This window comes from Gracilinanus agilis, chromosome 4, assembly GCF_016433145.1.
Source record: "Gracilinanus agilis isolate LMUSP501 chromosome 4, AgileGrace, whole genome shotgun sequence".
NCBI classification, from domain to species: Eukaryota; Metazoa; Chordata; class Mammalia; order Didelphimorphia; family Didelphidae; genus Gracilinanus; species Gracilinanus agilis.
Genome location: NC_058133.1, coordinates 255,959,319 through 256,028,961, shown reverse-complemented (window position 1 = coordinate 256,028,961; position 69,643 = coordinate 255,959,319). Strand labels below are relative to the sequence as shown.

General features: G+C 42.0%; 4 protein-coding genes across 8 annotated transcripts in view; 2 read left to right on the top strand and 2 right to left on the bottom strand.

The window, feature by feature from the left end:
* The window catches only part of PPP1R10 (protein phosphatase 1 regulatory subunit 10), a 10,419-nt gene extending 3,395 nt beyond the window's left edge, over nt 1–7,024 (top strand). The window contains exons 5-18 of one of the 2 annotated variants that reach the window (XM_044673736.1): nt 264–341; nt 734–907; nt 1,143–1,248; nt 1,559–1,671; nt 2,149–2,249; nt 2,434–2,581; nt 3,056–3,214; nt 3,374–3,620; nt 3,753–3,816; nt 3,939–4,133; nt 4,326–4,401; nt 4,760–4,882; nt 5,011–5,472; nt 5,677–7,024. In XM_044673736.1, the coding sequence (XP_044529671.1) occupies nt 264–341; nt 734–907; nt 1,143–1,248; nt 1,559–1,671; nt 2,149–2,249; nt 2,434–2,581; nt 3,056–3,214; nt 3,374–3,620; nt 3,753–3,816; nt 3,939–4,133; nt 4,326–4,401; nt 4,760–4,882; nt 5,011–5,472; nt 5,677–5,786 (2,156 nt within the window). In that variant the 3' untranslated portion in view covers nt 5,787–7,024. Of the gene's footprint in view, nt 1–263; nt 342–733; nt 908–1,142; nt 1,249–1,558; nt 1,672–2,148; nt 2,250–2,433; nt 2,582–3,055; nt 3,215–3,373; nt 3,621–3,740; nt 3,817–3,938; nt 4,134–4,325; nt 4,402–4,759; nt 4,883–5,010; nt 5,473–5,676 lie in introns of both variants that reach the window. The other variant, XM_044673735.1, reaches the window with a different exon arrangement.
* A 7,946-nt stretch (nt 7,025–14,970) lies between these two features.
* Nucleotides 14,971–30,594, bottom strand: ABCF1 (ATP binding cassette subfamily F member 1). Of its 4 annotated transcripts, none has more exons than XM_044673727.1 (25): nt 30,470–30,594; nt 29,433–29,479; nt 29,142–29,228; nt 28,863–29,001; nt 28,690–28,727; nt 28,499–28,603; nt 27,297–27,371; nt 27,105–27,215; nt 25,950–26,057; nt 25,583–25,705; nt 25,183–25,283; nt 25,024–25,109; nt 24,593–24,732; nt 24,129–24,277; nt 23,434–23,517; nt 23,056–23,180; nt 22,762–22,874; nt 22,366–22,537; nt 21,819–21,893; nt 21,633–21,703; nt 16,678–16,710; nt 16,422–16,590; nt 16,216–16,280; nt 16,049–16,121; nt 14,971–15,914 (listed from the first exon to the last, which is right to left on the bottom strand). In XM_044673727.1, exons 1-25 carry the CDS (start codon nt 30,549–30,551, stop codon nt 15,748–15,750), a joined length of 2,538 nt encoding a protein of 845 aa, XP_044529662.1. In that variant the 5' UTR covers nt 30,552–30,594; the 3' UTR covers nt 14,971–15,747. The 4 variants fall into 4 exon arrangements, with proteins under 4 accessions (XP_044529662.1, XP_044529661.1, XP_044529663.1 ...); XM_044673726.1 differs by having other exon boundaries at nt 28,863–29,004; nt 30,470–30,592; XM_044673728.1 differs by lacking the exon at nt 25,950–26,057 and having other exon boundaries at nt 28,863–29,004; nt 30,470–30,593.
* Nucleotides 30,595–31,326: 732 nt separating this feature from the next.
* On the bottom strand, nt 31,327–36,592 carry PRR3 (proline rich 3). The gene is made up of 4 exons (XM_044673725.1): nt 35,928–36,592; nt 33,844–33,906; nt 33,309–33,623; nt 31,327–33,077 (listed from the first exon to the last, which is right to left on the bottom strand). The coding sequence occupies exons 1-4, from the start codon at nt 35,998–36,000 to the stop codon at nt 32,974–32,976; spliced, it is 555 nt and encodes a 184-aa protein (XP_044529660.1). The 5' UTR covers nt 36,001–36,592; the 3' UTR covers nt 31,327–32,973.
* Nucleotides 36,593–36,700: 108 nt separating this feature from the next.
* On the top strand, nt 36,701–44,930 carry GNL1 (G protein nucleolar 1 (putative)). Its single transcript, XM_044673724.1, has 13 exons — nt 36,701–36,755; nt 36,984–37,316; nt 37,745–37,910; nt 38,238–38,374; nt 38,505–38,656; nt 38,837–38,908; nt 39,625–39,832; nt 40,023–40,118; nt 40,638–40,832; nt 41,708–41,886; nt 42,090–42,252; nt 43,297–43,437; nt 43,782–44,930. The coding sequence occupies exons 2-13, from the start codon at nt 37,244–37,246 to the stop codon at nt 44,018–44,020; spliced, it is 1,821 nt and encodes a 606-aa protein (XP_044529659.1). The 5' UTR covers nt 36,701–36,755; nt 36,984–37,243; the 3' UTR covers nt 44,021–44,930.
* The last annotated feature ends 24,713 nt before the right edge of the window (nt 44,931–69,643 follow it).

The following is a 69,643-nucleotide window of genomic DNA, read 5'->3' as shown; positions in this document are numbered from 1 at the left end:
GCAGGTTAGAGTAGCTCAACCTTCCACAGTGGTCATGGCCTTTTATAAAGATACAGAGCCAATTCCCGTTTTCTACTCTCCTCAAGGAATCTTTTATGGAGTGTTTGATTTGGTGGCTTATTGAGATTATTCCAAAGGCATTCTTAAAGACAAGAGAATAGAACTAAGAAACAGGCAGAGGTGGGGGAATGGGAAGGGGTCTCATGGTTTGGCAGTGTCCGTCTAATTTGTCTTCCCTCTTTATATTTCTGTCTTCTTTGAAGAACTCCGGAAATTAGCTTCAGTTCTTGTCAGTGACTGGATGGCTGTCATCCGCTCTCAGAGTAGCACCCAGCCTACTGGTGAGTTACTTTGTTCTTATTCCTGGCATAATTAACTTCTAAGGGTACTAGGGAGGAGTTCATCTTACTCTTTTGTCCTGGAGAGGAGCCTTCTTACCATACAACAATAGCTCACAATTATGTGGTGATTAAAGGTTGCAAAACAATTTATACACATGGTTTCATTTATCCTCACAACAATCCTATGTGTTAGTTACTACGTGTATCGTCATATCCATTTTGCAGATGAGGAAACCAAGGCAAACAGGATAAGTAACTTTCTCATAGTCATACAGCTAGTGTTAGAGACAAGTTTTGAACCCAAGTCTTAGTCTAGTCTCTAAGTCCAGCATTGTCTACTACACCATGCTTCCCCATTTAAAATCTTTTCTCTTTTGGCTATTCCTCCATAGAAAAAGACAAGAAGAAAAGGAAGGAAGAGGGGAAAGGACGCACTACTCCTCTTGAAAGACCCTTGCCTGAAGTGAAGGCAGAAACAAGAACCGAAGAGGCACCAGAGAAGAAGAAGGAGAAGCCTAAATCTTTGCGAACCACAGCTCCTAGCCATGCCAAGTTCCGTTCTACTGGTAAGGCCGAGTCCTGGTCTTGGAAGGGAGCACCAAGTGATATATGCATGCATATGCACTGAGATTTGAACATACACTTGCCTTGGGGGATAGAAGTTATTGATTTGTGACCTACTTAAAAGGGTAAGGGCAGGCATTTTAGAAATAGTGGTACACATTGGTTTAGCAGGAAGATAAAGGAAAGCCAAAAAGAACACAATATCAAGAACCTGACACCATGTATACCTTTTTTCAGGCTTGGAGCTGGAGACACCATCCCTGGTGCCTGTGAAGAAGAATGCCAGTACTGTAGTTGTTTCTGACAAATACAACCTTAAGCCCATCCCCCTCAAGCGGCAGAGGTATGTATGTATTAGAACTAGTGGCAGGTATTAACCTGAGGTTGTAAAAGGATTGGTAGGGAGGAGACTTGACAGCAGCAGATTTTTTTTTTTTTTAAACCCTTGTACTTCGGTGTATTGTCTCATAGGTGGAAGATTGGTAAGGGTGGGCAATGGGGGTCAAGTGACTTGCCCAGGGTCACACAGCTGGGAAGTGGCTGAGGCCGGGTTTGAACCTAGGACTTCCCGTCTCTAGGCCTGACTCTCACTCCACTGAGCTACCCAGCTGCCCCAACAGCAGCAGATTTTTAACTATTCCTTTCTTTTACAGCTCTTCAGCTGCACCTGGTGATGTGGCTCCTCCAGCTGAAAAGAAATACAAACCACTTAATACAACACCCAACACCACCAAAGAGATTAAAGTGAAGATTATACCCCCACAGCGTGAGTAGGGCCAGGGGCAAGGGAAAGCAGTAGATTCTATAGCTAGGGAAATGGAGATTGATTTTTTTCCCTAATCTTTCCATTTAGTCTATCCCATTTTTCTAAGTCTTTTAAAAAAAGTCTCTATTTTTCATGTCTCATTTTGTAAAAAATCTACCAGATTTCTGATCTTTCTTTCCCTCTTTGTCCCTTTCTATTTCTGATTTTTCAGTCTTCCAGTCCCTTATTGTTCAGTCATTGTTATACACTTCCCCTCTTCTACTGTCAGCTAACAACCCTCATCTACATTTAGTATCCAAAACTATTTCTATGCCATCTGTGCTTTCTGACATTGTTATCATCTTATTTTGGATAGATGGAGATCTCACTGTCCTACTATTTGGCAAGACTTTTGTCACTAGTTGTTATATAGGGAAATATGCCATCTGTCAATCTCTCCATCAGTTGTACTAACACTCTTTTCTTTCTTCACTTTAGCTATGGAGGGCCTGGGTTTCCTAGATGCCCTCAACTCGGCACCTGTTCCAGGCATCAAAATCAAGAAAAAGAAAAAGGTTTTGTCACCCACAGCTACTAAGGTATGAACCCTGGGCTATGGTGAGGTGGAATGTGGAGGAGAAAATCCTTGGGTAGGGATTGGGAAGTGTTTGTAGGTCTCTTTAGGAGCCATTGTGAGAGATTGGGTTCCTTTATAGTTTCTCTTGAAGCCCCATTATGCTTTCTGTGGCTTCCCTATCCTAATGAGCCCTTTTTCTCCCATAGCCAAGTCCCTTTGAGGGGAAACAAAGCACAGAGCCGAACACAGCCAAACCTTCTTCACCAGAGCCAGCGGCCCCTGCTGAGGCCATGGACATAGAGCGGCCTGGAACCCCTGTCCCTCCCGTTGAAATTCCAGAGCTTATGGACACAGGTAAGAGTAGAGACTTAATGTCTAGGATTCTAGAATGTCTGGGTCCTGAGAAAAGTGAACTAGGATTAGAAAATTGGATATGGAAAAACTTTCATTTAGGGTCAAGAACTCTTACTCAGTTTAACTCATGGTTCTGCACTTTTACATTCATGTGGTCTTAAGCAAGTCACTTAACCTTTTAGGGACCCCTAAAATTAGGAATTGGGCGAGATAATAACCTCTCTTGACTTCTTGCTTTAAATCTTATAGTCCTTTTTTTTTTAAAACCCTTGTACTTTGGTGTATTGTCTCATAGGTGGGAGATTGGTAAGGGTGGGCAATGAGGGTCAAGTGACTTGCCCAGGGTCACACAGCTGGGAAGTGGCTGAGGCCAGATTTGAACCTAGGACCTCCTGTCTCTAGGCCTGACTCTCACTCCACTGAGCTACCCAGCTGCCCCTTCTTATAGTCCTTTAATACTTTTTTCTTTTGTAGCCTCCTTGGACACAGGAGTGCTGGATGCAAAACCAGTGGAGAGCCCTGGGGATCCAAGCCAGTTGACAAGGAAGGGCCGGAAGAGAAAGACTGTGACATGGCCTGAAGAAGGTAAACTGAGAGAATACTTTTACTTTGAACTGGATGAGACTGAGCGAGGTAAGAGGGTAGATTGATACACAGGGGCACCTTGGAGCTGTAAAAGATGGAGGGTAATGGGATCTTGGAAAGGTCCATATGGCCTAACTCCTCTGTGTTCTTTTCTCCTTCTTTTCCTTCCCTCTATCCCACACCTCCCAACAAAATAAATAAAAATAGTTAATGTGAACAAGATCAAGGACTTTGGTGAAGCAGCCAAGAGAGAGATATTGTCGGACCGTCATGCTTTTGAGACAGCTCGGCGTCTAAGCAATGACAATATGGAAGAGAAGGTGGCATGGGTATGCCCCCGGCCCTTGGCCTTACCTTCGCCCCTTGTTTCCCCGGGTGGCAATAGCCAAGAGCGCTATGTCCAGGCTGAACGTGTGAAAGGAATCCTACAGGAACTCTTCTTATCCAAGGAGAGGTGAGCAGGGGATAAAACTCAGTGAGGCACAGTTGGTTAAGAAAGGGATAAGGTGAGAAATTACTGGGAATCTGGACTTACTGAAAAAGTAATCTTAATATCATTTTTTTCCCTGCACAGTGTCCCTGACAGTCCTCATGAGCCTGACCCCGAGTCATATGAACCTGTTCCTCCAAAACTCATTCCTTTGGATGAGGTAGGGTATTTGGAGTATTTCTGTCTTTTCAATATTTGTCTAAGTGGCTGTTGGGGTGGAGTTGTCTGTGTTTCATGTTGACATGTTTGATTTATCATTATTCTGATTTTTTATAACTTTAGGAATGTTCCCTGGATGAGACCCCATATTCTGAGGCATTAGAGACTGGTGGACCAGGTGGTTCCCCTGATGGGTCAGGTAGCTCCAAGCTGCCTCCAGTCCTGGCCAACCTTATGGGAAGTATGGGTGCTGGAAAGAGTCCCCAGGGTCCAGGAGGTGGTGGCATCAATGTCCAGGAGATCCTTACTTCCATAATGGTGAGACATTAACCATTTCACAAAGTTCTCCTTTTTTGCCTTCTTCTGTAACTTTATCTCCCTGATTATCCCTCCTACTTGGTATTGCCTTCTCCTTCAGCCATTCTTCCCTCTCCAGTTATGCTTTTGATTTCTGCTATCCCCATATCTCCTGACTGACCTCTTTTCTAACTACTCTACCCCTTTTCACAGGGAAGCCCCAATAGTCACCCTTCAGAGGAGCTGCTGAAACAACCAGACTACTCGGATAAGATCAAGCAGTTGCTGGGTAACCTGCAGGGCCAGCCCCAGGGACCTGGGGGAGGAGGGGAGGAAGCCCACTTTAGGTTTAGAGGTGAAGCACAGCCAGATATGACCCAATTAAAAATTGGAGGTGTGAGGTAAGGGAATGGTCTTAGAAAAGGAACTTATAAAGAGACAAGAAAAATGCCAGTAGGAAGGGAGTAAAGAGAGAATGGAATAGTTCCTAAAATAAGTTAAGGCTTTATTTTAATTTGATCAGATTGAGTTAGACTAGTTCTCACTTTTTAAACTGGGGCCTATGTATTTATTGGGAGGTAGATCCTCAGGGTGGTGATATTAATCCTAGAATCTGTCTTAAATTTTTTTTCTTTCTCTTAATTTAGTGCCCCATGGGATTTTGGGACCTGCCCCAATGGCTAATGGTTTTCCACCTGGAGGTCCAGGAGGCCCCAGTGGCCCCAAAGGCATGCAACATTTTCCCCCTGGCCCTGGAGGCCCTATGCCAGGTGAGTGGGATGGATATTTCTCTAGGATCCTGAAAAGGGAGTATGAGATTAACCTAAATACAGGAAGAAGTGTGAACAGAAACATAGTCATGAGCCTGACCAACATGCAAATGTCTCTTTCTTTGTAGGTCCCCATGGAGGTCCTGGTGGGCCTGGTGGTCCAGTGGGTCCACGACTTTTGGGCCCACCCCCTCCTCCTCGTGGGGGTGACCCCTTCTGGGATGGTCCAGGAGATCCCATGCGAGGTGGTCCAATGCGAGGAGGGCCAGGACCTGGTCCTGGGCCATACCATAGAGGCCGAGGGGGTCGAGGCGGAAATGAACCTCCTCCATTTCGAGGAGGCCGGGGAGGCCGCTCTGGGGGAGGACCTCCCAATGGACGAGGTGGCCCTGGTGGAGGAATGGGTGGAGGTGGTGGCCACCGTCCTCATGATGGCCCTGGTCATGGTGGACCCCATGGTCATCGTCCTCATGATGGCCCTGGCCATCGAGGCCATGACCACCGAGGCCCACCCCCCCATGAGCATCGTGGCCATGATGGGCCTGGTCATGGAGGCCACAGAGGACATGACCCCCATGGCCATGGAGGAGGTGAGTGTACCCTATGAAATAGCTACATAATAGTTAAAACTCCTTTTATATCCTTTAGAAGTCCTAGAATTTCCCATATTCTACCCCGAATTGTTTCCCCAAGTCTAGTGGTAGCGATAGTGATGGAGGGGAAAGGGACAAGGGTCATTCCTTCTCTCTGAGGCCTCTAATGTCCATCTAACTACCATACTACTACTTCCACAGATATGTCAAGCCGCCCTGTATGCCGACACTTCATGATGAAGGGCAGCTGCCGCTACGAGAACAACTGTGCCTTCTACCACCCGGGTGTCAATGGGCCACCCTTGCCCTAGGGGCTACCAATCAGTGGTACCCTGTTTATGACTGCAGCCTCCCTCCCTCCTTGGCCCTTTTGCCCTGTTATGGCTTCTGTGAGGCCCACCTCCCCCTTTCCCCAGCTGATGAGGAGCTGGACCCCCTTCCTCACCCCCTGTTTGGGGTTTTGGGGATTTTCTAATCACTGGTGCGCATTGTTGTACATATTTCCTCCAGTCAGGGGAGGAGAAAGACTGATACATCCTGTACCCCTGGACTGCTAAAGAGAAGACCTACTGGGCTTTGCCCTGTGAGGGGCTGTTAACCCAGCCCTAACCTCCTTCCAGTATTATCCTGGACCCTGCATATAACTATGACTGGTTATCCTGAAGGACAGGGAAGAGACCCCTCTACAACCAAGATAGGCAAGATATGGACCCTTTCTATCTTTGGTCACCCATGTGAACAATCCCCTGACATGGTGTCTTTTGCACTTATTGTGAAATCATCCTATAACCAAGCAGGTTCATTCATTCCTTATGGGGGTGGGGATGTGAATAAGGGGTGCCTTCTTATTTCACTGCACTAAGAAGGTTCCCTCCGAGCTAGGTGTGAATTATCCAACACACTATGCTTTGCCTTCCTCCTTTCTCTTCCTATATAATATACACATCAGGACCTGTACTTTGCACTCTGAATCCTTTTTAACAGTATGACACTGCAGCCTTGTATGAGCACCCAGACCAGCTTTATCAGTCCTTCATACCTTTTGACAAAAGTCATCCGTATTCTTTAAACCCGATATTTTTTCAGCTGGTATAGGTGAGATCCCTGGTGTCAGTCCTCCCTTCCCTTTTACTAACTGGGAGTTCTGTAAAACACTCTTAAGACCACTCTGTCAATATGTCAGTGATCCCAAGTCTGACATAGTCACACTACATGCACTGCCTTTTGAGAGTTTTTCAGCTCCAGTCCCTCTTACCCCAAACCATATCAGTGTGAGGCCTCTCTAGGCCCAACCCCATCAGTCACTTCTGTAAATCCCCACCTGGCCCTTTCCAAGGTGGATCCTGGACAGTATTGCTGCCCTTTCCCAATTTTCTCCTTTGCCCCATCCCAGCGTCAGTTGTTTTCTGTGAAAACGGCAGTGGATGGATCGGGTTTTGTGCAGGGCCCCAGGTTTAGAGCCACAATGGATTGAGGATGATTATTTTCTTTTTGTTTTGTATATTTTGTACATTAATAATAAACAGTGGAAAGAGAAGCTTATTTAAAACCCTTTGTGTGCCTTGATTACTTTGCATGGTATAGGTGACAGGTTAGGAAATGACACCTTTTTTTCCTCAGTCCTGGATTTCAATGTCTTCTCATTCTGGAAAAATGCCAAACTTGACAAACTAGTGTGAGGAACAGCTGAAGCATGTATATAATTGCTTGCTTTGAATAACTGAAGTAGTAAAGGAAAAAAATGAGTATGTACAGCTGGGACCCTAATAAGAGTGAGTGCATCTGGAAAAGAGCATCTTGGCTCTTCCCAATGTGTTCTGAAGGGCCCCTTTTCCCAGCGCATCAGGCCAATGGAACTTTTGAATTGGGGAAAGTGTTTATGCAGGAAACTGTAGAGAGAAGGGGAATTAGAGCCATGAAAACAAGCCCCCCCCTCCCCCAGCCAATTTTTTCTGTTCATGCAGCAGTATAATTAGCCATGATCTTCATTCTGTAGGTTGAATCCAAGATTTCAGGCTCCTGAAGGGAGTTGGCGTTCTTGGTCATCTTCTGGGATCCTGGTTGTTGGTCACTGCATTAATCTGAGTTCTTCACACTGTCCCAGTTCCTTTTTATGCTATTATGTTGATTATTTTGGATCTGCTCTCCTGCTCAGATTACACAGATCTTTCCAGGTTTCTCTAAAACCATCTTTTTAGTCATTTCTTAAAGCACAATATAGTATAATTTGTTCAATCGTTCCCCTGCTAAATGGGCATCCCTTTAGTTTCCTGGTGCCACCACAAAAGTCTTTTTTCATATCTACGGATAAATCCTTTTTTCCTTTCATAGATGAGAATATTATACTTTTAAAGAGTTGGGTTTTTTCATCAGTTTTCTGATGTGCTTTTCTCTTATTCCTCCTACCTTTCGATCTCTCCTGCAAAAGTTCCTAAATTCATTAGAAAATATTGAAGGATTATTTAAGGTTATTAAAGGAAGTGGTATGCTTTAAAAAAAAAAGGGGGGGGACCACAACTTTTGGGTATATAGATGGAGTTCTCTATACCAAACCAAAAACTTTTCCCCCCCTCTGCCCACATATTTTATCCTCACCCGGATCCATCCACTATTATTCAGCCTTTCCCACCTTACCCTCCCCATTTGCCCCATTGTGCCTACTTGACTACCTGCATAGGTTGGACTCTCATCATTGTCTAGTCTAATATCCTAAGCCCTCCAACAGCTTAGCCTGGACCATTGACATTCCCAGAATTGTATACCTAGAATTGGGCATACAAATGCCCAAAATTCTGAATCATCTTCCTCATGCAGTCTCCTCATGACTGCCTCCCAAGCTGGGATGTTGCTGGAGAAAGTTGTGGCCCTATGCTGACCTGGTCCACCCCAGATTTATGGTAACTTCAATGAGTCCCTCAGTGATATACAGCAATCTTCAAACTGTATTTTTTTTCCCTTCTTCATTCTGTATTCCTTAGTGTACTCCCCATAGAAGTTGTGGTCCCATACTTCAAAATCATCGGTGTCGGAACAATAACCTTGCTTATTAAACCAAAAAAAAAAATCCTCTATCATACTGATCTCAAACATCTCTGCATCTTTTCCTTCCCCATTTTGGGGAAGTATGCCTTCTTTGCAAAGCACACCCTTCCAATCTCATCCTTTTTATTCCTGCCACCACTGTAGTCGAGGCCCACAGTACCAATGACCTGGTCAGTCACAACAACGTCCATTCTTATCTGTCCTTCACAATGGCACCTCTTTACTCTCCTTTATTTATTTACATATTTATTTACATTATTCCTCCCTAGGGACAGATCTTTCATCTCTAATTCTACCCATCCCACCAAAAACAAAACAAACCAGCCTTTTAATGGTTTCCCATTGCCTATAGAACTAAATCTAGCTTCCTTAGGTTTTAAAGTTGATATTGTTTTGTTTTTTTTGCGTTTTCTGTGACTGAATCTCCCGCCGCTCAGAATTCTTTGTCTCAAGCATTCTACCAGCTTCCACCACCTCTGTGAGCAGTGACCAGAGCTGGGCTCCCTGTCTGGCCTCTGGTCCTTCTAAGGCCCTCCGTAGTCTGGCCCCAATACACCTTCCTTGTTTTATTTCATTCTATTCATGTGTTCTCCAGTTAAATCGCACCACTTAATGTGAGGGGGCAAAAATTGTGGGGTATCCCTTCTCTGCGCCAGTCTTCCAAAGTCATCCATATCCATGCCACGCTCCATCAAGATTTGTGTTAATCTGTTAGAAACTGTTCGGGGCTTCAGGAGAAACAGGGTTTATCTGAGGTTGCAACTTTTAATGATGGGAGCTGAGGCAGGGGCCAGGCCTGGCTCTCCAGCTCTATGAAACCTTTTGATTTGATAGAGGATTGGAAGATGAAGCAAAATAAGGTAGACTTTTTCAGACTAAAAAAGCTAAGTGATTCTTTTGCCTTAGAAGCTTCTCCCATTGTACCACATCCCGCTTTCAGGGATCGAATTCAGGGCCTTCAGCTTATGAGATCGATGTGCTGCCTACTGTGTTAAAGAGTCACTTATCTTTTACCCTAGGGTCCATTATTCAGTCTGCCACTGCTAGCCTGAGATTCCCTTCAGGGTGGATTCTCATGGGAACAGGGAACAGATTACAAACTTTGGGGGTCTCCAGCCTACAAGCCATTCCTAAAACTTGGGGTTCATCAGATCTCACTAGGCCACAAGTCTGGCAAGTCCCTAATGACTGTCCACGTGGAATCTAGAGACCCCAAACTTGTGGCCTAGTGTTGCCTTGCCTGAGGTAGATTGCTCCAGTGCTCTTAGCTCAGCCCTGGGATGTGGATCATTTTTATCAGTGATTTGAATCAAGGCCTGGAAGACAAGCTGATTCAATCTGTGTACAACAAAAGCTGGGCAGGAAAGCTAACTGCGATAAGAACCTTGCCCAGGACCCCAGATTTCCTGACCACTTGGCTGAATTTGTTAAGGTGGTATTTAGTGGAGATAAATGTAAAGTCTCATACTTGGGCTCTAGAAAAGGCAGTCTCACAAATGTAGGAAGGAAGTTTAGTTAGACCCAATGTAGACGAAAAAGATCTGGAGGTCTGAATGGACTGTGTGACTGGCAGTGAGCCGGGACTTCGACTCAATCTACAATTACGTTAAGACTTAACTTCCAGGAATAAGAAGTTGGGTCCCAGGACTTGGCAGGCCACAGCAGGTCTATTTTATTTAGTTTGGGGCATCGCAGTTTAGGAAGGACTCTGATAACCCAATTGGTGTCTCAAGAGCAACCACAATGGTTGGAGGCCTTTAAAGTCCATGTGCATATATCAGAGCTAAACCGTGATGACGCGGGCATTGTGCACAGATGGCAGGGACCCTGTACCCCTTAACTCAGGCAGGCTGTGAACAGGGAAATTCCCTTCCCCCTTCAGGTCCTAGTGACTCCCGAGGCAAAGACCAAAATCCTTGGACACCCTTTTGGTAGAGATAGACAAAGAGTGGCCACACCTTGATAGCCTAAGCCGGAGGATCTCAGGTAGACCCCCCACCCACCCAATGCCTGAGTGCAAGAAGTCACGTCCATACTATTGTAAAGAATATAAAAATCCCTGAACTGGGGCACTCAGGGGAGCAACCCCAATAGTTCCTCCACCCGAGCTGCCGTGGGTGTCTTTGGAGGGCAACCTTCAGGGTTGCTCCACTCATGCTGTCTTGCTGGCCATTAATCCTATATTACTAATAAATCTTTTTTTACTTTTAGGCTAAGTTCTCATTCTTGAGAAAAGTTTCCTTCCTGAACCCAGAGGTTCACCATATTTGCACCCCTATAACAGTGAGTGCTATGATGCACCACGTTTGATTGAGAGTCGCTATCTCTTTTCATTTTTTTTTTCATTATTTGAGTATAGAACATTTTGTAAACTACCGGTGCTAACCTTCTGTGACTTAACTGGAAAATATCAGGAGAAAAAGCTGTAGAGCCCTCCAGGAAAGGCTGCACTAAAAGGCATAAATCCTTTATCCTGCTCTGCTAGCCGGCTCTCTTCTAGCGCTATACCTCTAAACTCCAGCGATAGCGCCTTTGTTTTCAAAAATGATGGTTTCGGAAACAAAACGGTAATCCGTGTTCTGTGGATTGGGAAAGAACACAGAACGACCCAAGTAGTCAGAAAAACCACTGTTTACTCAGGAGAGGGATAAGTGCCATATCTGGCCCTTTACTCCAGAGTCTGGCACCACAACTTTGCCAGGGGCTACACCCTGGACTCCGGGGACCCCCCCCCCCCCCAGTGCCACTGCGCTTAGGAATCCCAGCCAGAGGCTAGGGTGTGAGGGAAGGGGCAGCCCACAAAGGATACTAAAGGAAGGTCCCGGCCCTGGTCGGTGGAGGAGGGGAGGGGGGGTCTTTCCTAGGAAAGAGTCTGGATACTGTAGACTACCTTGGACAAAAAGGGTACTTAGCATATGCTTAGCCCCACCTAACTGGGATCATCTTTTCCCTCAGGGTCCATTATTCAGTCTGATACTGCTAGCTGGAGATTCCCTTCTGGGTGGAAGGGAAGGAGGACAAGCTTTGGGGTCTCCAGCTTATCAGCTAGTCCTAAAACTTGGGGTTCCTCAGAGCTTGCCAGGCTACAAGTTTGGAGTTCTAGATTCCAAGTCCTAATTATAAAGTGTGGGATTTGGGAGTAAGAGATTTTCTGGAGGGTTTATTTTTTTTTTAACTCTTAACCTTCCAACTTACTATCAGTTTTAAGACAGACGAGCAGCAATTGGAGTCAGGTGACTAGCCCGGGGTCCTACAGCTAGGAAGTGTCTGGGATCAAATTTGAACTCGGATCCTTCCGACTCCAGGCCTGGTGCTCTTTCTACTATGCTACCTAGCTGCCCCCAAAATCACTCATTTAGAAATGTTAAACTTAAAAAAAAGAATATTAAATATTTAGAAAAACCAAGTTTTTAATCAGGAAAGGGATGAATCCAATAATTTGGCCCTTTGCTCAGAGCCCAGCACCAAACTTTTTTTTTTTTTTTTTTTAAATCCTACCTTTGACTTCTGTGTATTGGCTCCTTGGGAGGGATAGTTGATTGGCTTTACAATGGTATCTAAGGAAAATGAGGGGTTCCAGACAGGAATAATAGTGAGGGGCTGATGCTTTACAATGGACACAAAAGGGCTGGGCCACTTTAGCAAAGGACTTTGGCCTAAGGGGAGAAACCATTGAGACTGAAGAAATACTTAACATCTGATGGGATTGGCTTTTTGGTCTAGTCTGAGACTCCGGAAGTTGGACTTTACTTCGACCAGGCGCAGAAATTGGGGGTCCTCGAATCTTACTAGGCTACAAGTTTGGGGGCTTCTAGAATTCCCATGGCTAGAAAGCAATCACTAGCCACAGGAATATGAACAATTCCAGTTATTTTAGGAGGGAAGGGACAAATCTGTAAGAGGCTGGGGGTGGGTGGAATGTTTCCAAATATAGAAAGGGCTGTCTGTGGAAATGGCATTCCATTTGTTCATTTTGCCCCAGAGAGCAGGACCAGGAACAATAGATGGAAAGTATGGAGGTAAATTTAGCTTTAAGAGAAGGAAAACTGCCTAATTAGAGTTGTCCAATCCAGGAATGGATAGCCGTGGATCTCTGTCTCTGAGATTATAGCGGAGAATTCCTTATTCCATGAGCCTCACGGAGATGAAGGGTACATAGACACTGTCAACTTTGAACAACACAGACCCACTCAAGTAGTTAGAAAGACCCCAATTTAGTTAGTTTAAAGGTGAAAAGCCCCAAGTTTGGCCTTGTCGCATGAGAGCTCCTCCTCCCTGAGGGAAAGTCCGACTTCTGGAGTCTCAGACCAAAAAGTAGTTTAAATAGGGAGGGCCAATCCCATCAGATGTTAAGTTAAAACAAGTCTTTAGCCAGGACAGGAGGCAGCACTCAAGATTCGGCTGCTGCACAGAGTCAAGCCCTTGATACCACGGAGAGCCAAAGCTCTGGGACTGGCAACAGGGTCTCAGGAAAAACATGCTGCCAAAGATGATTTTTCCAAAGAGTAATAGAATTTGGGGGGGTCTTAAATACCTTTTTGGGAAAAAAGGACTGGGAAGTAAGAGATTAGCTTTACGATGGATACCAGGAAATGAGTCCAGTAATCCGGGATCTTTGGGTTTATTATTCAGTCAGATCTGAGGTCAGTCTGGGACTTCCCTTAAGGCAAATTCCTAGGGGACAGGGGCAAACTTTGGGAGTTCCAAAAATACGGTAGACAACACATACAGACTAGGAGGCGAGTTTAACGGAGATGAGTTTGCCAAATTTGAAGGCAGTCTCCACTGGACCAGCACTGACCTCCATCCTTCCAGCAACAAGCTGAAAGACTGGCTCATATGTGGCTATAGTCTTTTAAACCCTTACCTTCCGTCTTGAAGTCAATACTGTGTATTGGCTCCAAGGCAGAAGAATGGTAAGGGCTAGGCAATGGGGGTCAAGTGACTTGCCCAGGGTCACACAGCTGGGAAATGTCTGAGGTCACATTTGGACCTAGGACCTTCCATCTCTAGGCCTAGTTCTCAATACACCAAGCTACCCAGCAGCCCCTTCAATCCTTGTTCTTGCTTCTCAGTATTTGACATGATCACTCATTTCCTTCTTAAAACTCTGTATCTTTGATGTCTCCGTTTCTACAATCCAGGTTTAGCCAACTTCACCAAACTTATCCTTTCCTGACTCCTCTACTGCTTCCTGATTTAAGTGTTTCCAGGGTCCTTGGCTCTTCATTTATTTAGAGAAGGCATCTAATTCTCTGACTTCAATTATCTTCTCTATGCAGATAATGCCTAAATCTGCCGTCAGCCCTCAACACTCCAGGTTCACAACTTTCCTTCTCAGATATTTCCATTTTGTTGTTTAGTATCACCTCAAAATTAACATGTATATAACAGAACACATTTCACCCCAAACTATGCAATTGCTGATCTCTTTGCATTTTGCCCCTATCTCCAATCATTCCCAGACTTAATTTGAACTCTCATCTATCCTTTGTTAAATGAAATTACATAAAAGACTTGTTAAACCTTTAAGTGTTACATAAATATTTGCTATTATTGAGGTCATCCTCTTCATTCTTTATAGCCATCCTGCTTTAGACCCTTAAAATAACTATATGCATGATTAACCAATTCCTAACTCAAATTTCTTATCCCTCTAATCCTCCTTACTTACAAACTAAACCATCTAAACTCTTTTTAGCCAGGCCCCAGACATCTTTCCTCTTGGCATTTTCTTATGACAATATGACAATATTTTCTTATGACAATTTACCCTAGTCAGATTAATTTTCTCAGTTTTCTCTCTAAAACATCTTGAAGTTTTTCACCTTTGTTCAGGATATTATTCCTAGACGGAATGACTTCATTATTTTCCCCCATCTTCTGAAGGCCACCTACTCACATCATGGGGCATAGTGGCAAGACTGCTTGAAATTAAGGGGCTCTGTGTTCTAATCCTACCTATCTGACTCTGCCCAAGTCACCTAACTTCTCTGGGTCTATTTAAGAAGAAAACGAGGGGGTTTAGCCTAGATGATCTCCAAGGTCCCTTTAGAGCTCATGATGATCCTAAGATCCAAAGCCTTTCTATTTATAGCCCATAATTCTTTTCTGTATTACTATAGCTATCCCTCTGGTGCCATTCATCTGACTGTCATTCTCATGCCATTTCATCTCTCATGTTGTTCTCAAGCAGAATGTCTTGCATACAGGTACTCATCTGGTGGATTGTCTTTCCAGATAAATCATTCATTTGACCAAGGCAAGGAGTATGTTATATATTTCTTCCTGTCTTCTGATACTCTGAACATGCTAGAGGGTGAATAAAACATTGGCTCAGAAGTGATCATTTCACATCTGGGTCATTCTATCTTGTGACCACAGGAGGGCAGCATATAGCCAATCATGGCAATCCTCTCCAAAGCCCAAAGCCCCTAAAATAAAGACAGGTGATGGCAATTCACTCTTTTATTCCCTCCCCTGGCACACAGAGGGACAAAGTTTAGCAGCATCCCTTCCCTGCCCCCCAATCCACAAATACAAAGAGAACGTGGACACCAGCAGCAAACAGGCTCCATCCCCTCTAAAGACCATGATCCCCACTGGAATGCAGCTGGAGATTCCTGTCAGGTTCCCAGGGCCTCTCAGTGCCAATCAGGCCAAAAGAATAAAACAGGATTGCTCCTCAAAAGTAGTGCTGACAGGGGGACCCAAAGCTCTGTGCCTATAACTCGGGTCCCTATAAACTGTGAATATCAACTAGACCAAATCCTGGTGTGACTGGAAGGGGCAGAGCATCAGAGACCAGTCAGAGAAGAACTGCTCAAGCTCCGCTGCACAACCCCTGTACTGCATTGGATGGGTAACCTAGGCAGCAGGTGAAGTGGTGGTACAAAGCTTATTCAAATCGGAGGATCTATCAGATAAACCACTATCTATATTGTCAATGTTCAATGATGCATTCATTGTGGTATCCATAGTTTCTCCACCTACACTGCAAGATATCAAAGCCAAAGCCCAGTATTTCCATCTGATCTGTGTGTCAGTGATGGTCTTCTTGGCACACCAGGCAAAGCCCCACCTGCAGATGTCTCAGTGGTCTTGCACTGGTTGATGATGAGCCCTTTTGTGCAAGTTGTGGTAATGGTGGTGATGGGGGGGTGAGGGGGGGAGAGAGAAGGGGCCTCCAGGCCACATAGGCTAATTAGAATGGTGTGCAGGAGGAAAGCCTCACTCTCGAGGTCGATTGACCATGACCTCACCCAGGGCCTCCAGCACCTCCCTCTTATAGTCCTCGAAGTCTCCATCAATCTGGCTGACGCTCTGCTCTTCTACCACCCAAAGCTGGCAGTTGGTTTCTGTGATTAGCCGAGCATCATGACTGACGACAATTACAGCTTTTGGAAAAGAGAGGAAAAAAATCAATCAGGATGAGGCAGAAAAGAGAGAACTTGGATCCCTGTGGGAAATAGGACGTAGAAGGGAACATGCTGGAGGGATGGGAAAGTTGGGCTGTACTAAACTGACTCACCACCCTTGTATTCATTGATAGCTTCTCCCAAAGCGTCAATAGACTCTATGTCCAAGTTGTTGGTTGGTTCATCCTGTGAAAGAAGCAGGAGGATCCCACAGTTTAGTAGCCCAGACACCTATCCATTTCTTCTCCCACCTCCTTCCCTTTAATTTTAGTGGCCTTACCAGTATGAGGACATCTGGTTCACGACAGGCCAGCTCAGCAAACACTACTCGAGCTTTCTGTCCACCTGGGGCAGGAGGAAATGGGAGAAAGAGAGGGTAAAATCCTCATTCTTCCCAGAACTGCCAGCCAGCTGAAACATTTGGTTTCTCCCAGGTATCTGAATTGTGTAAATGAGATTCTCCTTAGCCTTGCCCCTACGACATACCTGAGAGTTTGCAGATCTGGATGGTATGGGCATGGCTCTCCAGGCCAAATCGGCCCAGACACTTTCGGGCATCCTGGTAAGGCAAGTTGAAGCCCCGCTGAAGGTACTCAGTGGCTGTCTCTTCCATGCGCAGCTGCTCTGCATATTGCTGGTTGAAGAAGCCAATTTTCTACCACAGGGAGAAAGGATAGTCAGAAAAAAAAGAGTATTCAGTCCACCTCGCTCCCCTCCCAATACTAGATTCTCTAGAGCTTACCAGACGATGGTTCTTCCTCATCTCCCCTTGAGTCTGCACAGAAAAGAAGAGGAGATTAAGAAAGTAATAACCAAGAAGGTAGAATTATATATCCTGTTCTCAAAGCAGACAAATACCAGAGGTGCACCAGGAATAAATAAGAGAAAGGAGCACAAAAGTCCACTTATGCTCAAAGGTAATGCAGAAAAGTAAGACAATAGAGCTGGCTGAGATTGGCAAAAAAGAAATGTAATAGGGGAGGGGGAAAGAGACAGGCTCAATAATCAGGAGGCAACAAATTCCAACCAGGTCTAGACTCAAGATCAAACCCTCCATTTTCTTTCATTTTCTTTCTCTCACCCTCTCCCTTTCCTTCTCTCTCATAAGCACAAAAGAAAAATGTGGAGGCTGTGGTTAATCCATGTCACCAATCATAACATTTTAGAGCTAGAAGGGCCTTTAAATAACATTTAGTCTGACACCTTCATTTTTCAGAGGAATGTGTGAGGCTCAGAGAAGGGAAATGTGACCTGGCCATGATCTTAAAGCTGGGAAGAGAGCTGAAAGCTAGATTCTAAGTCCTAGACCAGGTTCTATCTACATAAGTTATTTTTTAAAATTGCTTTTTATTTTTTTTTAATGAATTTAAACATCACAAAACAAAGAGCCACTCTATATTATGCAGACTACAAAAATGACTATATAAAAACATGAGTGTCTATTTCACTTGCTTTTTTTTTTTTAAACCCTTGTACTTCGGTGTATTGTCTTATAGATGGAAGATTGGTAAGGGTGGGCAATGGGGGTCAAGTGATTTGCCCAGGGTCACACAGCTGGGAAGTGGCTGAGGTCGGGTTTGAACCTAGGACCTCCTGTCTCTAGGCCTGACTCTCACCCCACTGAGCTACCCAGCTGCCCCTATTTCACTTGCTTTTTAGAAAAGGATATTATCACTTTTTTAAACCCTTACCTTATACCTTATAGTGTATATTGATTCCAAGGCAGAAGAACAGTAAGGACTAGGCAATGGAGTGGTTAAGTGACTTGCCCAGGGTCATACAACTAGCAGGCCAAATTTGAACCTAGAACCTCCTGTCTCTAGACCTAGCTCTCAACTCACTGAGCCACCTGGCTGCCCCCAGAAAAAGATATTACTAATAAATTCTACATATAACTTTCAAAAACTGTCTTGCGTCTTAGTGCTTCCTTTCAAAATTCTTTTCATTTCATCATTCTGTTCATTAAAAAAAGTTTCTGTAGCATTTTTTTTTTTTTTGGCTTATCACTATTGCTAGCTCTCCTACCTCTCTGAATTTTTCCTTTCCATTAAAAAAGGGGAAAAACTCCCTTATAAGCAACAAGCACAGTCCACATAGGGGCTATTCTGGCCCTTGAGACCACCACTTCTCTTGGTCAGTGGGCAATTCAGTTTAGGTCCTCTGGAGATGAGACTGTTCATTGTCTTGAATCCAAACCTGACTTTTTCATAGTCTACAATTTTTTTTCTCCTAAACATCATTAAGTTCTCCTCACTAAATTGTTATAGATAGAATATCTGTAAATATTTCTAACATTCTCAGTACTTTTTTTCTTATCTTTCATATAATTCAAGGTAATGGGTTATCCAAGTTGTGATTTGTTTCCTGTCATGTATTCTGCCATTGGGATGTGCTATGGCTGCATTGGCAAACGTTTTCAAGATCACATGCCCAAAATGCAACTTTTCAAGCTGCCTGAAACCCCCTGAATTACTCCAGACAGTGGAGGGAGGAAGTATTGGCATCGTGTGGCTGGACAGAGTGGCGGGATATGCAAAAAATTGTCTTCAGTTGGGGAAATGGAGCAGCCCTCCCCATTGCACCCTAGTACCCATGCAATAAATAGGGAATAAATAGGCAATAAAAGGGAAAGAGAACAAGCTAAGGGGGGACTAGAGAAGTAGAGGGGTGAGGTGGGGTGATAAGAGCCCAGGTGTACCTCCAACTGTCTTTAACCTAAGAACACTGCTGGATAACACTATACCCCAAAGAGATAATAAAGAAAAATACTTGTATAAAAATATTCATAGTCACACTCTTTGTGGTAGAAAAAAATTGGAAAATGAAGGGTTGTCTCTCAGTTGGGGAATGGCTGAACGAATTGTGGTATCTGATGGTGATGGATACTATTGTGCTGTAAGGAAGAATGATCTGGAGGATTTCAATGTGAACTGAGAGAACCTCAATGAACTGATACAGAGTGAAATGAGCAGAATCAGAACATTGTACACAGAAAATAAAACAGTGTGGAACAATTCAATGTAATGGACTGTGCAACAAGCCAAGACAGTTCTGAAGGACTTATGTGAAAGAAGGCTTAACCACATTGAGAGAAAGAACTATGGGAGTAGAAATGCAAAAGAAAAACATATGATATCACTAATCACATGTATATATGGGTATGTGAATTGGGATTTAGGTTTTAAAAAAATCACTCTATAGCAAAAATGAATAATACAAAAATAGGCATCAAGTGATAACTTTTGTAACGACCCAGTGGAATTCCTTGTTGGCTCCAGGAGTGGAGAGGAAAGTGGGGAGGGAAAGAAAATGAACTATGTAAACATGGAAAAATTTTTAAAAATAAAAATTTTAAATAAAAAAAGAAAGAAAAAATAAGAACATTGCTGGGAGAGAGGGAAAGGAGATATGTGACTTAATGGCTCAGAAAGAGTAGGGTTACAGTAAAAGGGACAACCTGATCAATAGCAAAAGAACAGAATATTATGCTCAGTAGTATTATACACATTGAAGTTAACTATTTCTCCAATAGTTAATCGAGGACTATTCACAAATCATTCTCAAAAGAACTGTCAATTACTAACAACCATATGAAAGAATGCTCCAAATCACAAATAATAAATGTAAATCAGAATAAATCTAAAGTTTCTCCTCATACCCTTCAAATTAGCAAAGATGAATTTAGTCACTGTTATGAAAGCACACTGGTACATTGCTGGCAGAACTGTGTACAACCATTTGGAAAGTAATTTGGAATTATGTAAATAAAGTGAATAAAATGTCCATTATTTCTTGACTCAGAGATTCCATTATTGGCTTTATATTCCAGAAGTTATTGATAAGAAAGTTCCTTACATAGCAAAATATTTACAGCAGCATTTTTTCTAAAAGCAAAGGATTGCAAATTAATTAATAGATGCTATTGATTGTGGAATGGCTAAGTAATCTGTGGTTCATGAATACCGGATTACTACTATGTTGTTAAAAGAAGCATAGAAAGAAAGATCTGTATGATTTGATGTAGAGTGAAGAGTCAAGAAAACAATATACACGATGACTACAACAATATAAACAGAAAACCACACATACACAAAATCAAAAGTGAAGTTTGAAAAAATGATAAAGAAGCATGGCTCAAAAAGAAGAGATTGGAGAAGACAGTCGTCCCTCTATCCCCCTCTGCAAAAGTGGGAGGTATACATATTTTCAGCCCTTTTCATGTCTTGCTCAGTTAGGCTAACTTTCCCTGATAGCTCTCTCAGAGAGGGAGAAGGATTCTGGGGGCCATTATGGAGAAGTGAAAAACTGAAAAGTATGAATAAAAACATCCTAAAAAATAAAGCCTTATATCCTTTCGTGTTTTGTTTGAGTCTAATAGCTTGGAAAATAGGATGATTACAAATATCTAGGGTAGCAAATTATTATGATTACAAATATTTAGGGTAGCAAATTATTGCAAGTCCTATTTAAGGCAAGCAATAAGTGCACTGGGAGAATATATATCATCATTATTGAATACCCCATATATTCTAAGAATAGGTTATGTGTGGTACAGCAACTACTTCTGAAAGGAAGCAAGTTCCTACAATACAACGGGAGGAAGAGGCAACAGAACTAGAACTATAAGACTTTGCTACTAACAGCAACACAATGATCCAGGACAATTCCGAGGGACTTATGAAAAAGAACGCTATCCACCTCCAGAGACAGAACTGTTAAGAGTATAAATGCAGAGGAAAACATACGATTTATCATTTGTTTATTTGGGTATATGTTTTGGGGTTTGGGTTTTATAAGATTATTCACTTACAAAAATGAATAGGGATATGTTTTGCATGAAAATGCACCTATAACCCAGGTTGAATTGTGTATCAGCTCTGGGAGGGGAGGTGAAGAAGGGAGGGAGATAATATAGATTATATAAGTTTGGGAAAACTTTTGTGGAAAATTTTTTATGATTTAAAAAAAAAGTATAAAATTTTAAAAAAGATGGAAATAGGGCCATCATGGCCTTTAAATTAAAGGGCCAGGCACTTCCCACAGTTTAGAGAGCGCTATCTCTCCCCAGTTAGTTGAATTCTCCTAGGGAATACTGAGACCAGAGGGGAAAGGTAACAGCCAATACCCAAGATACAAGTAATTGTGATGATAGAAGTGCACAGCACTCTTGCCATTTTGTTGGGGAGTGGGGGAGGGAGGGAGTAACAAATGAGTTACATATGTAGAACTATCAAGGGAAAAGCTATCAAGTCTGACTCATGGGAGATGGAAAAGAAAGACATTAGAGATATGGTGCCGGTGGAGGGGATAATTAGCCCTAAACAAATAATACTATTAGTAGAGGTTTCCTAGGAACATCTATGTTTAGAAAGAGGAATAATTACAACTGGTATAGCTTCCTTGGGTAAGAGAGGGCAGGAATATGGGGTTAAGTAACTGTGTACCCACTAACAGAGACTCCTGGGAACAGATTTCTGTTCATATAGGGAAAGGTGGTCAAGGTCTAGGGTCCCCTTTATACTATAATTTCAACATCCTCACTTGTCTCTCTCAAGGGGAAATTCTAGAATTCACACACTAATAAAACATTAAGTCATACCTCTCCCTCAGTTTTCCCCCTTAAATACTAAAAATGGAAGGCAGAGAGACCTAGGCTTATAGAGAAGAATCAGTGGGAGATGGGATCCCCAAACTTACTGGAGTCAGCTTTCCTGTGAGCAGAAGCAGCAGCGTACTCTTCCCCACACCATTAGGGCCTACAATGCATACTGGAGGACAAGTTTAAAGGGGGGGAAAAAAAAAAGAAAATTCCTATAGTAATTTTCTTTGGCTTCCCATTTCTATTCCCCACAACCCTTAGCTACTCCTATCCCTCTAACTCACTCCTTGAGTCCATGTCAATTCCAAAGTCCAGATTCTTGAAGAGTGGCTTCTGTCCCTCATAGCCAAATGTTACACCTAGGATAAGAAATGGAATATGGTTAAGTTAGCCTGGGCTTCTTCATCTATTTCCCTGGGCTACAAAAATATCTCAGCCTTATCTTGGAGTAAATTGAGCAGGAAAAAGGCCTAAGCAAGAACTGTTTTGCTTAACTTGTTTTCTTTGTTACAAGGAAAAGAGTCTTCTCAAGGGAGGTGATAAGTAACTGGTAGGGTAGTGTTTAAAAAAACCAAAAGCATAAATAAAGCAAAACAAAAAATAAACTATTAGGGGTAAAAATAGCACTAGGAAATATGTTTTGCATGATAATATGTGCATAATCCAGATTGAATTGCTTGTCAGTTCTGGGAAGGGGAGGGAAGGAAAGAAGGGAGACAATATGGTAACAGGGAAGAAATAGGGCTAGGATGTGGGGAGTAGAGACAGTTGGATAAGTTTAAGGTTGTGTGTGCATATATCCTAGTCCTGCCTTATAGGCTCTCCACTAACCATGCAGTCCTAGCACAGGGGGGCTCAGTGGTGGAGGATCAGGGAAAGTGAATCGCACAATATATTCTTTTGGTCGCTTTAAAAGCTCAGGTGCCTCTTGTGCCTCTTCATCCTGGTTCTTCCGCCGGCATTTCTGCTGCTTCCTAGTCAGGGCCTCCTTGGTTTGCTTCTCCTGGGGAGGTAGGAAATGGAAGCATAGGTATCATGCAATCTGCATGTATCAGATTACAAGGACCTCTGGGCGTAATTCCCTTATCCCACCCTAGAGAAAAATTGAAAGGGTGTGCTCAACAGAAGCCTTGACTCCCTAAAGGAAAACTCAAGTCAGGGCTACTCAACAAAACATGCTAGTTGCCAAAGACTTGTGTGTCATCTGCCCCTGCCCCTGTGTCTCACCGCCTGCTTGGTGGACTTGCCCCCAGCCTTAAGCTCTTTCAGCTTCTTTTCCTGCTTCTCATATTGCTTCAAAAGCTCTTTCTGCTTCTGCTGGTACATCTTTTTGAATGTCACTAAGACAGGAAGAGAAGGTAAGAATCAGCAGCTGCCCTCTTGCCAATTTGGGATAGAATGTGCGTCTTGGCAGTGTTTAGGTTATCATTATGCCCTCTTGCCCACTTCTCCATCCCCTTTAGTGTGCTAGAAGATCCCAGGTGAAGAAGAATCCCTTTGCCCTCATCATTCTCCACTTACTATAGTTGCCCCTATAGTAATGGAGCCTCTGGGCATCCAGGTGGATAATATCAGTACAAACGTCATCCAGGAAACCCTGGTCATGGGATACAATGAGCAGTGTCTTCCGCCAGCCCTGAAGATAACTTTGGGGAAAAAAAAGGAAGTGGGTAAGTTCATCAATGTTGAAATTAAAGACAGGATTAAAAGGAAGATAAAATCAATCAGAAAGGGTGAAATTTGGAGGTGTCATAGAAAGATGTTTGTTTTTGGAAGGTGTCAAGGAAAATGAAAAGATATCTGGGATCTGAAGTAAAGAGGGAAGATAAATCAATATGACATAATAAAGGAATCCCAAGATGAATGTAAATAGAAAGGCTAGGCTTGAAGATGACCCACTTGTTGAGCCAAATGACAGCATTGAGGTCCAGGTGGTTGGTAGGCTCATCTAACATCAGTAGTGTAGGCTCCATGAAAAGTGCCCTATAATATGGAGTAGAGGAGAGATTACAAGGAAGGAAGAAACAGGTCTCTTTTTAACCCCTGCTGATTAAAGGGCCCTTCTACCTAAGAGATGCTCCATTTTCCTTTGAAAAATTAGGGAATGGGAAAAGTCTAGGACATTTGCCTAAAGCCTTAACCTTCCAGTGTTCTGCTAAAAAGTTGTCCAGGTGTTTCAGCTGTGTCCAACTCTTTATGACCCCATTTGGGGTTTTCTTGGCAAAGATACTGGAGTGGTTTGCCATTTCCTTCTCCAGCTCATTTTACAGATGAGGAAACTGAGGCAAACAGTTATGACTTGCCAGGGGTCACATAGTTAGTACTAGATTTGATCTCCGGAAGAAGAGTTTTCCTGCCTCCAGGCCTGGTGCTCTATCCACTGAGTCACCTACCTGCCTTCTGCTAAAGATGCTGAGATACAAAAATACTACTAAAAGCAGAATAAGGAAAAATTTAGGTACTCAACTATGCCAATATGCAGTGAGTAGGAAAGGAATTATTTCTTTCTTTACACATCTGGATGGGCCCCCGGAAATAATGGAAAGCAAAAAAACATGGAAAGGACACTTTGGGATTGGTGGAATTAGTTCTACCTGGCTAGGGAGACACGCATACGCCAGCCCCCTGAAAACTTCTGTGTGGGTCGATTCTGCATCTCGGGGTCAAAGCCCAGACCAGCAAGGATTCGCCGGGCTTTGGCCTCTGCTGCAGCAGCTCCCATAGCTCGAAGTTCTTCATATACCTGGAAGAAAGATAAAAGGATAATGATGATCCTTAAGTCCTGAACAGCTTACTCACTTTGCTTTCCACATGGTGTCCACTCTATACTTAGGCCACTCTAGATCATGCTTCACATCCTATCCCATTCCCCATCATGCCAACTGACTCTTCTCACTTTCCCTGTAGCTTCTCAAACCCAAACTTTTGTATTTCTAACTCACCCTGTGCTTGACATACAGTAAGTACTTTTCACTCACTTGTTCTTTCATTAACACAGTTTGATAAAAAGCAAGTCCCTGAATGTCCTCCTATGTCTTGTCCCCTGTATGTCCTTCACCTTTTCAAGCTTCTCTGCTGCAGCATCATCTCCTTGCTCCAGCCTTCCCTGGAGCCTCTTCTCCTCTTCTAGCAGCTTCAGCCTCTTGGTGTCAGCACGAAGCACAGCCTGGACAGCTGGGGTCTCATCAGCTACCACTTCTGTGATGGGGCAAAGGGTTGTGGTTCTTGGACTGGAGCTCAGGCACCTGGCCTCCCAGAGGGCTCGCTTTATCTCTTAGTTTCCTTCAAATTCTGTCTAGTTCTTTCCACAGGTTTCTCTTTCCTTAGTACAATACACCTACATTTCTCCTTCAAAATTCCATCAAGTCTTTCTTCTCTTCCTCTCCCCCTTATATCAGGCCAATCTCCCCATACCATTCATATAGCCACCCACCTCACTTCCTAATTATTTCATCCTCCCTGCCCTCCCCAATCCCTCTTTATGCCTACCTTGCTCACAAAGCAACACATCTATATTAGGAGGGATGCTAAGAGCTCGATTGGCAATGTGTTTGAGCAGCGTGGTCTTGCCCTTACTGAGGGGAAAGAGCAGTCAGAATTGGATTTATGACCCAAATCCCTCTACCTATGACCCTTCCCTCTCCTCACCCATTGGGCCCCACTAGCCCATAGCGGCGGCCAGCCACAATGTACAGGTCTGCATTAACGAAGAGCTCCTTGCCATGGGCTGAGATGCTAAACTTCTCCAGCTGGGAATAAGGGACAGTAGAAGAGAGAAAATAAGTCACTACCATGTCATGTTATGATGACTGTACCACACCTCCCATCACTAAAATGGAGTGAAAATCTTTTCTCCCATTTCAGTTCCCCATTGTTTTTAATGGCAAAGTCAACCTGTACATTCCATACCCTCTGAAATAACCTACTCTAAAAGGTAAATGTTCCTTTCCCTATTATACAACTCATTCCAAACCTCTTTTCCTCAAGATGGCACTGTTTCTACCCATTAATTCTTTTCCCACCCCACTCTGCTTCAGGGCCCACCCACCTTGATGTCAGAAGCATTCTCCAACATGGCCTGGCGGGAAGACACTTCAGCCTGGGACACTGAGAAATCATTTTCAGCAGCATTGGCTGCCTTTAGTGTAGCTACTTGTCTTTCATACTCCATCTACAAACAGAAAAAAAGAATGGATTTAGATATAATCCAATCCTACCCTCCTATACCCAGGCATACAACCCTGGTCACATGGTCCAAATAATTTCTTCCTTCAGCTAGACCCTACATAGTCCCTTAAAGCCTCAGGTTTCTTTTCTTCCTAATTTCCATTAGTCCTAGAAATCCAAGCATCTGATCCCTCTTCTCTCAGGAATCCAGATGCTGTTCCTCCTCCCTCATAAGCTCCCCAATTCACCTGTTTTTTTAGCTTCTTTTTCTCCTTCTTGCTGAGGTGAGCATAGGGATCATCTGCTTTGACCTCACCCTCTTCTTCTTCATCCCCTTCTCCTTCCTCCTCTGAGCCCTATGAGAATGGATAAACAATAAGTAACCAAAGTTTTGGGTCCCTCAAGGACCAAGGAATTTGTTATTTGGTACTTTTCTCTGGAACTATTTCACAATTAATTATGTGTTGGAATTCAATTCAATAGTGGCCATATGCACAACCAAGACACTGTGTATGGTGTAAGGAAGGCAGAGACAAAACAAATCAGGAAGCTTATATTTTGCTGGATGATAAAACATTCACAAGAAGTAGTAAATAAATGTTAATTTGGAGAGGCTTCTCCAAATTGGAGAGGCTAGACCTTGAGGCTTCAAGCAAACAACTGGTACCAACTAGATTAGAATCTCAAATTCCATAGAATATTACAAAGCTGTCTTTGGTTTCCTCATCTTTTAACTTAACATTTTTTGAACAAAGGAATGAAAAATGAAAAAATGACTATAATCTAACATCTGGTATCTAACATGTGAGCATATAGCACATTAGACTTAAAAAGTGTAGATAGACAAATGAATGAACTAGGGAGCCTTCATTACCCCACAAATCATATATACTGTGGACTGCAAGAGATATTAGAGGGGGCAGCTCAGTGGATTGAGAGCCAGGCCCAGAGATGGGAGGTCCTGGGTTCAAATCTGATCTCAGACACTTCCTAGCAGTGTGACCCTGGGCAAGTCACTTGATCCTGATTGCCTAGTCCTTACCACTCTTATGCCTTGGAACCAATACAGAGTATTGATTCCAAAACAGAAGGTAAGGGTTTTAAAAAGAGAGAGAGAGAGAGAGAGAAAGTAGAGATCAAGTCAAATTCTCATTTTACTTATGAAGGCTCTGAGACCTAGAAAGAAGAAATGATTGCTCATCTTAATAGAGGTGGTAGATAATAGACAAGATTTTGAATTTCAGTTCTGATTTTAAATACCTACCCTGTGCCACACTGTCCCTCTGTCCCTCAAGATGATGATCTGTGTCAACCCAGAGATCCAGTCCCCTCATCCTCCTTCACAAGCCTCACCAGACATGCCTGATTCTTTTCTTGAAGTACCTGCCTCTTCAACCCCATACCTGCTGTTCCACTTTCTTGAGTTTATCCTTCCCTTGTTTGGAAAGTTCCTTCTCTTTGGCTATTTCTTCTTCTTCCTCTTCATCATCCAGAGCAGCAAATTTATTCTGAGGCTGATTGGCAAAGTATAGTAGTTTTAGCAGGTGAAATTCCTATGGCTGTTCTTCCTAACATTCCCAAGAGATTTTCTTTACCTTCACTTTCCCTTTTGACTTCTCTTCCTTCCCCTTTCTGACCTTCTGCTCAGGCTGCTGCTCCTGGGACACAGCCTGAGGAGAATGGCAAAAACAGCTCCACATGTTGTAGTAATATCAATAAAAACAATAGCTGACTACTAACATTTCCATAGCACTTTCTACACAACATCTCACTGATGTTGTATAGTCTCTATGAGACAGAGATAAAAAACTAGGAGAGTCTTCTGATCCAGAACTTTGAAGACTGGATGGATAAACTAGGCAGAAATTCAGGCATGAGGAAAAAATACAAATATGCTGGAAACACAAGTACAAACTCTTTGTCAGCACAGATATCTGGCCTTAATCTGGCATAATGAGGGAAAACTTTCTTTGGGGAAATGTGTCCTAAAAGGTGGTGCATACTGATTTTAGGACATAGAGGAACACAAGACCACAAATTCTGAGCTGAGAGTTATCTCAGAAGTAACCTAGTTCCTCATTTTACAGAGAAGGATGCTGAGGTCCAAAGAGAGATGCAGTGATTTGCTCAAAACTAACCAGATTAGGGGGCAGCTGGGTGGCTCAGTGGATTGAGAGCCAGGCCTAGAGATGGGAGGTCCTAGGTTCAAATCTGGCCTCAGACACTTCCTAGTTATGTGACCCTGTGCAAGTCACTTAATCCCGCCATTGCCCTTACCACTCCTCTGCCTTGGAGCCAATACAAAGCATTAACTCCAAGATGGAAGGTAAGGGCTTTTTTATTATTACTACTACAACTACAACAACAACACTAACCAGATTATAAATGACAGATTAGAACAACAATACATAGGGAAAAGAGACATGAAAGATGGATGCTATGGGATGATACCGACTGTGATGGATGAGCTGTGCTTTGGGAATAGTGAAAAAATGAGGGAAAAAAGACAGAAGCCTGGTAGAGAAAGGGCTTTTTTTTGATTGCCATGAACTTAAGTTTTACTGAACAAAAAAGGAGCTCCTGAATCAGGATTAAAAATCACATTTGAAGAATTATTTTGGCTATGTATATAAAACAGGCTCAAATAAGAACTCATAAGTGCAAAGACTAAACAGGCAATAAATATGGCAATGAAGGTAAAAGGTGTCAGAATATTATACTTGATGAAAAGAGGAACAATAATTTTGTAAACATTAATTAGGCACAATTCTAGACTATAGAGAATATTCCTACCCACCTTATTGATTCTATTTTTCTCTGGTTTGGCAGGTTTTAATGGCTGTTCTTCCTCCTCTTCTTCCTCACTTTGGTCCTGTATCAGGGCAGCGAACACATTACCACCCTAGGGAAAGAAAGAAGAGCATAAGTGAAGAAATGAAATCCATAACTCTGACCTGAGAAATCCATCTGCCACATAGGATTGCTCACCTTAGCTTTCTTTCCACCACGGGGTACTGGGACAGGTACTGAAACGACAGGGAGAAAGTAAAGTAAAAAAGAGAAACAGGATGCTTAACCTTGCAGCTTCCCAAAAGGAATCTGGTCCCCCTTGCAATCTCATTCTTTCTGAAGATTTCTGTTTAGGATTCCTGCTTACTCACCCTCATCTTCCTCATCACTGGCTGGCACAGAAAGCTTCTTGAGCCTTTCCATAAGTTCCTTCTCTTCCCCGTCATCATCATCAACATCCTTCTTTCGTCGCCCTTTCCGGTTTTCTCGCTTTTTTTTCTGCTGTTGTTGCTGCTAAAGGCATAATGGAATAGCCAAATAAAACCCAGATCCATCATCTACCCTTCCCACACACAACTCCAGTCTGTCAACATGAACAATAGTAAGCTGACTTTGGATACTTTGGTTTTATAGATCTTATCACAAAATACCTGCTGCTGTTCTTTTTCTTTGGCTATCTTCTCTTCCTCTTCCTCCTCCCCAGTGTGCTTCTCCTCAGTAGCCAATTCTTCAAAGAACTAGGAAATAAGAAGAAATGAGAGGAATTTGGGGTAGTGATGGAAAACAATTATAGCCAAAGGAGATATGTCCCTTCCCCACCACCCCTGCCAGCTTTCCTTCTTATATTGCCCCCAACCCTCACATTTAGTTATTTACTTTTATAGACTGTCAATTGCCCATTTACCATCTCTAAGTTTCCTCCTAGTCCCTACTTTTCTCACCGTCTTTTTGGTCTTCTTGTCCTTCTTTCCTTTCTTGACAACCTTATCTGGAGGGAAAAATAAGCAATACCTTTATTTCTCAATCTTTAAATTCCCCAAAAGTTCAAATTTGCTCCAAACTCAGCAAATGTCTATTTTCCTCTTAGAATTGGGCCTTAATGAAACTAGCCCAATCCCTGGATCTCTTTCCCAACATAGGCAGATAACTCCATTTTATTTCTGAAGAGAGAGTCTATTTCAATTTGACCTAATCTCATGATCCTTCATTACCCTCATCATCTCTCAGGACTACAACTAGATCTTTCCCCCCCTTTTTCTTCTATGAGCAATAAGATATACAACTACATATAACTGGAACAGACTTTTAAGATGCCATCTAGTTCATTAATCTCCTTTCTTCCCCTCCACAAGCCTTATTTTACAGACCATGAGGCTCATTTAGGTTAAGTGATTTACCCATGATCAGAAAAGAGCAAATGTTCCAGACACCATACTATGGTTTTGGGGTACAAGAAGAGTTGCCACTGTTTCTTTTGCTTAAAAGATCTAGAATTCTGGTAGGGCCTAGAGAGGGACACCGAGATCCTGTCCTTCTTAGGTTTACTGATAATTGAGTCATAGGAGAATAGTGTCCACATTAGGGAGTATCGAGGAAAAGCCGGAGAGTTTCCCATTTTTCCCATCCCTACCCTCCTACACACACACACACACACACACACACACACACACACACACACACACACACCTTTTATGTGTATTCTCTCCTCCCAAATCTCACCCATGCCACTACCTGCTTCCACTATACTTATGCTCACTCCACCCTAAACTTTCAGGGTCCGAGGATTCTTCACATTCTCTCAGCAGGCCAGCTTCTAAACCCGCGCACGCGCACTGTCTTCCCCGGTCGCACGCTCTCCGACAGATGTCAGACTAGGATTTTACCTCGCGCCTGCTTTCCCCATCTCTCCTCCCTCGGACACGTGCGACCCTAGGCTCCCCCTGGCCTCGCTCTCTAATGGTCCGTCTTGTTCTCTCACCAGCAGGGCTGGAGTTCTCTCGGTCCCCAATCCACTCCGGCTCCGGTAGCTGCTGCTGCTGCTGCTTCCCCGCCTTCGGCATCGCGGCGGCAGTTAAGACTATTCCGGGTGCTGCTAGCTCTACTTCCGTTTCCGGTGGCTTGGGGGAAGGCTAAGTAATACGAGATCCAATAGGGTACAGGCGACGCGACCCGGACGCGTTCCCGCTTCCCCCACGCACGCTCTGGCCTGTAGCAGACTAGATTGAGGTTCTTGAATTAATGACTGCAGGATGGGGCCGGATCCATGCGTCCTCATAGCTTTTACTAGACTTAGAACTCCGGGCAGAGTCTTCGAATATGACTCATGAGAGCTGTAGCTGGGCCTTTCCACTAATAAAGACTAAGTCGTTGCAACATTTCCAAGGGGAATGGGGGGACAAATGCAATTTCAGATCAAGTTTCTGCCGCGGGCATCCCTTCCGCCACAAGGGATCACAGAATCCGAACTGGAGAAGCAGCTGGTCCCAGGCAGGGGTGTTTCAGGAATCATGGGAGAGAAGCCTTACAGCCTAGGTAGTTGCGCTAAGAATAGTGGGTACCTGGTAATGCCATCATTTAGCCACTCAGGGACTGTTTCCTCTTCTGGAAAAAGGGAAGTGGGGTGGAAGTGGAGAAAGGTGGCTTAAACGACCTCCCACTACCTGAGACTATGAAATTTTGGACTCAAGACAGCAAGGACCCAGCAGTTCTGTGGAGCTTCCGGATAATGTAAAAATTTGTTATCAATAGAGGGGTACATGATTTCAGAGTATAATTTTATCCAGGACAACACATAAGACCAAAGACCACCAACAAAGTGATCGAACCAGACTTGTCTTCAACGATTCAATATAACTCAATTCAAGAATTTATTAAGTGCCTGCTTATGTGCAAGGCATTGTACTCAGCAACAGGGACACACTGGAACAAAAACAAATCTCTGCCCTTAAGCTTACATTCTACTATAGGGAAAGGGAAAGATACAAACAACATGAATATAGATAGGTAAATATGAAGTATATACAAAGGTATTGGAATGGAGTCCAGCAACTAGGGAGATCAGATTTGTGCAGGATGTTGCATGTGAACTAAGCCTTTAAGAGTTAGGGGATACTGAGAGGCAATGGTGAGGTGGATGAACATTTCAGGTAATGAGGGTAAGGTTTAGAAGCAGGAAATGAAATGTCCTGTATTGGGCAACAGCAAATAAGCCAGTTGAGTAGGAAACACAAGAGGGCATAAAAAGCAATGGGAAATAAAACATTAAAAAACAAGCTGGAGCCAAGAGTAGAAGGTTTTAAGTGCCAAAGAGGAATGTGTATTTTAGCTTATACTAGAATACTCTCTGTTCCTCATATACAGACTACAGGAATACCAGGATTAAATAAAATGTTTCTTTTGAGTTTATTACTTTAAAAAAAAAAGCGCTAAAACAAAGACTTTTCAACCAGTCATGGCTCCAGTCCCTCCATTTCCCCACATCCCCTAATCTTTCTCCAGGCTCTACTCATACATCTTAAAATCTGTTTTCACAGAAAACCTACACAGGAAAAAGGTAAGGAAAACAGTAAAGGCAGTAGTATCATCTAAACTCCAACCAGTGAGATAGGGGAATTTCATTGCCCAGAGATCTATACTGGGTGGAGATTCACAGAATCCAATTAAGATATGGGGAAAGGAGAGGAAGGGAAGGGAAATTAGGAGTAAGTTAAAGGACCATTATTTCACACTCAGAATGACTTGGGGAGATGGGGAAATCGGGTGAATCACAAGGTATCTTGCTACAGGGAATTTCTCAGATCTATTGCTGAAGGTGAGGAAGGGGCTTGGAGGACACCACTAAAAAGACAAGACTAAAGTCAAGATAGTGTCTTTTTTCAAAACTATCCAGGGGCTCACAAGAACCACAGGTCTCACAAGAACCACAAGTAATACTTGAAAGGGAAAAGTTGTGGGTGAACAGCACCAATTGGGTTTCCATTACAACTTATCAGGGGAAAGAAGAGTAAAGGAATATAGCATTGAAATCAAAACCTCTCCCCCCATTACACCTCTAATAGAGGAAACACAGATGATGCAGATCAACGAATGGAAAATCTTTCAGACCACTACTGATGTGGAATGCTGCATACACTGTGAGATGTGGTCCATTTGATGACTTGTTTGTGTAAGTGATTTTCTTTGTTACAAGACAGGGTTGAGGGAAGAGTGTTACTGGGAAGTGACAATGGTGTAAAAACCAAAAGTTATCAATAAAACATTATTTTTTAAAAAACCTCTTCTGCCACTCTCCTCATTCCCTCTCCCCGACCCCCTATCCTCCTAGACCCTCAGGTAGGGAGGAAAGAGGATCAGGCTCAGGCTCCTTCCTTGGCTGGAGGCATTGGGCAGTAACACCTTTGAGAAGCCAACAAAGAACAACAGGGTAATGGGCTTCCAGGATAGAAAAGGTCCACTGGAGCCTGACTCGTGGAAGGCACAGTTTTACAATGGAGGTCCATTCACCCCTGGGTGGTAGAAGGCACAAAGATCTTCATAGCGGCAGTGGCCCTTTGAAAAATGTCTGCAGATAGGGCGATTGGATTTATCTGTGGAAGCAAGTGGGAGAGAGGCAGCTTAAGATTTTAGGAGGAAAACACTCCAGGGATTGCTTGTCTTCTAGGATTAAGAAATCCCCCAAGGCTATATGCATAAAGAGAGCTATAGTGAGGTAACTTCACAGTGAAGGAAGAAGGGCATTCTAGGGTTTGTAGTCATAGTCTTCTGGACACAGTATATACTACTGGCAGGAATAAAATATGAGGAATGATGATATTAACCTGTTCTATCACCTTCCTGGACTCCATCCTTGAGTTGAGGGTCATTCTTGGGCCAGGGGATATTCTTAGACGGATGGTGGCTACTGCCCCCTCCAAGGTTTCTCCATCCATTGGGAGGACCATTCCTGGCATGATCCCCATAGCCTGTTCCCCACCTAGGTTCTGGATCCTCATAGGCCCAACGGCTATGTAGGTATGGTCGAGGCCTAGGTCCTGGGCCCCCTCTCATTGGGCATCCTCCCCAAAAAGGGAGTGGGAGGCTGAGGAGTGGTGGAATCACTGGTCCCCTTAAGCCCTGAGGGCTTCTGTGGAAGCCTAAAGAGAGACAAACAGAAAGATAGTTTCTGGTCAGCTAAATACTCAGGTTGGTCAGAAATAATTTTCCTTCTTGAATTTCATGCCAATACCTCCCCCAACCCCCAAGACCTGCTATTTCCTATATAGGAACTTTCAGAGTGCTTTGCCAGTAATAGGCACTTAATGTGTTCATTTGAATCAATCTAGGCTTATGGCTTTTGAGACCCTTTTCACTCACCTGGATCAGGGCCACCAAACTTTCCATTGGCTATGGGAGGAGGGCCCAAGAGGCTGGGTGGACCTAAGAGCAGGAAAAAGATAGATAAGCAAATGGGACCACACTTAGTAAAGTCCAGTTTACACAAAAGCTCAGGACCTCTATGAATTCTCTATTCTTTTTGCTCTTCATCTCAGGACTCAATAGCATAGAGTAATGACTGAAACCTTTGGGAGCACTAGACTTGACTGATTTTCCCAGTACTCTTCAATCCAGCAAGCCCTTAAGGACCTACTATTATCTATGGGCAAGGTGCTGTCTTGGGAACCAAAGACTAAATGAAAAAGTCTGCACTTCAGGTGCTTACTTTCTATGAATACGTACAGAATATCATATTGATAGATCAAAGCAAAATATATCATACTTCAGAAGAATCAAAAAAAGCATAATCTGTTATCGACATCTTAGAAAATAACAAGAAAAATAAACCACCAGGAAATAAATAGGAAAACTGTACTATGGGAGAAAAAGGCTCCTCCACAGAACAAATAGAGGCCTATGGATAAACCTGTAATTGTCCTCTAACCCAGAAGTTGAAGGTCTCAAGTATAAGAAAGTGGAAGGAGACCCTTTTTCCAAGCTAACACCCGCCTTTATGAAGCCAGAGGCCAAAGGGATGGGAGAACTAAGTTGGAGCTAACATTTATCATCCCGGTTAAAGGTGTCAGTTCCAGGATTCTTATTGTCCTTTATTCTCAGTGGTTACTCTGATTCACGCTATTGTCACTGGGAACCAGAGGTAGGCAGGCTGAATTGTGTGTTTGGACAAAATTAACTTAAACCTGGAGATTTTTTTTTTGCATAAAAATATCCAATAAATATGTCATTAAAAAGGAAATAAACAATTGACATTTTGAACTTTGTAAAAAACCCCACAAAACTATATTTTTGTCCAAACATACCAAACTGCACAGATCTCATTAATCAAAGGAAAAGCTAACTCAATTCTAAGACTGACAATAAACGCAATTGGAGACTTCAAATATTTAAATAAAGTATTTTCCTCACTCGGTATTAATCTCTTCTTGCAATCAATTAATCAACAAAAATTTATGAAATACCGTTTGTGTGACAGCACTGGGGATACAAAACACAAGGGGGAGTACGAGCTAGGGAAGAGATTTTGGTTTAGACAGTGCCTGGGATTGTGAGTGGGGCCTTAGAATAGCAGACAGTTAAGTCCTTTTCGGTAAGCGTGCTTAAACTGATAGGGTTATTGAACAATTTCCTCGAACAAGATAAGAGGTGGGAGGGGGGCATCAAAGTGACACAAGAGGCAAACCTAAGAAAAGATTTTCCCCCCTCTAGGAAGGGTAGGGTGTGAGCCAGCAGAGGCGAGGGTTAACTCTTCCCTAATTAGCATTCACCCCTCATACATTTTATATCTACATAGATGTAAAGTGCCTGAGGTCATTTAGTCCACCCTCCACACAGAACACTACATAAGGAGGTGAAATGTGGCCAATTAACTTGCCCAAATTTGCAGGCAGAGTCAACAACTGGGATGAGAACCTCTTAACTCCTCCTACAATGCTCATTACTCGATATTCTCGTTCCCATAATTCTGAACTATGAAACTTTCTTTTATACTTGATCTGGGCAGACAATGGGGGAAGGGTTGTGGCGGCTAGCGCAGCCCAGTCCATTCACTTTTATTTGTCTACGTCAGAGGCAAGCACATTCACTCTTTACGAACCTGGTATTAGACTCACTCACAACTCTTCAATTACCCCAAAGCACGTGCATCCGCCGCCCCCGCCCTTCCTCCCCTTCCCGGGCGCGCCATAGTACGGGGGTGGGGGAGTAGGCGCATGTGCGCTCTTACATTTTTAGCTCTCCCTACCCCCCCTTAAAAGAGGGAAAGAGACCGTCTTTCTTGCCTAGCCTTGCCTCGCGCGACTCTACAATAAGACGCAACGTGGGCTCCTTCCCTTTCGGGCCTCACTAATCTTGTTCAGTTCTCGCCTTCTCCCTCCACGCCTTGGCGAGTTTTGTCTCGTGCCCTTGTTCCAGGCCCACCTCAGGTCCATGCACCTCTCCCTTACCAGCGGGGCTCCCACTCTCCTCATCCCCACTCTCCTCGGGGTCCGGTGGCCGCTGCTTCCCCCTCTTGGGCATCACGGCCAGCGAAATTGCAGCGAGGAGAGTCGCGGCCGGCGGGAGAAGGGGGCGGTATATGGAGGGAGAGAGAATCCAGTTATTTCCGCTTCCGACAGACCCATCCAGAAGCGGCGAGTGCGCAGGCGCGTGCCTTTCCTCCTTGTAGTGTTCCAATATGAGTATCCCCCCTTCCCCCTCTCACATACACACCTCCCACCTAAAGAAAAAAAAGAGAGAGAAAAACAGCACTTCTCAGCATATCATAGAGTCGGGAGGACCGCGGCCTAGAACGTTCGGGGGGGGGAGGAGAAAGGAGGAGGAGCAGGCAAGGAGCGTGGTAACCTCGGTAACCGCAGTCGGCCCACGCCACCGCTTCCAACTTCATGACCTCTGACCTCCCCCCAAAGAATCCTTAGCCCATTTAAGCCCCAGTGCCCCCCAATTACAACCTTTTAAACTCTACTTCTATTAGCTTATTTCCACCTAAGTTGTTTTTTTTTTTTTTAACTTTTACTAGATGCACAGTCTCGCGGCTCTTCCGAGCATGACCTCTGACCTTCCCTGAAGGGATCTCCAGGGCAACCTAGTCCTTCATTACCCTTTCCTCCCTCCCCCTCCCCTCCCCTTTCCTTCAGGTATGATCAACCTTCTTCCTCCTCTAGTTCAATTTAGTTTAACCCTATGCTCTTCCTCACCTCACAAGTGGTAGAGTCCACTCACCCCACCGGCCCTTCCGCTAGGTGAGTTGGGTAGATTCTCTCCAGGAACGAAAGGTAAGGATGGTTTCTTCACCCCCTTCTTCCGAATGGGAATTGGTATCGCCCGTGACGAAGTCAGTACTGTCGGTCGGCGCCTCAGCGCGGCTCCCTCTTCCACACCCCCCGTACCGCCCCCATCCCTCCCCAGGACTCCTGAGGGACTGGTGTGTGGCTGGCACGTCGCGCGTCTCTCCGCCCCTGCACTTCCCCCGGTCTCACTTCTCACGCTTGTACTTTACGCAGAAGGAAGTGGCTGAGGCCTCCCCACAAAGGACACCGGTGGTCCTCCCTGTGTTCTCCTACCCACAACGCACTCTCCCCCCCCCGACTTCTTAAGGAGGCGAGACTTGGTCCGACCCGCTGAGTGACGTCATATCAGAGCCCCGCCCCCAAGGGTCCCGGGCCCAAAGCGGCAGGGGCAGCCTGGGGGGTTTAGGTAGAGGCTAAGCGGCGGCGGCTGGACCCCCGATAGGGCTGGAGACCAACGGGAGCCAGACCGGGCCATGCCGAGGAAGAAGCCTTTCAGCGTGAAGCAGAAGAAGAAACAGCTGCAGGACAAGCGCGAGCGGAAGCGAGGTAGGTGCGGGAGGGAGAGGAGGGGGCGGGGCCTGAGTCTCCCGCACATCTGGAAAGAGGGCTGAACTCTGCATCTGGAGCCGGGGTGGAGGGTGGCCGGCCGAGTCAGCCGTTTCTCTTCGAAAGGAGAAGGAAGAACCACTGATCTCTCCCGCATCAGAAAGAGGAGGGAATGGACAGAGAGCTATCCACATCTGAAGGAGGACTTCTTTAATTGGAAGAAGAACGGCCCCCGCATGGAGTGGGATTGCCTCCTTGGGAGGCGCTGAGAGAGTTCTGGCGTGTGGAGATAAAGGGAAGAGAGGCAGAATATTTGGGTCCCCGTAGGGGATAGAAGTTGGTTTAGAAGGGGAGAGCTGGACAAATCAGATGCCTGCGCCTGTGTATGAGAGTTGGGCGTCAGGTGATGTCATGTCCCTTGGCCACAGGGCTGCAGGATGGATTTCGCTCTAGCTCCAACAGCCGCAGCGGGAGCCGGGAGCGGAGGGAGGACCAGACTGACACCTCTGATGGAGAATCTGTGACCCAGCAAATCCGTCGGCTCAACCAGCAGCCAACCCACCACGGCTCTGGCCATCGCTATGATCCTAATAGGTAAGGGTAGAAAACTTAGCACTTGGGGTTTCCACTCACTTGCCCTGAGGGTAATGGAGGGGAGTGTGTAGGAGGAAGGATGTGAAATAGAAAGTTCAAATGTACTGGAGTAAAAAAAAAAATTAAGGAAGGTCCTTGGATTCCTCAGTTATCCTGAAAGTGAGTTGGGGCATGCAGAACAAGGGAGACTTTGTAGGCAAGCAGAAAATTAATAACCTTGGTTCCCTAAAGAGAAAACATGCTTGTGATTTTTAAGGGGAATCTGGAAAATACTGGTTTGGAGATACTGTATACTAAGTTGAATACCATGGGTCAACATTTCCCTAGGTACCGGTTACACTTTGAAAGAGAGACCCGGGAAGAGGTGGAACGAAAAAAGAGGGCTGCTCGAGAACAAGTGCTAAAACCAGTTAATGAGAAATCTCTGGAGCTTGACATTGGGGACATCTACCGCCCAGGCTCAAGTAAGGAATGAGATACAGGTCCCTTGGTCTAATCCTCAAGGGATTAGATGGGAGGTGGGAAAGAGTGGCATGAGATATCTGGGTCTGAGAGCCCTCACATTTCTATTTTTCTTTCTTTTTGCTTTTCTAGACCTAGATTTTCCCCGTCGTCCCCCTTGGAATTATGAGATGTCCAGGGAACAGTTGATGACCAGAGAGGAAAAGAGTTTCCAGGAGTATCTGGGGAAGATCCATGGATCCTACACCTCTGAGCAGCTCAGCTACTTTGAACACAACCTGGAGGTAAGATAAGAGCAGAATATTATATGAACCCACTTGTGGAAATGGACTTTCCCAGAAGAAGGGGAAATAGGGTAGGTGACACATGGACCTTTGTGGGTTTGTTGGTTTGTGGTTACAAGTTGTTACTGATATGTGACTAGTAGCACAAGGCTCAGATTTTCCTCATCTAATTTCTCTTAGACTTGGCGACAGTTGTGGCGAGTACTAGAGATGTCTGATATCGTCCTCCTCATCACAGACATACGGCATCCAGTGAGTGAGAAGAGCCAAGCAAATGGGAAAATGGGTTGGTGGAGATTAAAGGCAAGAGTTGGGAGGTGAGGCAAGAAAGGGAAAAGATTCTCTCTTCAACCTCCACAAGATAAGAATCTATTCTTTTTCTACTTAATGGCTCCTTTCCCAGCCAGTCCAACTGCTTTTTGTAGTTTTTGGAGAGTGGAAAAACTTTAGGTGCTTCTCAAGGGGTCAGCTAAGAAGTAACTGTTTGGGACCCTCTGTTCACATCCTCTCCCACTTTCCCAACACTTTTTCTTCTACTCTTGATTTTTCAGACTTCTTCGAATTAAACAATGGCACTTCTCCATTTGTAACTTCTTTCTGGTTTAAAAGTAGGGACTTATTTGTAGGTTTCTCTTTTGACAAGAAACAAAAACTATTCTACTCTTCACCCTACCTCTGCTGTTTATCCAGTTTACCTGGCCTTTTCATATTCCTAGATGCCTTTTTCTTACTCCTTGATGTCTCTGAGAAACTAGCCTTACCTTCCCCAGAACACCTTCTCTCAGCTATTCTTTTGCTCTGAGTTAATTGGATTTATTTTACTCATTTGGATCTCTACTATCTCACAAATACAGAAGTTGAAGCCTATAGGACTATTCCTAGTAGCTAAAGGAGAGAAGAATTAAAGGTTCCTGGATAACTTACTCTCATTCCTACTTCTTCATATCTTCCCCTCCCTTCCCCAACAGGTCATCAACTTTCCCCCAGCCTTATATGAGTATGTGACAGGGGAGCTGGGGCTGTCACTGATACTAGTGCTGAACAAAGTAGACCTGGCTCCCCCAGCTCTCGTCATAGCCTGGAAGTATCACTTTCGTCTGCACTACCCCCGGCTCCACCTTGTTCTTTTTACATCTTTCCCTCGAGACCCCCAAACCCCACAGGACCCAAAGACTGGTGAGTCGAATTTGGATAACACAAGGACATAGGGGAGAACAGATGGAGACTTCTGGGAGATTCAAGGTTCTAGAGGCTTTATGGAATGGAGGTAGCAAATAAGAGTTCAAGGATGATGGGGATAGAACAGGAGGAAGGGATAGGATTTGGCCTCTTCATTGTCCCTTCACTTATCTCCTTCTATCCTCAGTCTTGAAGAAGCGTCGGAAGCAAGGAAGGGTCTGGACTCGTGCCCTGGGACCAGAACAGTTGCTGAGGGCTTGTGAGACCATTACTGCAGGAAAAGGTCTGAGTGTATATTTGAAGGAAGGCCTGAAGAGGGATGGGGTTCTTCGCTTGCCTCCCACCAGAAGTCAGCCCCTCAATTAGGACAATTGTGGGAGAATCAAGGGCAAAACTGAAGGCAGATCTTCCATTGTCCAGGGTATATGTGGACAGGTGGAACCTTTTTTCCTCAAGCAAAATCCTTTTGGTTTCTTTTTTCTTTTGGACTGGATCTATGGTTTTATTAGTAGAGAATTTCTAGTGAAGGGCCTCCCTCTAACAATGCAGATCTGCAACTGTTCTTTAAATCATTTTGTCTTAGAGTGTTGCCTGGTGCAATGTGAGGTTCAGTGGTTTGCTTTGGGTTACAGAGGCAGGACCTGAACCTAGAGTTTCCTGACTCTGAGGTCACTTCTTTGTTTACCATACTATGCTGCCTTTCTTATTATACCCGACAAAAAAGCTAAGCAAATAAATGCAGTTGTTTTGTTTTTTTTCCCCCTGGGAAATCTGAAAATTTCCCTATCTCCTCTTATGGTAGTGGATTTAAGCAGCTGGAGAGAAAAGATGGACCGGGATGCAGCTGGAGCAAGCCGGGAGGCTGGCTCAGGGGATGAAGAAGAAGATGAAGAGGGTTCAGCAGTACTGGTGGAGCAGCAAACAGACGTAGCTCTGGAACCAACTGGCCCAACCCGGGAGCAATATAAGGATGGAGTTGTGACCATTGGCTGTGTGGGTGAGGAAGTAGGAACTCAGTGTTCTTCATTATTGTTAGGAGGGGCAATTTTTAGGATTTAGGGACTTCATAGCAGAATATGAAGGCTTACTAGTCCCTAAGAGTCTATTTCAGTTTGCTTGGGGCAGTGCTGGGTATGACCAAAACTGCTAGACCCAGTTATAGAGTAGAATCAACTTTCAAAACAAAACAAAACCCCTTACCTTCCATCTTGGACTCAGTACTGTGTATTGGTTCTAAGGCAGAAGAGTGGTAAGAGCTAAGAAGTTGGGGTTAAGTGACTTCCCCAGGGTCACTCAACTAAAAAGTGTCTGAGACTAGATTTGAACCCAGGAACTTGCATCTCTAGGCCTGGCTCCCAATCAACTAAGCTACCTAGCTGCCCCATTGAACATTTTTTTTATTCCTGGCTTTGCCCATTGGGTAGTTCTGTGACCTTAGCTAAGTCACCTCTCTTTAGGACTCTGTTTCCTCATCTGTAAAATGAGCAGGGTTAAACTAAGTGAGCGACCTTCAAAGTGCCATCTAGGATTTTCTGAAATTGTGAAAAGACAAGGTAAATTATTGGGATTGGTGGTTTGGGGTCCAAGGGATTGTTCAGGTCAGAAAGGACAAAGAATGCACCATAGTTATTTAGAGAAGGAAGACCAGACAGTTGTGTTACTCTGGATATTTTAGTGGGTGGGTTGGGAATGGTAGATGCTCGGCCTGTCTTTGGCATGATTTTTTTCATCTTTATCTCTGATTGACCTGTGACTTGATAATTTCCTCTCTCTGATTAAATTTCTTTTGGAACTTTCACAGGTTGTCTCTCACCTTTCTCTATCTTCCTCATTGTCTACTATATTGTCTCACTGGTCCTCTCCTTCCCACAGGTTTTCCTAATGTGGGAAAGTCATCCTTGATCAATGGGCTTGTAGGGCGGAAGGTAGTGAGCGTTTCCAGAACTCCTGGCCACACCCGTTACTTTCAGACATATTTCCTCACACCCACTGTTCGGCTCTGTGACTGCCCTGGTCTTATCTTTCCTTCCTTGCTGCCCCGACAGCTACAGGTAAGGGGATTGGAAGGTAAGAGTGCTGTGAGGGGAGTATGCTAAACTGCTTCTGGGGCACTGAAGAAGTTAAAGGCTAAAGGAGAAAGGGTATGAACTGGGAACTAAAGGATCTGGGTCCCTAATTCCCTGAGAAGAGTGAGAGATGGGGCCTAGGTTCAAAAAGATGCCAAGTCTTACTAATCCTCTGGGTCTTTCCCAAGGTCCTGGCTGGGATCTATCCCATTGCTCAGATCCAGGAGCCCTACACATCTGTGGGATACCTGGCTTCCCGAATACCTGTCCAGGCGCTGCTTCGGCTGAGGCATCCTGAAGCTGAAGACTCAGGGCATGAGCCCCCCTGGTGTGCGTGGGACATCTGTGAAGGTAGGTTCTGTAGGCTGCCTACCCTTATAATGCTATTCCTGTTCCCCTTCATTGTTTCTTCACTCACTCAGTAACCATTTCCTTCCTTCCTTCCTTCTTCCTACTCTTAGAGGCAGCATGATAAAATAGATAGAGCATTATACTTGGAGTTAGAAAAAAATGGGTTCAAATCCCACCTCACACACTTAGTAGCTATATGATCCTAGGCACATCATTTAATCTTTCTGGACTCAGTTTCATCATCTGTTCAATGAAGGTATTGTACTTGACCTGTAAGCACTCTTCTAGCTATAAATCTATAACCCTATACTCTTCCTGCCATTTCCTTACTATTGGTCTCAGTCCTTATCTCCTCTTTCCTGTCACCCCCTTGCCAGTTTCTATGTCCACTCTCCTATCTTATCCCCCCTTCTTTAAGATTCCTCTTTTTCTCCTCCATCATGACATCTTTGTGTCTCCCAGCCAACCACTTCTCTGACTTTAAATATTTCAGAGAAAATTTAAATAATAGTCCTAGAATTTAGAAGGTCTCAGAGGTTATCTAGTTCAGCCTTTAGCTGAAGTATGAATTCATCTCTACAGAAACATGGTTTCCTAGTGTCTGCTCAAACATTTCAAGTGACAAATCATTGCCTCACAAGCCAGTCAGTTCCATTGCTGGATAGCTTAAATTGTTTAATTCTGTTGACCTGATATTGAATATACCCCTGTAAATATCCCACCTTTTGTTTTAAGTGTTCTGCTTTCTAGAGCTATACAGATAAGCTCAGTTCATCTTCCAAAGGATATTTCCTCAGTTTTTTCAAAGATATCTCTTGCGGCTCCCCTAACTCATTCCTTATTTGGGGTATATATATTCCCAATTCCTTTTACTGTTCCTGATATGGCATGGTTTTGATTACCCTTCATCATATTAGTTCTTCTGAGTGTGCTCTACTTGTCTCTTTTGTTCTGGGCTTATCCTTTTGGAAAGGCCTCTGAGGCTACAGGGTAACTAACTGAATCATACCCTCTTCTCTCTCCATCCCTCTACCTTTCCTGTAGCCTGGGCTGAGAAGCGTGGTTACAAGACAGCCAAAGCAGCTAGGAACGATGTGTACAGAGCAGCCAATAGCCTCCTGCGGCTGGCTGCTGATGGACGGCTCAGCCTTTGTCTTCGTCCACCTGGCTACACTGAACAGCGAGGTAAAAGGAACAGACTTGCAGTTCCTAGGATCTGTTCCTCCCCGTTTACCTCCCACCCAAATCCTCAGCCTTCCTTCACCAACAGCATCTAAATGGACAATCTTTGCCTCTCTCCTCTATTGGACCTAGGTATCTGGCTTTCTGTGTCTTCCTTTCCTCAGAAACTCGTCTACTTCATATGTTGCACCTTATTCTCCACCCCAATTTCTCCTCCTTCCTGCCTTCTGTCCCCTTTCAGGCATATTTCTATTCATAGCCTTTCTTCTTTTAAAGAATCCAAACATTTTTCTCTCCAGTTCTAACCCCTCATCATCCTCTTTTTGTCTCCTCCCCATTCCCTTTAGCCTCCTGGGAGTCTCATCCAGAAACCTTGGAGCTGGTGATGTTGCAAGGGAGGGTGGGACTGTCTGGTGAGGATGAGGATGAGGAAGAAGAGCTGAGCAGTTCTGGGGAAGAGGAGGGAGAGGAGGACCGAGATGCTGATGAGGAGGGTGAGGGGGATGAAGACACCCCTATCCCTGCCCAGCCTTCAAACCTGGCAGGGCCAAACCCCTTTGCCCTACTGGGTGAGGATGAATGCTGAATCTCCAAACTTTTTTTCTCCTTCCTATCCAACATCCTTGCTCTTGGACTGATCTGGGGGTACCCCCTTTCCGTGTCCCCAACTGTGAATAAAGATAACCTGCTTTGTTAGCCCCCTTCCCATCTGGACTAAAGCTGAGATCGAATTGTTATCCTGGCAGTTGGAGGTCTCATCCTAACCTTTACCCAAAGCCCACTTCCCTGAGGGGCACTGGTTAATGATAATCCTTTGGAAATAGGGCCTAATACACCAAGTCCCTATTCCCTTCTCTTTTGCTCCTTTTTTCTCCTACTGTCTTGTTAATAAAGAGCAGACATAGGGGGACAGTTCCTGCCAGTTATATCTGGTGTAATCCCAGGCTCCTCAGTGTAGTACACAGTAAACCTCCAAACCCAGATCTCTTCTAGGTGGAGAAGGGACAACATGTTCAGGAGAAGCCTTAACAGATCTATCACAGGATGTGTCCATGTGAAGGAAACCATTCCCTAGTCCCTGTGATGAGGTCAGAGATAGAGAGGTGTCCTACCTAGGTGATCAACTCAAGTAGAAGGCTAGATTCCTTCTGAGGAGCCCATCTAGGCAGATACCAATAAGAATGCTGCATCCTCAGTCACTCAAGTTTTAAGATTGAAAAAGAGTTTGTCCTCCCACAGTTCCTGCACATTTCTTAGAACTTTCTCTGAGTGCAGAAATAAAGTACTTTCAGATCTTAAAAAGTACAAAATGATTAGGTGTTACTGTGAGAGGGTGAATGGACATGGTCCCCTCTGTGAGGTCAAACATTTTAAATGCTTTAAGTTGACAATAAATAGGAAATAATTTTGTTGCTAAAATATTTCTGAAAGCCCAATAGGTAAACCCTCATCTTTGATGGCTATCTGACATAAAGAGGCCAGAAAGGGAAAGAAAGCCATCTTTTGGCAGGGGGCCCCTGCTCATATATCTATTTCTGTCTGCCTTAGTTTTGACTTGAGGTTGGGTGATAGAGCCTGAGGTGGGTGTGGGTGTGATGGTGGGGGTCGGGAGGGATCCAGCCCTGGGCCTTAGGCCTAATTGGCCATAGTCAGCTTCCCAGGGTACCAGTTCTTTTCTAGAGAACTTTGACATCAGTCACCAGAGTTTTTGCCTTTCACTATTTTTTTAATCTCCCTGAACTTGAACTTGAAGTACCAAACTCTTTAAACTTCCTGGGTAAAGAGTTAATGGCTCCTTATATTCAGAAATTACCCAAGTCCAAATTTCTCCTCTTCCTTTCTCTGCTAGGTATATGCCCAGTTCTAGTAGCCATTTCCCACTTGTCCTCCATCTCTATACAGTATAGACCTCAAGAATGTGTTTTTTTATGGTTTATTTATGAGAGAAAAGAATACACCATCTAAAAATAATCTAACAATATATTTTAGCATTTTTAAAAACAATTTACCTACTCTTAGACTAATGGACACTTAAGCTTTTTAAACCCAATTATTATTTTTTAAAATAAATCTTCCTCCAATTACATGTAAAAACCATTTTTAACATTCTTTTTTTTTTTTTTCAAATTTTGAATTCCAAATTCTCTTTTCCTATCTCCTTCCTGAGATGATAAGCAATTTGATATAGATCTAACTGATTTTCGACAAAAATTTATCAGACCCAGGGCACTGGCCCATATTTCTCTGGAGCCAGAAGCCCTAGTCTAAGGTATCTCATTTCCTTAGTGACCCTAGATAAGAATGATAATAGCTTTGATCCTAGAATGCACTCAGGTCCAATTTAATGATTTATTTGCCAAGGCTCCCTGGATATATTCCATGTCCATTCACATAACAGACAATCTGAAAGCCTTTGGAATGGCATGTTGGATTTGTGGTTTTCCCATCTATATTACTTTACAACCACCTAGAATAAGGGATTGAGAGGAAAGGGTTATCATATTGTATTTTCTGCTATCTTGGAAATTTTGTCATGATTCACCCAAAAAACAAGATCAACCTCCAATGTTAACAAAAGACAGGCCCTTTCTTTGTAAGACCTCTTCAGTGTTGAATTCCCCATCTGTTACTTTTCCTTTACTGAAAAGGTCAAAGGTGGAATCATATCATCACTCGGCATTAAGAAGTTTTATTAATGCATTAAAAAAACCTTAACATTACTGTTACTTTCCAATGACTCCCTACTCCCTTATAACAAAATACAGTTAAGCAAAAAAAAGGGGGAAAACTATTGGCCAGATCTGAAAACCACTCCTTCAACCCATATCCATAGCATGCTACCTCAGTCTTTCCTGGTAGATGGCTTGCTTCACCATCAATCAAAGGTTATTTTCCTCATGAGCTGCACAGTCCTCTGTAAAGCTGAGGAAGAAAGGGAAGCCACAGGAAAAGTGAAATAAATGATCATAGGCAGGAAAAGCAACTTGTAAGGTGAGGAGAAGCCAGGTGAGTTGGTCTTTTTTCATTAAATATTAAGTGCCTGTTATTTGCTGAGTTTTGTGCCAAGCACTAGTACAGATCTAGCTAAATCAGGGATGGCTTCTGTTCTCTTGGAGCTTGTGGTCTAGGACAGAAATAAGGTAACTGCACCTGAATGTTATTATATCTCCTTTCTCTTCCTTATCTGGAAGTAACCCATTTTGCACTTCTAGAGAGATAAAAAACAGGAAGGTAGAGAAGGCAATTTCAGAATAGGAAACTCTTAACAAATAGAGCAAGGTATAGGCTAGGCTAAAGCAGAGATCATGGAGTATGAGAAATGGCTTCAAAGGCAGGGTGGCACCAGACCATGGAAGCCCTCAAAAGCAAGGGAAGAGAGTTTGATCTTTTGGGGGGCTGGTGATACTCCTGAAGTTTTTCCAGGAACAGAGAGTGAATGTGCTTTTCCTCCTGCCAAATCATTCATAGTCCTGACAGTTATACTCAACCTACGTGACAAATCATTGTGAGTAAGCTGGAGGGGGCTCAAGTTGAAGGACATGGGGAAAGAATAGTTCCTCCACCTTCCTTTTCTGAGACAGCTTTAGTCTGAAATCCTTGGAAACCACAAATCAAGTCTCATGGTTATTTGCTTCCTTCATGTCCAATCCTTTCAGAGACCTTCTGAAATGTTCGTACCCTGCTTGAACCAGCTGAGTCTTCTGTCAGATATTCCATCTAGTCCACCACTCTATGCCAGCTCCTCAGTTCTCACCATTTGCAACCTAGGTCCCTTAAGAAGCTAAACTTAGAAGAAGTAACTTGAAGGCAGACAAAAAATAATACACAATGGTTAATAGAATGTAATTAAAGACAACACTAAGAGACAAAACTCAGGTTGAATGCAATGGATAAAGTTGGTATCAAGCTATTAAAGCACACTTCTGTAAATAATGGATAAACTGAAAAAGTGGCATGTACTATCAGTCATAATCACTATTACGTGGAATTGTGCAATCACTGTGGGGGTTGTTTTTTGGGAAGCATTTGTGGTGTCTAAAACTGTCGATACTAATAAAGAATAAATGTGCAGATTGCTTTAAATGGAAAAAAAAAAAGACAAGCCCTGGAGCTGATTCAATATTGCTCCCCAACTTTAAAATCTGCTGGACTATTATGAGACTTATGCCCTTCCAGCTTCTCAGCTCTTGGAACTGGTGAGTGAGTGATATCCAGTTTATAGATAGGTATCTACAAGTATTTTTCTTTGCAGTATAAATACAGCATATAAGACAAGGCACAACAAACACATCCAAGGAATTTGGCAGGATCCGATATTTTGGGGCTTCAAACGTATACTACCTGACCTATAATAGAGAGCCAGGTCTGGAGATGGGAGGTTCTGGATTCAAAAGTGACATCAGATACTAATTATGTAACCTTGGGCAAGTCACTTAATCCCAGTTGCCTAGCCTTTACCACTCTTCCTTGGAACCTATACTGAGCATTCTAAGACGAAAGATAAGGGTTTTTTAAGCTATATAAATGCTAGGTATTGTTTTATTTTGCATTTCACATTATTAGTAATTTGAAAAAAATCTTTCATTTGGTAACAACCAATTCTTCTGTGACCTGAACTGCTTATTTATATTCTTTGACCCCTTATTATTCACAGATGTCTGGTTTGAGAGTGTTAAATTTCTTGTGTATTTTGTATACCATAGTCTTTATAAGCAACATTTTATCCAAAGATTTTTTTCTAGTCCACAATTTCCTTTCTTATCAGTACTGAATTTAGTTGCAAAATTTCTTATGGCATAAGTAGCATTATAATCACATGCCACAATTTGCTCAGCCATTCCCTAGGGGATAGGCAACTACTTTGTTTCCAGTTTTCTGCTGCCACAAATACTTTGTGTATAGGGCCTTTCTGACTTTTTCCTCTTGGGGGATATGTTCAACATTAAGATTGCTAAGTCAGAGGGCATGAGGTTACTGTTTTTCCTAACATAATTTCAAAGGTTTCTAGAAAGGTTAGACCAATTTGCAGCTCCATTAATATTAAATCAGTGCTCTTGTCTATAGCCCTTTGAACATAATTCTTTTTTTTTAAATCAACTTATTGATCCTTTTTTCAATCAGACAACCATCATATATCTGCTTGAGTCTTCAAGCTAAACAACCTGATTTCTGTCATTGATTTCAAGGCCCTTCAACATTCTGGTTACCTTTCTCTGGACACTTTCCAGCTTAAAAATGTCCCTAAAATAAGATTTTCCCCCTTTTATATTTTTAGTTGCTAAGTTTGAAGAATGTAAGGATGCAGGATGAAAAGCTTTGTGAGACTTCTATGTCCAATTCTTTTTCTGTAGACAACCTATTGTTTATTACCATTTCCTTTCAAATCCCTAAAATTTTTTTGGTTACAAAATTACAATAATGTTCAGCTCAGCCCAAACCAATTAGGTTTTTTTGAAGCATTTTAGCTCTTATGGATAATAGATTTCTCTATTCTGAACAGAGATATAATACACTTACATACATTTACTATGTGTTGGGTACTGTGTTATACTTTTACAAATATTTCATTTGATCCTTGCAACAATCCTAGGAGAAAAGTGCTATTATGATCCCAGTTTTACAGATGAGGAAACAGGTAATTAGGTTAAATGATTTGCCCAAGGGTCACATAACTAGTAAGCGTCTTGAGGCTGGGTTTAAACTCAGTTCTCTCTGCCCATAGGCCCAGCACAGTGTGCACTATGGCCCCACCTATGATCATTCCAATTCAGTTTAGATCAATTACTTTTCCAAGGCTTGTGATCCTTGGGGCTAATAAGGATGCTAGACTTCATAATCTATAAGCATAAGGTGATTAGTTGGGCCATTGAATCTCCTGTTTGTGGGTATCCCTTAAGGGTCTTGGTGTTCTCCCATCTGCTACAGTTGCCAGAGTATATTGGTTCTCAATTTGTTTTAAAGAGGTGAGCAGGAATTCTCTCCAATTTCCTTCCTCATTTCTCCTCATTTCCTATCAATCAATAAATGTTTATTAAATGCCTACCATGTGCCAGGCACTAAGCTCTGGGGATACAAAAAGAGGCAAAAGACAGTCCCTGCCTTCAGGGAGCTTATGAGTTATTTGAGGAGACAACATGGAAAGATGTATACAACACCAATTATACAGGAAAAAATAGGAAACAACGGGGAAAGCACTAGAATTAAGAGGTGTTGGGAAAGGCTTCCTCTAGAAGATGGGATTTTAGTTGGGTTGTACTGGAAGCCAGAAGGTTGAGATAAAGAGGGAGAACATTCCAGGCATGGGAGACGGTCCAGAACTGAAAGGTAAAGTTTTGTTCATGGAACAGCTAGGACAATGATGGCGAACCTAAGGTACACATGCTAAAGAGGGCATGCAGAATGCTCTCTGTGGGCACATGTGCCATCCCCTGTCAAAGTTTGTTAGTAAAAGTGCAGAGGGATTCGAGTGGAGCAACTCCTTTCCTGTTCTCCATCATACCTGACATTTTTTCACATTACCTGTCCCACTACCCAGCAGCCCAATGGGAGAGCTTCCTCCTTCCCATATGTGAGATAAGGTGTGGGGGAGAGGGAGTTAGCAGGGTGGGCTTGACATTTGCTCTGGAGGAAGGGTGGGGCATGGCATGTGGTCTCTGGGGGTGGGGGTAGGAGGCAAGGCATGGCACACAGTCTCTAAAAGGTTCACTCACCATCACTGAGCTAGGAGATCAGGTTCACTAGACCAAAGAGAACATAGAAAGGAGGAAAGTATGAGAAGAATGGAGGGTAGGACAGTAATAGGTTATGAAGAGCTTTGAATGCCAAACAGAAGATTTTTTATTTGACCCTTGAGGTAATAGGGAGCCATGAGTTGACTGAGTAAGAGGATAACATGGTCAGGCTTGTGTTTTGGGAAAATAACTGAATGGAGAACTGATTTGAGTGGGGAGAAACTTGAGGCAGGCAGACCCACCTATAGGCTATCCAATAATTCAGATGTAAAGTGATAAAAATCTGCATAAGGGTATTGGCTGGGTCAGGAGAGAGGTGGCATATTCAAGAAACATTGCAAAAGTGAAATCTGACAACATTGAAATTCTGGAAACAGACTGGATGTGAGGGATGAAAGCTTGTGAAGAGTCTAGAATGACTCCTAGGTTGTGAGCCTGAAGAACTGGGAGGATGGTCATGCCTTCAACAGAAACAGGGAAGTTGGGCAGCAGGAAGAATTTATTGGAAAAGATGAGTTCCATTTTGGGCATGTTGAATTCAGTTTGTCTACTGGACATCCAATTCAAGATTAGTGAAAGGGAATTTGGAGACACAAGATTGAAGGTTAAAAGAATATCCAGCAAAGGAGACTGAGGAGAATTCAGATAGGTAGCAAGAGAGTGGTGCTTCAAAGATCTTGAGAGAAAAGATAATGGAGGAGAAGGTGATCAAGTATTAAAGGCTGCAAAGAGGTCAAGGAGAATGAAGATAGATAAAAGGTCATTGAATTTGGCAACTAAGAGATGGTAATTTTGGAGAGTGCAATTTCAGTGAAATAAGGTTAGGAGCCATATTGTAAGAGTTAAGAAGAGTGTAAAAGGAGGCCTAGAGACAGGAGGTCCTAGGTTCAAACCTGGCCTCAGCCACTTCCCAGCTGTGTGACCCTGGGCAAGTCACTTGACCCCCATTGCCCACCCTTACCAATCTTCCACCTATGAGACAATACACCGAAGTACAAGGGTTTAAAAAAACAAAACAAAACAACAAAAAAAAAAAAGTGTAAAAGGAGAGAAAATGGAGGCATCTATCATAGATGTGAACTTAGGAAGTTTAGCCACAAAGAGCAGGATGGGTACAGGACCATAGCTAGTAGGGATGTAAGGACAGAGTGAAGGTTGTCTTAGGATGGGGGAGACAGTATATTTGGAGGCAGTAGGGAATGAGTCTGCAAACATTGAGAGACTGAAAATAAGTGACAGAGGGGCAGCCAGGTGGTTTAGAGGATGGAGAGCTAGGCCTGGAGATGGAAGGTCCTGGATGCAAATCTAACCTCAGATACTTCCTAGCTGTGTTATCCTGAGCAAGTTACTTAACTCCATTTGCCTAGCCCGTATCACTCTTCTGCTTTAGAACTCATACTTAGTATCAATCCTAGAACATGGTAAGGTGTTTTTTGTTTTTTAAGAAAAAAGTGACAGAGTGGGGATGGCAGGGGTGTGGGAGTGTGTGTGTGTGTGTGTGTGTGTGTGTGTGTGATCTGTTGGAATTTAAAGAAATGGAATAGGATCATTTGAGCAGGTAGAGAAATTAGCCTTGTTAAGGAATAAGTCCACCTCATCATGTGAGACAGGTGTGTGAAGGAAGAGATAATGGCAGAAAGTATATGAGTGATATGAGGAAGAGGAGAGAAGAGGTTGGTCACAGCAATAGCCTAAATTTTTTCTGTAAAAATAAGGCAAAGTTCTTAAGCAAGAGGGGAAGGAAGAAGGGCAGCCATGGGAGGTTTCAGGAGAGATATGGGTATATTCTTATCTGAAGGGCAGAAGTCATAAAAACATCTAGTGTTCAAGTGAGGAACTCCTTTAGTGGGACAAAAACCTTATTCTTTCAGAGAGGTGGAGGCCATGAGGCAGTCAAATTTTGTTTGAACAGTCCATTATATCCTTCTATGAGGTTTAATATTCAATTATTACTAATATGAGACAAATATGATAATATTCAAGCAAAGCCAAGTTATTGGCTCAGTTTTACAGTGGATGACCTGGGAAGATGATAACTTGAGCAGGGACAATCTTCCCTGTCATTCTGCAGAAAAAAATCAATTTCTGCCTAAAGCCTTCAATGGTGAAAGTTAAACAAGGGAATGGGGTAACCAGAATGAATATTAATTATGTAAGGCCATGTTTCCAGCACTGAAAGAAAAGGAGTGACTACTACAACTGGTCTGTCATGAGGCGGCAGGAATGGCCCCTATAAAAATAACTACCTACTGAAGTGTGAATGGGAGCTACTATACCTGGCATCCAGGAATCCTGTCCTTTTGACCCCAAGGTGTCTGATTCTAAATTTAGTATTTTTTCATTGTACCATACTGTTCCCTCTTAGTTATTAGAGTAATTTCAGTGAAATCCTATTCTGATTCCTTTTGCAGGATGTAACCACTCTTTTTTTTTCTTTTAAAGATATTCTAGGAATATCTTTACCAAGATAGTCTTGCAGAACTTACCAAGGTAGAGGGGTTTTGTGCACCACCTGTTAATAGATTGTGTTTGTATTGCTCTTGCAGTTCACTGTGATCCCGAGATCTTCTTCAGCTCTTTATCTATCTTCATCTTTTATTTGTGAGGTTGATTTTGTGGACTATTATTTATCATTTATTCATATTCTTTGAATCTAGGTTTTTATGGCTAGAAAATTGTCTGAACCAAAAAAACTTACTATAGAGGTTGGGCTGACCTCAAAGATGTTTTAGGGAAGCTGGATGAAATCTGCTTAGATCTCACCCAGCTCTTGTTTTGCATCCTCTCAGGTTTTGTTTTGGGCCCATTCAAAGCTTGTGTTTTGGGTGCTCCAAATTAGATTGTTTTATCTCTTGATACACATCTGAAACTGCCCTTCCTCTGGAGACTATATCCTGTCCATTTGAGGTCAATCAGGCCAATGTCCTCATATAACCTCAAAAACACTTGTGTGAGGTAGCCACTCCTTTACAGATCTCTCCCTCTGTCCCCAATAAATTTTGTTCTAAAAGTATTTCAGAGGTTCATTCTCAAAAACAATTTTAAAATTTAAAGCAGAACTTTATACTTTACATCTCTATTCAATTTCAGCTTATATTTAGCTCATCATTCTAACCTGTTGACATCTCTTGGGGGTACTATTGCTGTCAGTCAACATATTATATACCTCCTAACTTCATAATTATGACAAATTTGACAGACATGCCTTTTCTATGTCAAAGAAAAATATTAATATTATTCTGTGTTGCAGATACGGAACCAGAATTTTTAGTAAATTATCATTATTTTAAATATAATTTTTGTTCTACTCAAGAGAAAACCATTCAAGCTAGCAATCTCTTCATATTCTTGGACTTCTCTCTAACACAAAGACATTTTTTTCAAACACTTACCTTCCATCTTGGAATCAATACTAAATACTGGTTCCAAGGCAGAAGAGTGGCAAGTGTTAGGCAACTGGGGTTAAGTGACATGCTGAGGGTCACACAGCTAGGAAGTATCTGAGGCCAAATTTGAATCCAGAACCTCCCATCTCTAGGCCTGGTTCTCTAGCCACTGAGCCATTCAATTGACCCTCATAAGACATTTTTGAAGTAAGATTTATGGAAATCTGGAACAAGTAAAATTTCACACACAATTAAGGGTAAGGTAAAAGTTAACATTTTGCTTTATCAATAGAGAACAAGTCATTTAATCTTGGAGACTTATTTTTCTAAACTATTTCTAAGATTATTTTCCTTAAAGGTTCTTTTCCTCTAGCCAATCACAAATGACCCGAAGTTACCAAATAAATATTTTTTCTTAGATGGATCATTATTCAAATCCCTTCTGGGCAGTGGGAAGGAGGCCACTCCTGTCCCTGTAGGGTCATTGCCCTCATTACTTCAAGAGAAAAGTCTTTCCTGGGCTTATCTAGAAAGAAGGAAGCAGGACACTGTTTTGAAGTTGATAATTAAGCTACAGAAAGACAAGGGTTTCTCTTTCCAATTAGTCCAAAGGCTTCAGACTAAGACACTTTAAAAATGCTTTTTAAAAACTTTCAAAGACCAGTGGGGCCTTTGTCCGCTTCACATATGCCTTCATCATTTATTGATAAGGCCAGATCCTTGAGGAACTCCATAAAAAAACCTCCTTCCAAGTTAACATGGTAAATGACTACTTTTGGGATTAGGTCATTTAAATAGCTCCAGTCTGTTTAACTATACCATATAACCTGTTCCTATACCCCCTTTATCTTTCTGAATTATTGTAATTTTTCCCTGTGCCTAGAAAAGGGACATGAAGATAGTTTAAAGCTAGAACTAGAAGAACATTTCTGATAGCCTCCACACCCTTTCACTGATCAGGACTTTTGGGGAGCAGGTACTCACCAAAGGCATGAAGCCATATAAGACAGCAGAGAAATGATGGGACCTATACTTGGGCACACAGGTCTTGAGTTCTCTTTTTCCATTCCTTGTCCTTGAAGCAAAGAATTTCTGGTTGTCCTGCTGGGCATGGGAAGCAGAAAGTCAATACCATTGGGCTGAGTAACAACTGACTTTGGGATTGGAGTTGCTGAGTAGAGATGACTTCAGGTACTCAAAAGAACCACAAGGCCAGCATTATGGAGGTGATTATACTCTGGAAAGGAGTCAAGGACTAGAATCTGAGGAATAGAGAAGGTCCCCCAGTACCTAAAAATGTCAACTATCACAAATCCTGATGGATTGGTGAGCCTAAAGTGTGGGGGGGTCCATCTCCCTCACAGAATCCTTCCTGTATTCCCCTCCATGACCTGGAGAAATGGTCCTAGATGTACACCTCTCCCCCTTAGAGGCTGGAGTTGCATATATCACAGATATTATTTTGATAAATTTTTACACTGTTATGTGTCATCCTCTAGTTAAATCTGAATCCATCCAGCATGGGTTTTTTAATTTTATTTTTAACTCATTTTTAACATTCTTAAAATTTTGAGTTCAAAATTCTCTCCTTACCTTAAGGCTCTCCCCAACCCATTGAGAAAGCAAGCAATATGATACCCATTATATATATGAAGCCAAGCAAAATATATTTCGATATTAGCCAAAAGAAGTCAAGAAAAATAAAATGAAAACCAAAATGTTTCAATCTGCACTCAAGAGTTCATCAGTTCTTTCTCTGGAGGTACACAGTATTTTTCATCCTGGCTGGGGTTTTAAACTACTGAATTCCACCACAAGAAACCTAGCATCACAACAGTAAGGGAACAGCAGCCTACACTTTTACCTGCTTCGTGTCCCGTCATATCCCCAGGGCGATACCGTAGCACTTCATCGCGAGACCTAAGCTTCTTGGCCTGGTGGCTTAGGGAGAGCATCACCTAGTGGACAATTCAAATATTGCATCTCGTTGAGGGATGATTTGGTATCACACTGGCTTTCAGCCAGTTTGGACCTCGCCACTACAAAAGTCCCAGTGTCACGTGGTATACACACAAACCATACCTCTGATCCTGCAAGTCCCACGGTATGATCAACTAGACTGCGATGCTGACAGTATTCTTATAGGTCAACGATAGCTCTCAAAGACAGCTTTCACCCTATCCTTGGTCCATATACAAGGAATTCTTAAAAAAAAAAATCAGTGTATACTACTTGCTTATATATTTTCTTTCTTGGATCAGCTTCAGATTATTTGCCTCTTCTCTGTACCCGCTGAGGTGTGAGATAATACTAATTAAATAATAAAGTTTTTTCATAGGTCTAACACTTGCACAAATTTTATTCTAACAATTTATTTGTATAAGCCCTCATTTTTTCCCTCTCTAGATTCCTGAACCTTTAATCCTAACCCCCTTAATTAACTTTAATCCCAAACTCTTCAATTAACTATGATTTTTTTTTTAACCATTACCTTCCATCTTAGAATTAATATTGTGTATTGGTTTTAAGGCAGAAGAATGGTAAGGGCTAAGGAAATAGGGCTTAAGTGACTTGTCCAGGGTCACACAGGTAGGAAGTGTCTGAGGCCAAATTTGAACCCAGGACCTCCCCGTCTGTGGGCTTGGCTCTCAATCCACTGAGCCACCCAGCTGCCCACTAACTATGATTCTTTTTGCTATCATTTCTCTTTCTTTATTTCTCTTTTCTTGCCCAATTCTCTCCCCTCCCTACTCAGTCCCTAGAATACAGTAATGAATCCTTAGAATTCTTCCCTATTTCCTTCTAAGTGTCATGAGTGAAATTCAACAAAGGTAAATTGAGGCATATTTTCTCTAACCATAATAATAATTTATTAGCAGCGTGTTATTTTAAATTAAGTAATGAAATCTATTAATAAAGTAGGTCAAATGGCTACCTCAGTAAGGTCAAAAAAACCTCGAAGAGGAGGCACAGCTCCTAACAGGTTAGGTGAGAAAATAATACAATTAGTTATGGAGTTGGCAGCATCATGGCCATGAGGACAACATGATTGGTTATATTAAGAAAATTGGGCTAACACTCATGTGGGGCTAATGACCACTCTTCTCTATCTTAGAGGAATATTTTATTGATTTATAGGACCCATCTGCATTTTGAGGTCATTGACAATTGACTAGGGATAGCAGACTCTGGCTCCTAAAAAGAAATGAGACCATTTTAATTCAGCAAGGATGTATTTTGTGAAAATGTACCAGATCGGCTTGCAGATCTTCAAAGACAGTACATAGATGTCAGGAGTTTTTCAGGAGCGAAATTAGGAGGGATAAAAGTTTCCTTGGCATAAAGTGATTTGTTGGTGGTGTTCGGACAACAATTCTCTTTGAATTAAAGTATTTTATGAGAGCATTGAATTTCTAAACTTAGCTCAGTTTTTCTTTAATTAAAAGTGATCAATAGGAAAAATGAAACTTTTGCATCTAACTTGAGAGGAAGATTGAATTTTTTAACTCCTGAGCTTCTTCACTTAGAGAAAATGGCTTAGATTATTAAATAAAATACAAAATAAAATTACAGAATAGAACTAATTTTGGAGTGAAATCAAATATAAAATACAAAATCAATGTTAGTTTTTCACATAAAGAAGGCTAGCGAAAAATATTGGCACTGGCTTATTGTGTTATGTTAACTGTCTTTATGTCTTTAAAAATCTGGTGGTTATGGACAATCCCTCTAGCTAGATCCCTTGATCAATGCAATGCTTCCACATTTTATAGTTAATATGATCAATCGATTGGGAATCACATAACCTGAATACAGAGCCTCCTATGGGAGTCCCTTGTATGTTCCAGAAACCAGAACTTGAATGGTCCCTCTTCCCATTAACAGCCAAACCTACCATTACAATTGCTTTCACTGTTATGTACACTAAACACAGAAGATGCTATAAGTATTACAAGTTCCCAACCCAAAGACAAATATAGAAAGTTAAATAACCCAGGATCCACTCTTCCCAGGATCCCCCATCCCATTTTTCACTCAAAGTCTCCAATTGTGTGTTGTCTGAGGAGTAGTACTTACATAAGAAAAAAAATTAATCCCTTTGCTTTCCCACGTGGAGAGTGGGATTGTGGGGAGGGGGGAGGTATTCCCCTTTCATTTGTGATATAATCACAATTACTTCCCCCCCCTTTATAAATCATAAGCTTAAGGGAGTTGGAGTCAAGATAGTGGAGTAGAAGGAAGCAGTACAGTGTGATCTCTGCTCCTGCCATCACCACCACCCTTCCCCCCCCCCCAAAAAAAAAGAAAACTCCAAATAGATCTAGAAAATGCACCAAACTGAATGCTGACAGGAAAAGCCAATAAAGGTCAGTCATTTGTCCAGCCCAAGTAAGCACAGGGAAATAGAAAGCTCTGCAGATACTGGGGATGGAGTCTGGCTTGGAGCACACTGACATGCCCAGTAAGAAGCTGAAAATTGGAGGAAAGGGAGGTGTCACAATCATACCAAAGAATGACATTCTGATTCTCTAAGATGGCAACAGGTGCCAGTTTGCAGCTCTGGCACTTGCTACCCAGTTCTGAGTCACAAGCCTAGAGCAGACTCAGGAGGAAGTCTGCTGGTAAGGTTCCTCAGTCAGTCCCAAAGCTCTGAGCGGTATACTAAGAAAGGAGCAGGTTCAGAATGGGCCGGTAGCATAGGTATCCCTCAGCCCCAGGAGCAGAGTTGTGACTCGGTCCCAGCATTTAGCCGGGCCTGCAGAGAAATAACTAGGACAGGAATCTCAAACCAAAGGGAAGCCTATGATTCTGTTACCTTCAACCAGCCCTGCTACCCCTTTGGCTGATAGGGGCTGAGTCCAGCAGCTTTTTGTTGTTGCTCAAACTGAAACCCAGGTCAGGAGTTGATGGAGCTCAGACTGGGGAGTCAGCAATCGAGGCTCTGCTCTAGATTGAACCACTTTGGGATTGCAGAAAACGTACAGTCCCCCAGACTGTCTCCAATCTCTTTTCTCACTGGACTGTTCTACTTTGAGAGTTAGCTGATTTCCCTACCATAACCCCAGGAATCTCATCTTTGGGGAAACCTCATTTTCCTGTAAAATCAAATCAGTCTTGTATTCACACCTCATCTCTACCCTCTGCTCTTCGGACTGGAGGGTAGATCCAGGAATTCCAAAATCTTCAATTAAAGAGAGGGCTCAATACATCTCAATTCCCATCTGGTTGTGCTAATTTGGGATTTCTTCTTCTCCACCCCCAACTTTTAGCTTTCTTTTATGTGTTGTCTTCCCATGTTACTCGATAGCAATACCACAGCAGGAACCCCCGCTGAATTTCCCCGGAAAAGTGCCACAGAGCCTATATCTGATATCACATGTGAACTAGGCTGGAAGGATGATTAATCAAACAAAAACAGAATTCTATCATAAAATGCTATTATGGTGACAGGAAAGCTCAAGACACAAATGTAGAAGAGAATGACTCTAAAACATCTATATAGAAAGCCTCAGAGAAAAACAAATCATAAGTTCCAGTTACTAGCTAACACACAACTATATAATATATATTCCTTCCCAGACAACTTTGTGTGGCTGATAACATGAAATTGTCTGTTATTTCCATGATCTGCAAAAGTTCTTTCATAATCTCCATGGTGAAAACCAGGTCCTTGGTCAGTTGGCTTCCATCATTTACATCCTCCCTAGTCTTATCCTTTATCCCAACATTATCTACCCATGCACTATTCCAAGGTCTTCCCCCTACCATGCCATCATTGTCTGCAAGTTATTTGGGGATTGTATTTTTCATGTCCTAGTCCATGTCAAAAGGATTCTATTAGGCTTTCTACTTGGCCCGTGAAATATAATTTGTTCACACAATTAATTTGAAATAGCATCTCTTTGTCAATCCCCTTGATAGTCTCACTACCTGGATGCAAACCAGTTCAACAAATATATTGGTAGATGAGTGCGAAGTAAGCGGGGGGGGGGGGGGGGCACTATGGCTTTCCTCTACCATCTCCTAGATCAGTTCAGCTCAGGGTAACCTTTGTAAGGTTCCCTAATTTATTCCCTATATTGATTCTATTGGATTCTACATGTAAGTGTCTAATTATTATATGTTCTTATAATTTGACAGTCCATAGTAGATACATCCAGAAAGCAGTGATGGAAAATAATATCAAATTGCATGTAGGTAGAAATCTGAAAATGCTGTCCACAACCCATTGTGCTATTGATAAACAATTTAATTCCTGAAGCAATGATATTTTTAGAATTATATGGAAGCCTAGTTTACATCCATTATATTTTCAACCCGCCTAACTGAATTGAAACATATGTAAATTGAAACATAAATAAAGATTCCTATTAGTAAAACCAAAATGAAAAAATAAAAGAAAAACATTAAGGAACATCATGCAGTAGCAATAATTTCAATGAATAATAATTAGTATTTATATAGCACCTACTCTATGCCAGGAATTTTACAAAAATTATCTCTCTTGATTCTTACAACAACCTAGGGAGGTAGGTACTATTGTTATCACCCCCATTTTACAGTTGAGGAATCTGAGACAAATAAAAATTGAATGACTTGCCCATGGTTGCACAGCTAGTAAGTTTGGCCAAATCTGAACTCCGTCCATCCTGACTGTATGTTCAGCCACTGTATCACCTAAATGCCATTATGTATGTAACATATTGGGCTCATGACAAAACCAATTCTCTACTTCCAGAGAGAGAGAGAGAGCTAATGGACTCAGTATGGATCGAAATATATTTTCTTTTATTCTTTCTATCCTTTTTTGGATTTGGCTAATAAGGAATTTGTTTTGCTTGATTATTTACATTTAAATAGGTTTATTTTTCATGTCTTTCTAATGAATGAAGAAAAGGAAAATGGTAGGGAGGGAATTCAGTACTGAGAATAAAATAAAATTTAATTTTTAATTTTTAATAAATAAATAAATAAAACATTATTATAACATCTTCCAAGCCATCATCCAACAGTAAATAAAACATGATTCAGTCATCCTTTAATTTTCAACGTGAAGAGAAAATATTGGATTCATTTACAGAATATATTTGGTCTGTCATTCCATTTTGCTGTGGGGCTGGAACTTATCCCATACTGGTCAAGTGTAAAGAGGTAAGTCAGTTAAAATCTTTTAATTTAAAAATATTTCCTAAACAAATTCAGAAGAAGGAACAAATTCCCAATTCAAATTTGTGTTCACATTTCTCTCCACCTTTATCAATCCAGCCATTAAAACACAATACTTTCCCTAAACTAAATACATTCAGAGTACAGATAGTAGATTCACATTTAACAGTAGATATGCACATTTGATACTGAACCATAAAGTCAGAAGGTTTTAAAAATTCTTTGTCTCTGTTAATCTTAAAGGACCTATAAAATGAATCTATAGACTATTAAAAAGACTCTCTCTCATTTTAAGGTCCCTTAAGGTAATATCTTTTACCTTAAATGATTTATCAGAAATCATAGTGAGTATTAGACTTAGAGAGTTTTGAAAGGATTTTCATCATGTCTCAGATACATACATAAGAAAGACCAGTTGACAATTCTACTTTTTGGTCTCCTTAACAAAAAGTCATCTCAGTACATCTTAGCAAGGAGTCACAGTCCCTAATATTTGTCCTTTCTTTCTCTGATTACTACCACTACCACCACTAGCACTATTCTTTTTTTTGAAACATAGGAAGCTGCTTCCTTCAGAGGATGTAGTTCTCCACTCTACAGAAAGAACTTTATTCTACTTAGATCAGTGGTTCAGTAATCCATCTTCTCTTCCTCCTCCCAGGAATCTGATGGGGGTTAGGTTTTCCCTATGCCTCTTCAATGTCTTTCTCTTATTTGTTTCACACATCTTTTAGTCTTTTAAGGAACATTTCATTGTCCTTAATAACACTAGGAGTAGATATATACCCCTTCATTCCTTTTACTTCTTCAAGGAGAGAGACCAGCTTGCACAGTTGGTGAGACCAATAGAGAAAAAGGATCTGGATTCTTCTAACTTCCAGCCTTGAAAGAGAAGATGTGCAATTAAAAAACAACAACAACAAACTTTTACCTTCTCTCTTGGAATCAATACTCTATATTGGTTCCAAAGCAGAAGAGAGGTAAGGGCAATAAATTGGGGGTTAAGTGACTTGCCCAGGGTCACACAGCTAGGAAGTGTCTGAGGTCACATTTGAACCCAGGATCTCCTGTCTCTAAATCCACTGAGTTACCCAGCTGCCCCCAAGATGTGCAATTTTAACCTTTCTTTTCATGACTGAAGAGAGAGAAAGAATTCTGGGAAGAAACCAACAATTCCATTCCCAGTTTACTATACAAGAGACTCTGGGAAATTTCCTTTCCAATGAAAACTGGGACTTTATCTCTCTTCGTTGAGCTGTGTTACCTCACTCCCTATGGGACATAAATATTCTCCTATGTATACATTTTATGATTTCTGTTTTGCTACTGACTTGGATAAATGAGTGTATTTACTATTTGCTATGTGTGTTTGTTGTGGAACTGGCATCTGGTGGGAAAAGTCAAGCACTGGATAGAAAGCACTCCTTCCCCATTAAAAAATAGTTATCAAAAAGAAATCAAAACTATCAATAAGCACATGAAAAGGTGTTCTAAAGCTTTCATAATTAGAGAAATGCAAGTCAAAACAACTCTGAGGTACCACCTCACATCTAGCAGGTTGGCTAATATGACAGCAAAGGAAAGTGATAAATGTTGGAGGGCATATGGCAAAATTGGGACACTAATGCATTGTTGGTGGATTGTGAATTGATCTAAATATTCTGGAAGACAATTTGGAATTATGCCCAAAGGGCTTTAAAAGAATGCATACCCTTTGATCCAGCCATACCACTGCTGGGTTTGTACCCCAAAGACATAATAAGGAAAAAGACCTCTACAAAAATATTTATAGTTGCACTTTGTGATGGCAAAAAATTGGAAAATGAGGGGATGCCCTTCCATTGGGGAATAGCTGAACAAATTGTGGTATCTTTTGGTGATGGAATACTATTGTGCTCGAAGGAATAATGAACTGGAACAAACTCCAGGAACTGATGCAGAGTGAAAGGAGCAGAACCAGGAGACCATTGTACACAGAGACTGGTACCTGTGGTACAATTGAACATAACGGACTTCTCTACTAGCGGCAATGCAATGATCTAGGACAATTCTGAGGGACTTATGAGAAAGAATGTTATCCACATCCAGAGAAAGAACTGTGGGAGTAAAAACACAGAAGAAACACAACTGCTTGAACACATGGGTTGATTGATGGGGATATGATTGGGGATGTAGACTCTAAATGATCACTCTAGTGCAATTATCAATAATATGGAAATAGGGCTTGATCAATGATACATGTAAAACCCAGTGGAATTGTGCATTGGCTATGGGGGGTTTGGAGGGGAGGGAAAGAACATGAATCATGTAACCATGGAAAAATATTGATTAATTAAATAAAATTTTTCAATTAAAAAAAAGAAAAACATTTGCTTGATCACCTGGTTCGATGGGGATATGATTGGGGATGTAGACTCTAAATGATCACTCTATTACAAACATTAATAATAAGGAAATAGGTCTTGATACATGTAAATGTATCAATGATACATGTAAAACCCAGTGGAATTGCTTGTTGGCTATGGGAGAGGGGAGGGAGGAGAGAAGGGAAAGAACATGAATCATGTAACCAAAGTAAAATATTCTAAATTAAATAAATAAATAAAATAGCTATCAAGTTGTAGTTTGATAATCACATCCCCTATACCAGGGCTCGGCAACCTTTTTGGCTGTGAAAGCCATAAACGCCACATTTTTTAAAATGTAATTTTGTCCTGTAACAGCGCCTGAAAAAAAATTGACTTTATGGCTCTTGCAGAAAGAGCCATATCTGGCCCTCAAAAGAGCCAGTTGTGGCTCGAGAGCCCTACGTTGCTGACCCCTGCCCTGTGCTAATAATATTTAAGGAAGCGGATAGACATAATTCTAGCTCAGTACCTCTCCTGTCTTTTAGGAAAATAGTCCCCAGTCTCTGGCTCCAACCTCCTCCTTCTCCTCCTGGAAGGAATTAAAAACTCCCTTGGGGAAGGGCTGGGGAAAGAAATGCATATTCTTGCTTCCCTGTAAGCTATGTCTAGATAGGCCCATGTGGACATACATAATCTTTCTGAGCAAAAACACTCACCATACCTTAATATGTTATCTACCTATGTATCAGTTAATTTGCCTCCCTGGGCCTCAGTGCCTTCTGTATGCAGAAGTGGAGTATCACCTCTCACATATGGGCCCCTAGAAAAAAAAGTAAGTCATTTCTGAGACATTCTATGGGTCAACATTCACTCTAAATCACTGTTTATAAGCCCCTACTGATGTGGTTATTACCTGTCAGACAGAAGATACATTTGTTCAAAGCAAAATGCAATTACTCAGACATATAAACAAGGAAAGGTTCTTCCCATGAATATATAGACTAAACTTTCCCACATGTTATCATTTAGTCAATTAGCATTTATTAAACATCTACTATTTGTCTAGAATTGTGCTAAGTGCTAGGAATATAAAGAAAAACAAAAAATATTCCCTGCTCTCTGGGAGCTTAAAGTTAGTCTTAGTGAGAAAACATGTGGGAATGTTTTGTATGAACATTGTATGAACATGATATATACAGTGTATAATTAGGATTTGCTCCCCAGAACTCTAAATCCCAGCATTCTACTTTTGTTCTTACGTTACGTCTTGACGTTTTGGAGATAAAGTTTGTGCATGACCCTACCCCTTTCTCTTTCCCCATGAATGCAGCTGGGAAAACTTTTCTTTATTTCTTTACTCAGGTTTTTACTTTTGTCTTTTTATTTCTTCTACTTCAAGTGATTATTAATATACTTATACAATTATTAATTTTATAAAATATAAAAATATTATTAATATCCTTATAAAATATACTACTTGGAGTTACTGGATATTAATTTTAATCATACACAGGATAAACTGGGGGTAGATCCAGAGGGGAGATACTAAGATTAAGAAGGACTGAAGATAACATGTTCTAGAGAATGATACTTTAGCTGAGGCTTGAAGGAATTGAGAGAAGCCAGGAAGCAGAGATGAAGAAGGAGTGAGCTCCAGGCTTAAGGGACAACCAGTCTTGGAAAGGTAGGAAGGGGCTAGGTGTGATAAATTCTTCTATTGATATCCCTCAGGAAGGACAGTGAAGGTGAAAATTAAGTGTTCCTGACTAGTCTCTATCACAGGAATAGGGAAAAAAGGCATTGGCAAGAATGATAACCTTATGCCATTTTGGTCATAGGCAAGCTATAAAGTATAAGAAGAATGGAAATGTAGGGAAGGACCAGGTCACATAGGACTTTAAAGGTCAGAGATAATTTTAGCTATTCCTTAGTTGGTAGTCATTCCTTTTATTTCAACTTCTATGCTACCACAGAAAAGGCTTTTATAAATATTTTTGCACATATGGTTTCTTTTTCTGTTTCTTTGATATCTTTGGAGAACAGATCTAACAGTTGTATGACTGGGCCAAAGGATATGCATATTTTAATACTTTTTTGGTTATAGTTCTAAATTGATTTCCAGAGTGTCTACACCAGTTTATAGTACCATGTTAGTAACACATCAACAATACATTAATATACTTGTTTTCTCATAGCATCACCAACATTGTTTTTGTCTCCTTTGCCAATCTGATGGACATGAAGTAGAACCTTAAGGTTGTTTTAATGTGCATTTCTCTAGTTATTAGTGATTTAGGATATGTTTACACATAGGTATTGATAGCTTGGATTTCTTTATTTGATTGTGATATGTCTGATGGTATCCTTTGACTGTTTATCAATTGGAGAATGACTCTTTATTTTCATAAATTTGAAGTAATTCCCAATATATCTTAGAAAAGTGACCTTTATCAGGGACATTTATTACAAATATTTTTCCCCCATTTGCCTACATCACTTCTAATTTTAACCTATATTGGTTATGTTTGTGCAAAACCTTTTAATACTTTTTTTAGTCCAAATTACTCATTTTACCTCTGTGATCTTTTTATACCATTTAGTCATGAACACTTCCCCCGTCCACAGTTCTGATAGGTAATTTCTTTCTCCTATAATTACTTTATGACTTGTTTATGTCTAATTCATGTCCCCACTTGGAGTTTCTCTTGGTATATGGTGGGAGATGTTGGTTTACACCTAGTTTTGTCAAATTACTTTCCACTTTTCTGAAAAGTTTTTAAGTTGTGAATAATACTTGCTCTAATAAGTAGGGTCTTTAGGTCTATCAAACACTAGACTACTGATCAATTTCTCTGTTGTTGTTGCTCAATTGTCATGTCTGACTCTGTGACCCCATGGATCATAGCACACCAGGTTATTCTGCCCTCCATTATCTTTTAAAAAAAAAAAAACAAACACCCTTACCTTCTGTAAGGGTTTTGTGTATTGGTTCAAAGGCAGAAGAACAGTAAGCACTAGGCAATGGGGGTTAAGTGACTTGCCCAGGGTCACACAGCTAGGAAGTGTTTGAGGCCAGGTTTGAACCTAGGATCTCCCATGTCTAGGCCTGGCTCAGTTCACGGAACCACCCAGCCCTCCATTATCTTTTGAAGTCTGTCCAAATTCATATTTGATGTTTCCATGGCATTCTCTATCTCACCCTTTGCCACCCCCTTCTTCTTTTGCATTCTACCTTTTTCAACATCCCAAATGAATGCTTATTTATTTATTTCTATTTATTTATCTATTCCAAGGAATACTGTCTTTTCATTAGGTAGCCAAAAGCATAAGCTTCTTCAGTATTTGACCTTTCAGTGAATAGTCTGAATTAATTTTTTAAGGTATTGACTTATTTGATCTCCTTGCCATCCAAGGGACTCTCAAAAGTCTTCTCTAACACCACAATTCAAAAGTATAGATTCTGCAGTGCTCAGGTTTCCTTATATTCTAACTCTCAAAGTCATACAGTGTTACTGGAAAAACCATAGCTTTGACTACACAGATCTTTTTTTGGTAAGGTTATATTGTTGTTTTTTAGTATGCTGTTCAAATTTGTCAGAGCTTTCCTTCCAAGCAAGCATCTTTTAATATCTTGGCCATAGTTATTGTCTGCAGTGATCTTTGAACCCAAGAATATAAAATCTGACACTGCTTCCATTCCCCACTCCCCCCCCCCCCACCCCCCACCCGCATTAGTCAGGAAGTAAAGGGAGCAGTTGCCAAGATCTTAGCTTTTTTTATGTTAAATTTCAAGCCAGCTTTTACACTTTCCTCTCTGACCCTCATCAAGAGGCTTTTTTATTCTTCTTCACTTTCTGCCATCAGGATGGTATTGTCTGCACATCTGAAATTGTTGGCATTTTCCCCACTGACCTTAATTCCAGCTTTTGATTCATCCAGTCTGTTAATGTCCGTATGTAAAGTTGCCTTTTAGATTGTTGAAAAAGAGTATTTGCTAAGACCAATGAGTTATCTTGACAAAACTCTATTAATCTCTGCTTTGTTTCATTTTGTACTCTAAGGACAGATTTATACCATTTATATTTTGAATCTTTAGCATTCCAATTCTCTATGATAGATGTGATGTCTTTTGTGGGTGTTATTTCTAGAAGATGTAAGTTTTCATAGAAATTATCTACTTTGAACTCTGGCATTAGTGATTAGAATGTAGATTTGTATCACTGATATTGGTTTGCCTTAGATTCAAATTGTCATTGTCATTTTTGAGATCATATGCCAGGATTGCTTTTTTCGCCCTTTTATTAACTACGAGGGCTACTTCATTTCTTGTAAGGGATTCTTCCTCACAGTACTATATGTAATCATCACTTAAATTAAATTCACCCATTCCTCTCCATTTAAGTTCTTTTATACTCAAGATGTTGATATTTAATCTTCCCATCTCCTGTTTGATCATATCTAGCTTACCTTGCTTCATAGAACTTATATTCCAGGTTCCTACTGAATATTGATCTTTATAGCATCAGACTTCCCTTTCATTACCCAATGCCTTTGCAGTAGTTTCTTTTTTTTTAAAATTTTAAACATTTATTAATATTCATTTTTAACATGGTTACATGATTCATGCTCCTACTTTCCCCATCACCCTCTGCATTCTCCCCACCCTTGGCCGACACACATTTCCACTGGTTTTATCATGTGTCCTTGATCAAAACCTATTTCCAAATTGTTAGTTGCATTGGTGTGGTAGTTTTGAGTCCACATCCTCAATCATGTCCACCCCAACCCATGCGTTCCAGCAGTTGTTTTTCTTATATGTTTCCTCTCCTGCAGTCCTTCCTCTGAGTGTGGGTAGCATTCTTTACCATAAATCCCTCAGAAATGTCCTGGATCTTTGCATTGCTGCTGGTACAGAGGTTCATTACATTCGATTTTACCACAGTATATCAGTCTCTGTGTACAGTGTTCTTCTGGCTCTGCTCCTTTCACTCTGCATCAGTTCCTGGAGGTCTTTCCAGTTCACCTGGAACTCCTCCAGTTTATTATTCCTTTGAGCACAATAGTATTCCATCACCAGCATATACCACAGTTTGTTCAGCCATTCCCCAATTGAAGGACATACCCTCCTTTTCCAGTTCTTTGCCACCACAAAAAGCGCAGCTATAAATATTTTCGTATAAGTCTGTTTATCTATGATCTCTTTGGGGTACAACCCCAACAATGGTATAGCTGGATCAAAGGGCAGGCATTCTTTTATAGCCCTTTGAGCATAGTTCCAAATTGCCAGCCAGAATAGTTGTAACATTTCACAACTCCACCAGCAATGCATTAATGTCCCAATTTTGTCACATCCCCTCCAGCATTCATTACTCTCCCCTTCTCTCATTTTAGCCAATCTGCTAGGTGTGAGGTGATGCCTCAGAGTTGTTTTGATTTGCATTTCTCTAATTATTAGAGATTTAGAACACTTTCTCATGTGCTTATTGATACTTTTGATTTCTTTACCTGAAAATTGCCTATCATGTCTCTTGCCCATTTATCAATTGGGGAATGGCTTGATTTTTTATACAATTGATTTAACTCCTTGTATTTTTGAGTAATTAGACCCCTGTAAGAGTTTTTCGTTATAAAGATTTTTTCCCAATTTGTTGTTTCCCTTCTGATTTTGACTACATTGTTTTTGTTTGTACAAAAGCTTTTTAGTTTAATATAATCAAAACCATTTAATTTACATTTTGTAATTTTCTCTAACTCTTGCTTGGTTTTAAATTCTTTCCTTTCCCAGAGATCTGATAAGTATACTATTCTGTGTTCACTTAACTTATTTATAGTTTCCCTCTTTATATTCAAGTCATTCACCCATTCTGAATTTATCTTGGTGTAGGGTGTGAGATGTTGATCTAAACCTAATCTCTCCCATATTGTTTTCCAAATTTCCCAGCAGTTTTTGTCAAATAGTCAAATGGGATTCATGTCCCAAAAGTTGGGCTCTTTGGGTTTATCATACACTGTCTTGCTGATGTCATTAACCCCAAGTCTATTCGACTGATCCTCCCCTCTGTCTCTTAGCCAGTACCATATTGTTTTGATGACTGCTGCTTTATAGTATAGCTTAATATCTAGTACTGCTAGGCCCCCTTCCTTCACATTTTTTTCATTATTTCCCTTGATATTCTTGATCTTTTGTTATTCCAAATGAAATTTGTTATAGTTTTTTCTAATTCATTAAAGAAGTTTTTTGGTAGTTTGATAGGTATGGCCCTAAATAGGTAAATTAATTTGGGTAGAATGGTTATTTTTATTATGTTAGCTCGTCCTACCCATGAGCAACCAATGGCTTTCCAATTGCTTAGATCCAGTTTTATTTGTTTGGAAAGTGTTTTGTAGTTGTTTTCATATAATTGCTGTGTTTGTTTTGGTAGATAGATTCCTAAGTATTTTATATTGTCTAGGGTAATTTTAAATGGTGTTTCTCTTTGACCTCTTGCTGTTCTAATGTGTTGGAAATGTATAGAAATGCTGATGATTTATGTACATTTATTTTGTATCCTGCAACTTTGCTAAAGTTGTTGATTAT

Excerpts from the sequence above, each read along its gene's own strand:
- ABCF1 (XM_044673726.1), bottom strand. The coding sequence starts at position 30,551 with ATGCCGAAGGCGGGGAAGCAGCAGCAGCAGCAGCTACCGGAGCCGGAG. Across the intron at positions 27,216-27,296 it reads AGTCAAAAGGGAAAGTGAAG|CCTCAGAATAAATTTGCTGC; the intron begins GTAAAGAAAATC and ends TTTGCCAATCAG. Across the intron at positions 16,281-16,421 it reads CCAGATCTGCAAACTCTCAG|GTGGACAGAAAGCTCGAGTA; the intron begins GTATGTCGTAGG and ends CTCCTGCCCCAG.
- PRR3 (XM_044673725.1), bottom strand. The coding sequence starts at position 36,000 with ATGCCCAAGAGGGGGAAGCAGCGGCCACCGGACCCCGAGGAGAGTGGG. Across the intron at positions 33,907-35,927 it reads GGAGAGTGGGAGCCCCGCTG|GTCCACCCAGCCTCTTGGGC; the intron begins GTAAGGGAGAGG and ends TCCTGCTCTTAG. Across the intron at positions 33,078-33,308 it reads CCAGGAAGGTGATAGAACAG|ATAAATCCAATCGCCCTATC; the intron begins GTTAATATCATC and ends TTGCTTCCACAG.
- GNL1 (XM_044673724.1), top strand. The coding sequence starts at position 37,244 with ATGCCGAGGAAGAAGCCTTTCAGCGTGAAGCAGAAGAAGAAACAGCTG. Across the intron at positions 39,833-40,022 it reads CCCACAGGACCCAAAGACTG|TCTTGAAGAAGCGTCGGAAG; the intron begins GTGAGTCGAATT and ends TTCTATCCTCAG. Across the intron at positions 40,119-40,637 it reads GACCATTACTGCAGGAAAAG|TGGATTTAAGCAGCTGGAGA; the intron begins GTCTGAGTGTAT and ends CTCTTATGGTAG.